This window comes from Dipodomys merriami, unplaced genomic scaffold, assembly GCF_024711535.1.
Source record: "Dipodomys merriami isolate MVZ:Mamm:240054 unplaced genomic scaffold, mDipMer1.0.p SCAF_6, whole genome shotgun sequence".
Classification (NCBI taxonomy): Eukaryota; Metazoa; Chordata; class Mammalia; order Rodentia; family Heteromyidae; genus Dipodomys; species Dipodomys merriami.
Window position 1 is genome coordinate 73,193,362 of NW_027206179.1, and position 72,089 is coordinate 73,265,450.

At 42.2% G+C, this 72,089-nt stretch overlaps 1 protein-coding gene across 1 annotated transcript; it reads right to left on the minus strand.

The window, feature by feature from the left end:
* Nucleotides 1–24,614: 24,614 nt before the first annotated feature.
* Cysltr2 (cysteinyl leukotriene receptor 2) lies at nt 24,615–53,843 on the minus strand. The gene is made up of 3 exons (XM_070003186.1): nt 53,403–53,843; nt 29,257–30,300; nt 24,615–25,599 (listed from the first exon to the last, which is right to left on the minus strand). The coding sequence occupies exon 2, from the start codon at nt 30,288–30,290 to the stop codon at nt 29,268–29,270; it is 1,023 nt and encodes a 340-aa protein (XP_069859287.1). The 5' UTR covers nt 30,291–30,300; nt 53,403–53,843; the 3' UTR covers nt 24,615–25,599; nt 29,257–29,267.
* Between the last annotated feature and the right edge of the window lie 18,246 nt (nt 53,844–72,089).

Sequence of the window (72,089 nt, forward strand, 5' to 3'; positions counted from 1 at the left end):
GTACATGTGTTCATTGCACCATTTTGGAAACTTTTCTATCATTTGGAAATGTTACCCTTTAATAGGAAGCAAAGGCATGGAAAGAAGAAGACTTTGTCATTGTTATGCCTGGATACAATCACTTTAGAGAACAATCTAGCAACATCTAGTAAAGACACCTAGTTCTAAAGCCCACCTGCTCTACTTTTGAGACATTTTTCACTAGTACACAGCCAGATGTGTACAAAGGTTCTTTGTTTACACAAAGAAAAATGGGGAATATAGAAGAAATCATTTATTCCTACAGCTTTGCTCAACAATAATTTAGTTGTGGAAGGATCAATGTAATAGATTAGTGTAGTAGATTCTATCATTTGTATATTATTAGAATAGTACAAGGCAATATTATGCCTGTTTACTGACCCATACATGTAGTCAATGATTGGGAACCAGGTATCAGTGGCTCACATCTATAATCCTAACTACTTGAAAGACTGGTACCAGGAGACTAGAGATTCGAGGCCAGCCCAGGCAGAAAAGTTCACTAGACCCCCCTCCCCCTTCTCAACAAAGAAGTACAGTAGTGTGCACCTGTTTCTTATCCTAGCTATGATGTGAAGCCTAAAATAAGTGGATTGCTGCCCAGTCATGTACTTGGTGGAAAGTGAGATTCTTATATCAAAATAACCAGATCACTAAAGGGCTGGGAATGTGGCTCAGTGGTAGAGTGTCTGCCTAGCGAAGAGGAGGCCTTGAGTTCGAACCCCAGTATTACCTAAGCAAGTAACTGTAAATAAGAATGCTCACATGTTTGACAGCAACAGAAAAAGATTGTAACACTGACATGTAGTGTACTGGTAGCCTCGAAGAGAATCCTAGCTATCATTTACAGCCACAATGGTGGTTTGAAGAACTGTCCCCTGATGCTTCCCTACAATTAAGCTCCCACAGACTCAGTATTCTTAATAGTTTCTTTTTACATCTTCTGTGACACCAAGTGTGTTCCAGACTTCTGTCCTGTTTGGGGTCATAGATGTTCAGATCCCAACTCTCAGGGCTATGATATGAAACCAGGAACCAAGAAAACATAAAAATGCTCCTCCTTTAGACACAGATCTAGGATTTAGGGTATTTCATTGTTTAACCTGAGGAGAAGACAGGGCATTTAAGAACCCTTTTGTTGGAGGACAAATATGGTGGTACATACCTATATCCCATCACTCAAGAGTCTGAGGCAGGAAAATCTTGAATAAGAGGCCAGCCTGGGCTAGCAAGCCCGGGAAAGCTAGGCAAGCCTGCACTGCATACATAGCAAGATTCAGTCTCAAAAACACTGAGTATGGGCTGGGCTTGATGGCCCACACTAATAATCCAAGCCACTTGGGAAGCAGAGATTGGAAGATCATGGTTCATGGCAAGAAGTTAGTGAGAACCTATCTCAATTAAAAAAAAAACTGGGCAAATTTCTGGGCATTTATCCAAATGATCACACCATATTAAAGCTACCAGCACACCTACATTTATCTTAGCCTTATTCTCCATAGCTAAGATATGGAACCAACCCAGATGCCCCTCAGTAGATGAATGAATCAAGAAAATACGATAGAGATATACATATAGAGATATAGGTAGATATATATATATAGAGAGAGAGAGAGAGAGAGATGTATAATGGAATTCTATGCCTCTATCAGAAAGAATGACATTGCCCCATTTGTTAGGAAATGAAAAGAGTTGAAAAAAATATATTAAAGTGAAGTAAGCCAGGCCCATCATCTCATATGGATGAGATGATGCAAAGCGAAATTTACCCCAAGATAGGGACACAAGAGGTTCTTTCTTTCTTTCTTTTTCTTTTTTTTTTTTTTTTTTTGGTCAGTCATGGGGCCTGAACTCTGGGCCTGGGCACTGTCCCTCAGCTCTTCAGCTCAAGGCTAGCACTCTACCACTTGAGCCACAGTGCCACTTCCAGCTTTTTCTGCTTATGTGGTGCTGAGGAATCAAACCCAGGGCCTCATGCATGCAAGGTAAGCACTCTACCACTGAGCTATCTTATCATTTTTGGTGTTGTTTTTAACATACCTCTAATGTACTATGTGATTTTTTTTGTTTCTTTTTTATGGTCTACCCCCACTGTATAACCCCGGCTTTCACTGTATTTGATTCCGGTGCCCTGCATCTTGTATATACATTTTTCTAATTTGGGGAGGGGAAGGGAAATAACAAAATGCTGAAATAAGGATATGAGATGACCATTGTAACATTGAAACATACAAGACACTATGTTGAAAATGAACTTTACAACTTCGGGGGCTGGGAGGAGGGAGGAGTTAGGGAGTTGGGGAGGGAAGGGATAGTAGGGGAAAGACGAAGGAGGAGTTAACAATGCTGGATAGGAAATGTATTTATTACCTTACTATGTAACTGTAACCCCTCTGTACATATCTTTACAATAAAAAATATATTAATAAAACAAAGCTGGGCAAGTGTTTCACGCCTCTGATCCCAGCTAGTGGGAGACATAGATAGGAGGTTCATGGTCTGAGGCTGATGCGAAACAAAACCACCAGACCCTATCCCAAGACCCACTAAAGGGACAAAGGGATGTGGCTCAAGGGGTAGAGTATCTGCCAAGCAAACTTGAGGCTTTTAGTTCAAGCCCCAATACCACCAAAACCAAAATAGAACCAGCGGGAAAAACTGAGCTCATAATCCAATGCTGGGGCTGAAACACAGTAGGAGAGGGCTTTGGTGCTAGTGCTGACTTCTGCGGAGCCCTTTAGCTGTTAGGAGAGTATACTCTATTCTCTAGTGGCAGCCGCCCATCTGAGCGGAGTTGAAGAGCAGATTTGCTATGATGACCAGTGGCCACTAAGACAAGTATAAAGGCTTGCATGTGAAAAAGTGTGGCAAAAACAGAAAATGAGGAGGGCACATTCCCAGAGCTTTCAGGACCTGTGATTCTGTATTTTCACTCTCATGTCTTGAACCTCTTTGAGCTAGAGAATATCTAAATTTGGAGATTTCCACTTTTAAGAATGGATGCCTTGCCGGGCACTGGTGGCTCAGGCCTGTAATCCTAGCTACTCAGGAGGTTAACATCTGAGGATTGCGGTGCAAAGCCAGCCCGGGCAGAGAAGTCTGTGAGACTCGAATCTCCAATTAACCCATCAAAAAGACAGAAGTGGAGTTGGGGCTCAAAGTAGTAGACCACTAGCCTTAAGCAAAAAAAAAAAAAAAAAGCTCAAGGACAGTGACAAGGCCCTGAATTCAAGCCCACAACTGGAAAAAAAAAAAAAAAAAAAAAAAGGATGCCTTGATTTGCACCCAGCCCTGGAGAGTGTAGTGGCAGACATGAGTTTATCCTTCAGTCACTCTCCATCCATACCACCCAGGCCTCTGGAATGGTACAGCCCAGCCCAGGAAGCAGCCCCTCTGAAGCTATTTGAGCTCACCAAGAAAAAAGGGATGGATGGCAATGAAAAAGAATACTCTAGAACCTTCTAGAATCCCACTGAACACCTCCGATTTTCCCCTATTAACTCTGGAGTCAGACTGCTGAGATTTGAATCCGGCCTCTGGAGGATTCAAGATTAACTTTTACCAGGTTCATCTCTGTAAGGCTCTGTTTTCCACACATCAGGGAGAATATTGATCACTGCTACCTGGGCTCCCTATGAGGACTGATGGAGATAAAGAATGTAGTTAGAACTAGCTGCATCCAGCACTTGATAAATATTAATTATCATTACCATTATGATTGTGTCCATATTTCTGAGACCTGTTTGAAAATCCGTTCCCTTCCAGTCAAATCCTTTATCACCCCAAGATAGTTTCTATCAAGCTTTACTTTCTGTGGTTGGTATTATTTCAAAAACTGAATGTCCTTTTTATTCTTCTCTAGAGAGTTTACTCCTGCAAACTGTGGTTAAGAAACCCATCGAGGGAAAAAAAAAAAAAAAAGAAGAAACCCCAATAAGGATTGTTGCAGGCTTTTATGCAAGGAATACGCATGTTTAGATGAGGCTTCTTGTGATGTAAGTTAATTTTCTTAGGATCAAATTTATTGCAAATACCTAAAATGGCTAATAATAAGCCTTTGTGTCATTTGCCAAGCCACACTAATTCTCTTATTTCTGGGGCTTTATAGGCCTATTGTACTACTCCGGGCCCAGGGATTGTTATATTTTACAGGCTGTTCAAATAAACCCCTGTTTTCTGGGCTGGCACTAGCTGAGTGAGTCAGATGTTGGCATTTTAGCAGAAGTGACCTCTGGGACTACTCTCTTAAGGGTCAGTCTGCTCTACTCTCTCAGGAGCCCCTCTCGGCTGCCACCTAGTGATGATCTTCAGAACAACTAAAACTGCATCCTTGGTGCTGTGAGTCATCTACAGATGGCAGTGTGGGATTTGCTCATCTTTGTAAGATGGCTGTCCGAATGCCCCTGGCATATTGGAGTCTACCTCTGAAAAACCGTTGCATTTCATTTTCCTCAAATAGGAATTTTGGTATTTTTCTAACCAGAGTAATTGTTCTTTTTTTCTCATTCTCTCTCTTTGAAATGCACGCTAGCCAAGGAAAGAATGAGGCTCACATAGGGGAAGTGAGAGTGTATTGATAATATTTACCCAGGCTTTAGAACATGCCAAGTTCTATTTGAAGGACTTAGAATGTCTTGATCCTTATTTTGACCGTGTAAAAATCATTAGTTATCATTATTGTGGTTATTTTACAAATACAAAAATTAAGGTTTGCAATGGAGTTAAAAACCTCTTAGTAAGTGGTAGGACCGGAATTCTGCCCAGCATCGCTAGCTGGGTTCTTGATCACTCTGCTACTGAACAGTTCTCTTTGCTGCTGTACAACTGCTCTAGCATGTGTTCATTCTGCAAGCACCCAGAACAGAGCATTTGAATTCTGGTTATCAGCCATAATCCAGACACAGTACCTTCCCTGCACAGATTACAATCCATGAAGAAACAGTAGAACAAGAGTTTGCAATGTAGCTTGATAGATGCTATAGTGAGGTGAGCACAGGTGCTGAGGGGGTCATATTTATAAATGACCAATGGCATAATCAGAGTAGACTTCCTGGAGAAGGCCACCAAGACAATTTCTATGGAGTGAATGGGAATTAGGCAGGCCTGAAGGAGTAGGGAATTTGAAGAGGACATTTCAGACAGAGTAAGCAGCCTGCACAAGGGACCAGAGGTCCTAGGTCCTGAGTTCTAGGGAGACACACTCCTAACTGAACAGCTTCAAAAAAGGACTAAGGTGCTTATCTATTTGGGTGCTGACTTTTTTCCTTCTATGCCTATTGGGGTGCAGGCTACTACGCCATCTTGAAAAGAGCCTTGCTTTGCAGAAGAGAGGCCCTTGCAGAGGAAGCAAGGAAAAAAAAACTCTTTCTCTTAGTGGCCTGAAACAGACATATAACTGTGTCCTGGTCCCCTAAGGGGACCAGCTATGTGTTGCAACCTGGTAAAATCTCAGCCCAAATCAGGTGGGATGAATCTTTTCCTATTATACAAAATGATGGCAAGAAGGAAACCACCACTATAGCACAGACCAGAGAAGAGACTCTGCTAGTGCTACTGGCTCACATCTCCAAGATACTGTCTCCGTAAGGCATGTCTCTCCTAGTTGGGTGTTTAATAGGCAAAGCCATTTCACTCTATCCCAAGAAACCACAAGGAGGGCAACATCCAGGCATGCGGTGCATCTATGCTGCCTACACTAAGCATCCTCCATAATTGGACTGGTACTGACCATTTTTATCTCTTCTGCTCACTACCAGCCTAACACTGCCACTTTCCCCCTGGGACTGTAGACATGCTTAAACTTTTATTATTGCACATCCCAGACTTCACCCTTTGGTTCTGGTTGAAACAGTCATTCTAGAATTTTCAGAACCCAGCCTAGTCCATTTCATTTAGCATTTTGTTTTGTCCTATAATGAGAGCTCCCCTCTCAGGCCTTGCTCTTCTCTTAGGGAAATTCTCCCTGAGTGACCCACTGCTCTCCTTTATTTTTTTTTTTTTTTGCCAGTCCTGGGCTTGAACTCTAGGTCTGGGCACTGTCCCTCAGCTCTTCAGCTCAAGGCAAGCGCTCTACCACTTGAGCCACAATGCTACTTCTGGCTTTTTCTGCTTATGTGGTGCTGAGGAATCGAACCCAGGGCCTCATGCATGCAAGGCAAGCACTCTACCACTGAGCCACCTTCCCAGCCCCATGCTCTCCTTTATTTAAGCCTTTGTGCTGTTAGCACAATGGTCTCCCACTGTAATAATTTACTAACTACAAAACTTACAAGTGCACATCAAGAGAAATGATTGTGTAACTACGAGAGAATATGGGAGGACTTGCCCCAATTGTTTTGCTCTTTTTTTTTTTCAGTCGTGGGGCTTAACTCTAGGCCTGAGCGCTGTCCCTCAGCTCTTTAGCTCAAGGCTAGTGCTTTACCACTTGAACCACAGCGCCACTTCCGGTTTTCTGGGTGGTTTATTGGCGGTAAGAGTCTCACAGACTTTCCTTCCAGGGCTGGCTTTGAACCTCGATCCTCAAATCTCAGCCTTCTGAGTAGCTAGGATTACAGGCATGAGCCACTGATGCCCGGCTGTTTTTCTCTTATTAACTCTCTTTTTCTTTCTGTGTCTCTCTGTCTCTGCCTCTGTCTGTGTGTATGTGTCTCTCTGTCTCTCTGTGTCTCTTTCTCTGTCTCTCTGTCTCTCTCTATTTGTCTCTCTCTGTCTCTGTCTCTCTCTGTCTCTGTCTCTCTCTGTCTCTGTCTCTCTCTGTCTCTGTCTCTCTCTGTCTGTCTCTTTGTCTCTGTCTCTCTCTCTCTCTCTCTCTTTCCTTTGCCTGTTTCAGGGCTTGAACTCTGGGCCTGAGCTGTGTCCCTGAGCTTCTTTGGATTAAAGCTAGCACTCTACCACTTGAACCACAGTGAGCCATTTCCAGCGTTTTTAATAAGTTTTTTTAATTGTGAAAATACCATACAGAGGGGTTGCAATCACATGAGCAAGGAGTATATTTCTTATCAAGCATTGTTGCCTCCTCCTTTGTTTCCCCTTACCATCCCTGCCCTCCCATTTCTCCCCTCCATCTAAAGTTGTAAAGTTTGTTTTTCGACATAACATCTTGTACATCTCATTGTTGCAATGGGTCCACTTGTATCCCTATTTAAACAATTTTTCCCTTCCCCTCCACAAATTATACCAACATTAAATGCCGTGAAAACAGAGGTTATACCTTGGGGGAGGGACATACAAGCCATTTCCAGATTTTAAGAGTCTCATGGACTTTCTTGCTCTGGCTGGCTTTGAACTGTGATCCGCAGATCTCAGCCTCCTGAGTAGCTAGGATTATAGGTGTGAGTCACCGGCACCCAGCTATTAACTCCTTTTTATAGTGTGGTAGTTACAATTCTTACAACATGGACTCAAATCCTGCCACTAGCCAATTGGAACAATATTAGATGATTTCTATAGACCCTCTGTGTTTCTCTTCTTCATCTATAAAATGCCATCATCATAATCATTAGCTCACTGGATTGTCTTTAGAATTAGTGAAGTAACAACTGTACAAGAAAGCAAGGCCTAGCCAGAATAAATGCCATTCAGCCTTTGCTTTCTTTGATCAACAATGGTTCTCTTTTCTGCTTACTATGGTGTCTCCAACCATGATCAGATCACTGTTTATTTTTCTCAAATGTCTTATTCAGATATTTGTCTGTAGCAGTAGATTGCCAAGAAGTTTATAGTGCTCAATTGGAAAGTGTCATTGCTGTACAGTGATTTCCTCAAGACTTGTGTAAGCAGAAGGACTAGCATACATGTGGGTGTTCCCGCTCAACTCTCCCATGTGAAAATTCATACTGGTTCTCTCTCTAGGGTCTCGCTTCATATGTCCACCTGTGGATCTATTTCTTCCCCTGTTAGCTCTAAATACTTTCAAGTAATCTTGACTATGAGATGTAACTGACTTATCTAACTTATCTTCCTATAGAAATGTGTGGCTTATGCCCATGAGAAGCATGTTGTCTTGGCGTATGCTCTGTCTGCTGTGGGTTCCAAGATGGGCTTTGGATAAATGTCTGCCATTGTGTTTTTCAATGTGTTCCATAGCCTGAACAAATGGCTGACAGCACAATACACAGATGTCACCCTGTTCTCTGCAGGAACTGCTCTGCACAATAATAAAATGATGCTGCTTCTTGGTGATATATTTGAGGCCAAAGAGCCAACCTTGCTGGAGAAAAAAATCTTGTTAACCTATAAAAGCAAACTTCTACTTCTTTCAAGTACACTTTTATTTGGCTTATTCCTCACGCTATTCCTTTTTCTTTTACATTTTATTTTATTGTAAAATTGCCATACAGAGGGATTACAGTTACACAAGTAAGATAATGAGCACATTTCTTGTTGAACATTGCTACCCCTTCCTTTGTTTTTCTCTTACTATCCCTTTCTTCTCCCACTTTCTCCCCGCCCCCAGAGGTTGTAAAGTTCATTTACAACATGGTGTTTTGTGAGTGTTCTTGTTTCAGCATTTTGTTATTCCCCTTCCCCTCCCCACATTAGATAAATGTATATACAAGATGCAGGGTACCAAAATCAAGTACAGTGACAACAGGGGATATACCATAGGGGGAAGAACATTCAAAAGAAACCAAAAAATTTACATAGTAAATTAAAAATAACAACAACAAAGAAAAACTTCTTGTGTCTATATTTGGAGTTCATTTCATTTAGCATCATCTTATATGGTCATATGTTCATAGCTTTTGACCTTTTCTGCTCATCTGACAACATCATCCTAGACGTATACTGGTTATTGCAAATAAGGGAAACCATGGGATCTATGTTTCTTTGGGCCTGGCTTACTTCACTTAAGATGATTTTTTCCATGTCTTTCCATTTCCTAACAAATGGCGTGATGTCATTCTTTCTGATGGAGGCATAGAATTCCATTATATATATATATATATATATATATATATATATATATATACACATACATACATACATATACACACACCACATTTTCTTGATCCATTCATCTACTGAGGGGCATCTGGGTTGGTTCCATATCTTAGCTATGGAGACTAAGGCTGCGATAAACATAGTTGTGCTGGTAGCTGTAGTATAGCCTTGTTTGTGATCATTTGAGTAAATGCCCAAAAGTGGGATTGCTGGGCCATAGGGGAGCTCTATGTGAAGTCTCCATACTGCTTTCCAAAGTGTTGAACAAGTTTACACTCCCACCAACAATGCAGTAAGGTTCCCTTTTGGCCACATCCCCTCCAGCAGGGGTGAGTGGAATCTCAATGTTGTTTTGATTTGCATTTCTTTTATGGCTGAGAAATGAGCATTTCTTCATGTGTCTATTGACCATTTTTATTTCCCCTTCAGAGAAGTTTCTCTTTAAGTCTTTACCCCACTTATTTATTGGATGGTTTTTTCTTTGAGGATTTTTTGTTGGGGGGATTTAATTTTTTGAGTTCCAAGTATATTTTAGATATGAGACCCTTGTCCATTGTATGGCTAGTGAAGATCTTCTTCCTAGCTATGTCTTTTGCCATGCAGAAGCTCTGCAATTTCATGCAATCCCATTTGTCCTCTTAGATTTGTTGTTTCTGGGTCTTTATTAAGAAAATTTTGGCCTATGCCAAGGAGCCCTACAGTTCCTCCTATTCCTTCCTATAATGTTTTCAGGGTGTCTGTTTTTATTTCAAGGTCTTTTATCCATTTGGAGTTGATTCTGGTACAGGGTGATATATAAGGATCTAGCTTTATTTTTCTACAGGTGTTTGACCAATTTTTCCAGCACCATTTACTGAAGAGGCTGTCTTTCTTCCATTCTATTTTTTTAGTTCCCTTATTGAAGATTAGGTGGCTATAGGTCTGTGGGTTCATTTCTGTGTCTTCAGTTCTATTCCCTTGGTCCTCATGTCTGTTCTTGAACCAGTACCAAGCTGTTTTGATTACTATGGCTTTGTAGTAGAGTTTGAAATTTGATCATGATATTCCTCCAGCACTTCCACTCTTGGCTTTTTGGTAGTTAAGTGGAGATAAGAGTCTCACACAGACTCTCCCACCCCCACCCTGGGGCTGATTTCAAACTCAGATCTTAATCCCCTAAGGAGCAATAACTATAGACATAAGCCACCAGCACACAGTCCTTTACCTTAAAAACACTTTCTAGCACTATTCCTGTATCAGTCTGTGAATAGATGGTACTTCTGACCTCTTGACATATAAAATTAAAACATGACCCTTTGGGCCAGGTCTCCAAACACCCAGGTAGAGCCCTATAGTATGAAGTGTGACAAAACAGGAAGTCTGAAATGGCCAACACTGAGGAAAACATTTCCAGCTGTGAGATGCCTCTGACAACTAGAAAACAAACATGGAAAAGCCACTGCCAGACACCCCAGATACAAGAGTCAGACATAAGCATCACCGAGTGAAAAGCACCTTCGAAGTTCCATGTAGCAGACTGTTCACATCTGCTTCTGCTCAGTGTCCAGCCCACATCATCTTCTAGAACCTAAGAGAAAAATGTGTCTCCTGCATCGATGGCTTCCTCCCTTCCACCCTCTGTGGGCTAAAATGCTGTGTTTTTCTAGCAGATCCTCTTCCCTCTAGAGAACTTCTCAATATGGCCTGACATAAAGAGCAGTTTTTACTGTAGAGAAGTAAACATAGTCTTTTAGGATGCAAATAAATGCAAAATGGAATGAAACAGATTGTTTTAGCTATTGGCTAAGTGGATATAGTTAGCAGCTATCAAATATGGAAATTAATTAAATTCAATTTGGTGAATGAGAATCATCACTTCAAATAAGGATAATATGATAATCTCTCACATAAGGAAAACAATAATTTCAATGCCACAGGTGGCTCCCTTTGAGGATTGCAGACATGCAAAATATCCATGGTTATGAAGCAAACAGCATTAATGATCACGAAAATCCTGTGTCTGACTGCAATATACTCCAGCAAGAGACAGGGACTGTGATCTGTAGAGTTGTTGGTCTTGGGCCTTTGCCCCCAAATTGGCTTAAGCGAGCCAGAATGTTCACACAGCGCCCCCTGGTGCTAGCTTCACAAATGCCACCAGAGCTCAGCCAAAGCCTGTTCAGGGACAGAACTTCTCCATTCTCTTTGGGTCAGTCCAGGACCTCTGCAGCCCTTTCCTAGTAATCAGTCACTACAGCACCCACCTGCAGGGATGGCCAGGAATCCACAATCTAGCCTCTCCCTGGCTGCTTCCTACCCACTACAGACAAAGACACAGCATTAGAAACTGAACATCTGTATCCAGTGTTAGGCCCCATCCTGTTTTCACAACCCTACTGTAGATTCTGTTCCCTAAACATTGCCTGTAGGTGAGGCCCTGTGCTAGAATGTTTTAAAAATTAAAAATTAAAAATTAAAACTTGCTGGGCACCAATGGCTCACACCTGTAATCCTAGCTACTCAGGAGGCTGAGATCTGAGGATCACAGTTCAAAGTCAGCCCAGGCAGGAAAGTCTGTGAACTTCTTATCTCCAATAAACCACCAGAAAAAAAAACAGAAGTGGCACTGTGGCTTAAGCGATAGCACGATTGCCTTGAACTGAAAAGCACAGGGACAGCGCCCAAGCCCAGAGTTCAAGCCGTATGACCGATGGGGGAGGGGTGGAGGGTTAGGGGAAGTGGGGAGAAGAAAAACAAAACCTTGCCTTGTGCAGATAACTTAACAGAGGGATTCAATATACAGCCTGGTGTCTCATGGCTAATAAGAGTCTGAATCAGAACTCAAATGCAGGCTTCCAAACTGCACTTCTAATGTCTCCCTCTAAAGAGACCCTAGTACTTTCTCCATTGTACAAATCAGACACAAAGCCTTATGGAAGGAATAAGTAACGGGGCTGCGGGCATGGATGGTTGAACTGAATCACACACAAATCTCATGCTTGAAAAAGCTCACGTTCATTTTACAACAGTTTGATTCAAGTAAGATGAGGAGGAGAAACCATTGAGTAAACAGATCTGGGTAAGAAATTTAAATCATTAACTTGCTGGACTTTACTACTGGGCAAAATAAGCTTTTGAAAGTCTGCAGGTCTTCTTCAGGAAGGTGGGAATCTGTCTGCTGCTTAGGGCTGTGAATTTTCCCTAGGACAAGGAAAACACTGGCCTTGTACCGCTCTACCATGCAGTGATTGCTGAGTAAATGTCCGCTACTATTTCTGCTTCCATTTCAGTCCTTTGATGATGGCCAGTAAAGCCCTGTGTCCTCCTGAGTCCCTTCTCTATTCTTTGCTGTCACATCTTTGTCAGTGTTTGTTTTTTTGTTTGTTTGTTTGTTTTGGGGGGGTCCAGTCGTGGGGCCTGAACTCTGGACCTGGGCGCTGTCCCTCAGCTCTTCAGCTCAAGGCTAGTGCTCTACCACTCACTTGAGCCACAGCGCCACTTCCACCTTTTTTCTTTTTGCTTATGTGGTGCTGAGGAATCGAACCCAGGGCCTCAGGCATGCAAGGCAAGCGCTCTACCACTGAGCCACCTTCCCAGCCCCTTTGTCAGTGTTTGTTGCAGCACTGTTCACCCAGGAGTCTCTGCATGGCCCAAGGTTGCCAATACTATTCTTCCTCCCTCCTGCCACCACAGCTCATCAAACAGGTCATCTCAGCCATGAGTCACTTCCTAACCTGCGGGACAAAGCTGAGAGCTCCCATGACTCTGACACACCTCAGCCTTCCCACCTCCAGGTTGGCTCTCCCATTTCAGCTGCCTGCAAATACAAACCCCAGATCATACATTAGTTTCCTGTGGCTGCTGTAACAAATGACAGCACCCCAGTGGCTGAAAAACAACATAAGTAGTTCTTAATGATGAAGGTCAGATGTCCAACACATGTCTCACTGGGCTAAAAATCAAGATATTAGACAGTTCCTGCCCTTTCCAGTTTCTTGAGGATTTCTGAGTTCTTGCCTCTTGGCTCCCTCTTTCTCCTTCCAGGCCAGCAAGCAGTTTGACATCTTCAAACCTCTCTATGTCCCCTGCTTTTGTCACGTGTGCTTTTCTGCCTCCAGGATCTCCCCCCAGATGACTTTCATAAGGACCCTTGTGATTATATACCACCCTTTAACCGCCTCAACTAATCTCCTCTTATCTTTACCTCAAATTGCTCAATTTAGTCACATCTGCAAAGCCCTCTCTGCAATATAAGTGGTTAGGAGATATCCTTTGGAGGTCACTAGTTTGCCCATGGCAGTGCCCCTTATATGAGAAACCTCTGAGCATCCTGCTTCCTATTGCTATAAATACACATGCATGGGAAGCAGCGGGCATCATAATGGTCACCCAAAGCAAGTCTTCTGGCCTTTGAGATCCCTGGGATGAGGCACAGACTGAATGATTCCGTCAGGCTGCACAGCCCTTACCATAATCCTTCATCTCATGAGTCTTGATCAGGACAATCCAGTGGGCCCAGGCCTTCCAAGGAGGGAAATCCAGTTAAGCATTTCCAAAGGGTTCTCATGGTGCATTGATGTCAACGTACATGTATCCAAACCCAGAGGAACTACATGCTACTGAGTGAGCCCGAAGTGGATGACGATGGTGAGATCAGCGAATGCAGGTTGTGATAAATGTGTGTCTCTCTCGGGCAGGACTTTGGAGGAACACCTAAAACTTCTCCAAAGAGTAACTTTTTAAAATGTTTGTAAGGGGAAGAAATGTTGTTGAAAGGGTTGGGAATCACTTCAGTGAACTGTCAGCCCCTTCAGGAAGGAGACTGTAACTTCCTCCCACTTGATCCTGAAAGTCACCCAAGTGACCAGGGCTGGGAGTGGGGTGGGGGGGAGGCGCTGGGGTTGGGGTGAGGACTCATCAAACCTCGGCTCACCTGCTGTGAGAGTGACTCCCTGGGCTGTAAGATGGCTCCTCCCACAGCCCAGAGCTGAGTTGGGGGACCAGAACCCCACCCATCCTGTGCCACATGTTGCTTAAGGTCTCCCTTCAGGTTCCTGAAAGGCCTAGAAGGCTAATACTAGCAAGAGAAGAGTGGGGCTTAGAAAAGTTAAGTAACTTGCTCAACAACATGGCAAAGGGACCCGGATTAGCACCTAACTTCGTGTGGGTCCGATGCCAGGTGGGTAAGGCCAGGCTTCCTTATCCAATGACCAGGGTGTGTTCTGAGTTCTCGATGAGGAAGCTGATGTGGAAGGAACTGGAGCTGCCAACCAGCTTCGTGTCATCCTGTAAAAGCCTGCCTGGTTGCACTGGAAGATTTCCCAGTCAAATGCTGGTGGTACCTGGCCCAGCTGGATCAAGCGGTGGCCAGAAGAGGGCGCTGTGCAGTAGCCCCGCGCTCGTCCTTCCCGGGGAACTGCGCTGCTCAGACTGCAGGGCCCAGGGTGGGCGCCCAGGGCTGCGCCAGAGACAGAGATGTTTCTTCTTGAACTAAAGTGATTCCCTTCCCCAGAGACCTAGTAACACAGAAAATACTTCTCAGCATTGCCAGGTGAAGTGTGCCTCTTGCCAAAAGTCTTGTCGATTTCTGTGTCTTACATAAAATGTTCCCTTTGAGCTGGTGTTTTTTGTTGTGTTTTGTTTTTGGAAGTTTGAACTTTGGTTGCTTGATGCTCAGGCGACCTGGGGGCCTCTGATAGTAAAACTGTCTTTTTATAGCAGTTTGGGTTTTGCTTTTGTCATTTGGTACACGTTGAGACAGACATACAATGTTTCTCATTGCCTGTTACCCATCTACCTGTACTGATAATTTTGTATAACCTATAAAGCTGTAAGAAATATCCAAATGACCCTTAGTGGAGAAAAGGTTTCCCATCCCTGCAAGGGTATTTTAACAATATTAATTATTCCTGTTAATGAACACAGGATACCTTTCATTACTTTTATATCCTCTTCAATTATTTCCATTAGTGTTTTGTAATTGCATCCTCTATTTCCTTACACAACTCAGTCATTCCATGAATGTTTACCTCAAGTAGGTATAGTAATCATTCACTTCCCTGATTAAATTTATCCTTAGGTGTTTCTTTTGTAGTTACTGTGAATGGAATTGTTTTCTTGTTCCTTTATGAGCAATTTCATTCTTGGTGTGGAAAAAAATTATCCTACAGGTTTCTATATGTTAGTTTTATATCCTGTAATCTTACTGATTGATTCAGCAATCTTAATAGGGTTTTGTATTATGAAGTCTTTGAGTTCCTCACTCTACAATCATGTCATCACAAGCAGAAATGAATTGACTGCCTTGCAAAAAATACAAAACAAAAACAAAAACAAACCAAAAGAATAAAACTTTCTCTTTGCCACAATGAGTATTAGGAGGTCAAGCAGAAAAATGAGGGTAGTATAGAAAATGAGCATCACACACACACACACACACACACACACACACACACACACACACACACACACACACACACACACACACTATCAACAGAGGCTAGGGCATTTTCTAAGCCTCTGTCTTCTGTAGGCCTGTCTGGAAGACATATAGAAATAGCAAGTAGGCCATTAATCTAGTCTTAAGGTCACTCTGCATTCAAAATGATTGAGGGCTTATGACCAAAACTGATTATGTATATTCTACTTATTGATGTATACATTAAAAATTAGAACTTGCTCTTGCTTAAATTTCTAGTTAAGTATTTGATTACTAAAAAGGTGACAATAGGTCTATCACGTGCAACACAAAACGTGTGTGTGTGTGTGTGTGTGTGTGTGTGTGTGTGTGTGTATGAGTATGCCAGGACTGGGGCTTAAACTCAGAGCCTGGGCCCTGTCTGTTCCTTAGCTTTTTTGTTCAAGGTTGGCATCCTACCACTTGAGCCTTAGCTACACTTCTGGCTTTTTTGATAGTTAATTGGAGATTAGAATCTCATGGACTTGCCTGCCTGAATTGGCTTCCTGAGTAGCTAGAATTACAGGCATGAGCCACCAATACCCAATTACAAAACACATTTTAAAGAAAAAGTATCTTCAAGTAAAAGAAAAAGGAAGCATATCAGTGCTTTCTTTTTCACAAGTCTCCTTAATGTCTAGCTTATTAGAAGGCAGTTGGATTCATGCATCTGTTTGCATTCAGCTTGGCTTGGTTTCTCATATCATGTGGCCTCCAGAAAAGCTACCACACGTGAAAGAATAGGCATTAAAAATGCAAATAGCACCTCACTCTATTATAAAAATAGCTGCAACATACATAATAAGCAGAAGTGATCGCATTGCTTCCTGTGGATTTGTAAGTGGTACGTTGGGGTCAGGCTGCAGGAATTTTCTAGGCAACAATTCTCTCAGCCCATAATACAGGAGGAAGATGGAGGAGGCTTGATGTTCTCATTTGAGGGTAGGAGAGATTTTACTCAGCATGCCGAACACCTGACGCCACATGGAGTCATTGAAAAAATGAATCAGATGTTACTGTTGGAAAGAACCTAAGGTAATTATGTATACCAAAGTAATGTCTCTCTCCAATGGTACAAAATCCAGAAGGCTCTCTGAAAGCAGTTGGTTAACCAAACATTTTATTTCAAATTAACATAAAATCTGCCTTGCAATGACTTCCTGGTGTTTCATTTCTTTCCTGCTTTGGAAGATGAGATGCGTGGACTGTGTTTCCATCTCTTGCCCAGCAGGTATGTGAGCCTGAAGAATCCTGTGTCAACAAACAGCTGCCTCCTGCTGGCTTCTTCCTGGGGACTGAATCATCCTGAGCCAGCCCAGCACGCTACAGGTGCCCAGGGGATACACAGCCACCCTAGGCCTCCTTCTACCACCGAGGGAGCCAGTGTTTCCGCAACTATGCTGGGTCTGTCAACCATCTTTTTACTTGTGTCACCTGAGTTCTCTTCCACCCTCCACTCCTGTACTGTCCTTTAGCCGTCACTTCTTTGAAAGACACCCCCCCCATTTTTGCTTCTTTTACCTCTCTCTCTCTCAGACTACTTTTCCTTTTTTATCTTTTTATCTTTCTTTTCTTTTTTTCTGCCAGTCCTTGGGCTTGTACTTGGGGCCTGGGTGCTATCCCTGAGCTTTTGACTTCAGTCTAGCCCTCTACCACTTGAACCACAGCTCCACTTCCAGCTTTTTGGTGGTTAGTTGGGGATTAGAATCTCACAGACTTTTCTGTCTGGGCTGGCTTGAACCATGATCCTCAGATCTGGGCCTCCTGAGTAGCTTAGGGTTATAGGTGTGAGCCACCAGCACTAGACAGCTTGTGTGTGGGGAGAAGAGGCTTGGACTCAGTATGAGCACTGTCCCTGAGCCTTTTTGTGTTCAAGGCTCAAAAGTGAAAGAGATACTGGAGCCACAGTGCCACTTCTGGCCTTTTCTGAATAATGAGATGAGAGTCCCACCAACTTTTCTGCCCAGGCTGCCTTTGAATCACAATCCTCAGATCTCAGCCTCCTGAGTAGCTTAGGATTACAGGTGTGAGCCACCAGTGCCCGGTACCAGATCACCTTTTAACCCTCTAATTCTTGGTCCACCCAGCCTGCCTCCCCTCTACCCCACAGCCTTCTCCTGCCCTTCTCCCTCTTCTTTCTCCTCCTTGAAGCTTGTCCTGTGCCAAGGTCATGTTAGGCTAACTTGTATGTAATTAAGGTACAGTTACAAAGTTGAGTCACACTATACCCATCTTGCAGATAAGAGAAATAAGACACGAAAGAATTAGTTCTCTTGCCAAGATGCCTTAGCTTGTCTTCAATGGGACTAAGGTGTGACCCACTGCTTTTGTTTGCAACATGCTCTTTTTTGCTGGACCTCATATCCTACACACACCTTTGCAGTGCGCCCCTGAAATGCACCTTCCCACACACCGAGTACCTGTGCTGTTCCAGGAACTGTTGTGGGTGTGGGAGAGGACCCACACCTTATCTCCAGGAGCCTCCCATTCATTTCTTTTGTTTTGTTTTGTTGGTTGTGGGGCTTGAACTCTGGGCTTGGGTGCTGTCCCTCAGCTCTTCAGCTCAAGGCGAGCATTCTACTGCTTGAGCCACAGCGCCACTTCCGGTTTTCAAGTGGTTTATTGGAGATAAGAGTCTCACGGACTTTGCTGCCTAGGCTGGCTTTGAATCGGATCCTCAGATCTCAGCCTCCTGACTAGCTAGGATTACAGGCGTGAGCCACCGGTGCCCGGCCCATTCATTTCTTTCTGTACCAGCCTGGGGCTATTTAGGCTCCTTTGCTTCTCCTGCCACCTTCTGCCTTTTTCCCAGGAACACGTTTATCTTGGGCAAATCTATAGTCTGGACATAGTTTTGCTTTATGTTTTGCCTTTGACAAACCCCTGCATAGCTCCCCTCTTCCAAGGCCATTTCCTGGCTGTACACTTCATTCTGTTCTGAACAAATGGGATATTAGCTAACCGGGAGGGACTCTTGTTCCTCGCTCTTACTATCCAGGAGACAGCCAGGCCACCTCCTACCGCTCTCACCTCTCCCCGCCTCTGCAGAAGGCCCAGCACTGGAATGACAGCAAGTTCCAGCTCTGCCTGAGGTTCTAGGATCCCCTTGGGTCTAAGGAAGCCCAGACCTAAGAACAAGACCTAAGGGAAGAGGATCCAAGGTCTGAAGGAGAAACTTTGGTTCCCTGTCTGTTCATTCATAAACATCCATTCATTTCATTCACTCATTTTATTCAAAATAGGTAACTAAGTACGCTTGTTTCTAGAGACTATGCTAGGCATGGCACTGCAATGATGAAAGAATCTGCTCTGTAGCATTTGCAGTCCGTGGGGAAAGACAAACCGTAAATAGGTAACATATATGCCGTTTTGCCAGATGGTGATCAATACTATAAAGAAAAATAAAGCGGTGTCTGGGGCGAGAGTGTAGTGGAAGCAGAGGGTAAACACTGTCTGGACAGGATTGCACTGAAGTAAAGTATTAGGTAAAATGTTGAAGTAAAATATTTAAGTAAAATATTAGGCACAGTAAGGGAGTGACCCATTGGAATACTTAAGGAAGAACATTCCAGTGAGAGGGAATAGCGAAGGCCCTGGCGTGTGCTCTCTGGTTGGAGTGAGAACAGGAAACCAGCGTTGCTAGAAAGAATGGGAGAGACAAAATGGGGACAGTCACTGTGGAGTTTAGGAGCAGCTATGGTTTGAACCTAGGACCTTTGACCCCAGTATCATGCTATGCTCCTTGCACCGTACTGCCTGTTCAAGGAAGATGTGCAAAAGTAATCACTTGGACTCTCTCATTCTTTGTGTTACCTTGAATGCAAAAGTGATGCACAAGAGCAAGAACTGGGAGGAGAAACTTCCCCATCGCTTCCTCCTTCATTGCAGAGTTCTGCGTCAGCGCAAGAAATCTGCCATCAAGGGGAATCCAGAACTGAGAAGGGTCACCACTGTAGTTCAGATCTTATTTGGGAAACCACTGGTCTCTGCCATCCCTAAACACACTGTCTCCTTCCATTTCCCTTTCCCTTTCCCTCCCCAGAACACTTTGCCTTGCATATTTTATTTGACCCATTGCTTAGCCTCACCATTCTGGTGTTTTCTCATTTTGAATGCTTTGTGACAAAATGAAACTGAACCAATACAAAACTCCAAAACCTTTGGTAAGTTTCAACCATCCCCTAAAAAGCCAGTGGTCAGGACTGAGCACAATCAAGTTTGGGTTCCTTATAGTATCTAGCACACAATTTCAATTCGCCAGTCATTTGTTTCCTTTTTAGATTATGACTTCTATTTCTGGAAGTGACATAGATACATTGATGTAAGAAGCTGTTTATAGACATCTGGGTTTGACAGCAGGTTAAGGAGACCCACAGAGCTTTGAGTCATAATGAATTTGGCCTCCAACGCAGAGACAATCACCTCTTATACAGAGATGATTGGAGTCATTTGTTCCAGGAACCCAAGTGGCCAGCTGGCCAAGTTCCAGGCAAACACAGACTTCCCAGCTCCCTCTGTCCATCACTGCTTATGCTCGGCAGGATTACTGTGATGCCTGATGTAGGAACATGAGCATGCACTATTTCCAGAATGCTCAAAATAAGAAGAATCAAATACGAAGAACAGCTAGGAGCTGGTGGCTCATGCCTGTAATCCTGGCTACTCAGCAGGCTGAGATCTGAGGATCATAGTTCAATGACAACCTGGGAAGGAAAGTCTGTAAGACCCTCATCATCCATTGGAGACACATACACACACACACACACACACACACACACACACACACACACACACACACACACACACACACACAAGCTTGCAATTGAGCCATAGCTCAGGTGGTAGAATACTAGCTTTGAGCTAAAGGACAGTGCTCAGGTGGTAGTTCAAGCCCCAATACTAGTACTTAAACAACTAAACAAAATCAAAGAATAAATTAGGGAAAGAATTTAAGTGTAAAAGGATTATTTGCTTTAAGCAAATAATCACAATATATGTGATGGGCATTTAAAATGTAATTTGGCTGAGAGCTGGTGGCTCACACTTGCTGAGATCTGATCATCACAGTCCAAAGCCAGCCTAGGCAGGAAAGTCTGTGAGACTCTCCCCTAATAAACCGCTAAGTAGCTGAAAGTGGAGGTGTGGCTCAAGTACTAGAGTGCCTGTCTTGAGCCAAATAGCCAAGAGACAGCACCCAGATTCTGAGTTCAAGTTCCAGTACCAGCACACACAAAAAAAGTAATTTGATTAATTAAACCCCCTATCTACACAAAATGCCAAGTAACATATAGCTTGAATTTCTGTGGGGTTGTCTCCGTGTCTTTAGGTCACAGATCACCCTGTGTTCAGGACTGCTTTTGCAAGATGGAGTCAGTATCCCAATTCTCAAGTCACAGACGAGGAATGAAGTCCTTCCCATGCCACACAGATGGAAGATGTCAGAAGTGAGGGCAGCTATATATGCTTTGAAGATGCCTTCAGAACATCCTTTCCTTTTTATTTTTTCAGATTTGCATTTTGCCTTGAGACAGATCTCAGAGATATAGGTCTTTAGACAATTTTGTAGTTGTGTAAGGGGAGTGTACTAAAACAAACCCAAATGGCTACAGTGATGCTAGGTGACATGATCTGAGGGGACCACTTCTTAGATGGGTGCTCTGCTCTTAACAGAAGCACCATTATGGGGTATAGGAATACAACCCATTTTCCACAACTAGGATTCTTCTCTGTCTGTGCTCCACTGGTGTGTGTGTGTGTGTGTGTGTGTGTGTGTGTGTGTGTGTGTGTGTGTGTGTGCGCGCGCACCTCACTTGTAAACCTATGATCTTGTGAGTTACACTCTCATGTCTTATGTATGTATTTTAATCCTTCACTAGTCCATCTTTATGCCTTAACATATTCAGGATGGCGCCTGACACAACTGGTGTGTTACTGTAAAAATCGCTTGTGGAATTGAATATAGCTCTTATTTTGGAGGTTTGTCTCAAATAAAATGATAAAGCCATCACTTAGAAACCTAAGTTGGATGAAATTACTTTTAGTTTCTTATCGTATATCCAACAAAAGGCTACATTTGAATAGAGAGACTATTGGGAGTAGCTGGAAAATCTGACCAGGCCAATACATTGTCAGAATTATAAACCAGCGGACACTAAGATATCCAAGTTTGTAGGGAGGACAAACCAGTGGTCCTGGGGGGAGTTGGGAGAGATGGGTGTAGAATGATGGAAGGGGTGACATCAGTCAAGATGAATTATACTCAGAAACTGACATGTTGAACTGGAACCCCTGTGTAGAACTCCTTAAAGATAAGTTAAAAATTATTTTTTTTTAATTCCTACTGCTAGGATCTCTGGTTACTGGATGAGTAAAACCAGATAGAACTGAACTCCAGATAATGGGGATCTCAAAGAAATGGACTCCAATACAGCCTGTGGTTCTCACTGATTATGTACTGTCCAACAAAACAAAAAATACCCATCCAGAAGTAACTGTATCAGAGCCTGCCCCAAGGCTTACATACAGAGGTGTACAAGGAAAACCAAATGATTATTGCATCCCAAAGCCCCCATGAATAAAGTGTTATAAGAGTAAATTGTGATCAACTCTTCAAATGTGTCAGAGGTCTTACTAACAGAGGCTTGGGAAAGGATCTTTAGATTTGACAACAAACTAGTTTGAGGGTAGCATTAGAAGCACAAGTTGGTTAAATGAAATTCAGACTAATCTTGATCTCTGATTGTGACAGTATTAATATTTTATTTCTCATTCTAGGGAGTAAGGTCAGAGCCAACAATGTTACTCTTTTCATCTATACTGTTTTCTTTTTGAATGTAGGCCTCATGCTTGCTAGTCAAGTTGCTTGCTAATCAAGTGTCCTCTCCCCTTGAGCCCCACCTCTAGCCCTTTTTTTGCTTTTGTTATCTTTCAGGTAGGGTCTCATGTTCTTTCCCAGGTCCAGCCTCAGATCATAAACCTTCAATCTATGGCCCCCTAGACAGATTGGACCACAAGTATGTACAACCATACCTTGTTTATTGATTAAGAGGAGATCTTGCTAGCTTTTTATCTGGCCTGGCCTTGAACTATTTTTGTGGGGGGGGGGGGGAGGGTCCAGTAGTGGGGACTGAACTCTTGGCCTGGGAGCTGTCCCTCAGCTCTTCAGCTCAAGGCTAGCACTCTACCACTTGAGCCACAGCGCCACTTCCGGCTTTTTTTTTCTGCTTATGTGGTGCTGAGGAATTGCACCCAGGGTCTCAAGCATGCAAGGCAAGCACTCTACCACTGAGCCACCTTCCCAGTTCGCCTTGAACTATTTATTATTCACCTGGTCCCCACCTAGCCATGTAGCTGGAATTACAGGCACATGAAACTGTACCTAGCTTAATTTACACATTTTTATTTGTATGAAATATCTTGTAAATTAAGAATCAATGGGATCTGCCGGGCGCCAGTGGCTCACGCCTGTAATCCTAGCTACTCAGGAGGCTGAGATCTGAGGATCGCGGTTCAAAGCCAGCCCAGGTAGGAAAATCTGTGTGACTCTTATCTCCAATAAACCACCAGAAACCGGAAGTAGCACTGTGACTCAAGGTGAAGAGCTGAGGGACAGCGCCCAGGCCCAGAGTTCACCCCATGACCAACAAAAAAAAAAAAAAAAAAAAAAATCAGGGGCTGGGAATGTGGCTCAGTTGTAGAGAGCTTGCCTTGCATGAATGAAGCCCTGGGTTCGATTCTTCAGCACCATGTAAGCAGAAAATGCTGGAAGTGTTGTTATGGCTCAAGTGGTAGAGCCCTAGCCTTGAGCTGACGAGCTGAGGGATAGTGCCCAGGCTCTGAGTTCAGGCCCCACGACAGAAAGAAGAAAGGAAGGAAGGAAGAAGGAAGGAAGGAAGGAAGAAAGGAAGGAAGGAAGGAAGGAAGGAAGGAAGGAAGGAAGGAAGGAGAAAAATCAATGGGATCTTCAAATTAAAATAGCTCCATAGCCATCATACTTAACTGTAACAACCGATTTATGTAGACTTTAGACATTCATCCCACCAGACTAGTTGGAAATTTAGTCTTGGTCTTTACAAAGGTTCCCCAATTTGAGAGTCATACAACAGATGGTTTTTCCTCAGCTGAAGGTTATACAATGATTGAGGAAGACCTCTCCAGTAGTCAGCCACTCCAAACTGGTCCACCGACACACATGGCAGGTTCTATGTACAGTGTGCCCTGCTATGTCTCCTTGCATTTGGGATGCAGAGGGTGGAGGGTTGGTAGTCCCTGGGTTTAGAATTCTGTTTTCTCAGCTTATTTATTATATAGCTAACCTTTCTGAGCCTTTTCCAAAACCTCAAGTAAAACAAGCCACAAGATTCTCTGATTCTCTCTGCTTCTCTCCCTCTCTTCCCCGATCCTCTGTCTATTTTTGTGGTAATGCTGTAAATTTTTTTCCGGTTGTGGTGTTTGAACTGCCTGGGCACTGTCCCTGAGCTTTTTTGCTCAAGTCTAGTCCTCTACTACTGTGAGTCAGTACCACTTTTGGTTTTCTGGTGATTAATTGGTGATTAAATGTCTCTCAGACTTTCCTGTCCAAGCTGGCTTCAAACCACAATCCCCAGATCTCAGCATTCTGCGTAACTAGGATTTGTGGCATCTGGCCTGTACTTAATTATTAGAGAATTAAAATGTGGCTGTTATTATCCTCAGGAGCTGCCTCCATGTACTTAAGAATAGAGTGACTTTGGTAAGGAGCACTTCACTCCTTAGCTGCAGTCCTCCCATGTCCCCCCAGATTCCCTCTGCTCCCCCTCTTTCCCCACTTCTCTTCTGACGAGGTCTCTTTTGTCAAACCCTTTTCCAAGAAGAACTCTCCATAAAAATCCATTGCTTTTGCCACATCTTCTCTTCCAACCCATTTGTGTCCAGTTTAACAACTTCTCTACTTGACACTATACTGCAATCATTAAATCTAAAGCAGAGAATTGATCATTTAACATAACTACAACATATATTCAGTCCCCATTGAAAGAGCACAGATCCAAAGTTTGTACAACAAAGATTCTTTCTCCCAGTTAAACAATTTACATATTTGCTTGAGGAGACAGACAGAGACAGAGAAGAGAGAGAGAGAGAAAGAGAGAGAGAGAGAGAGAGAGAGAGAGAGAGAGAGAGAGAGAGAGAGAGAGAGAGAGAGAGAGAGAGAGAGAGAGAGAGAGAGAGATCTAAACTCCTAAGGCACTTTTGGCCTTCACTTTGATAAATAAAGATTTGTTTGTTTTCTTACTCAAGGATGACATTTCTTTACCAAACCAGAGCCTTTTCCTAGTTGGAAAGAAAGGAAACATTTTGGAAAGTAAGTCATTAAAAGCATCTCTCTTTTCTTCTCTCTCTTTCTCTCTCTCTCTCATCAGTGTTCAGTTTTCTTTAACAACTAGGAATTAAGTTGTGTTTTAGAATTAAATTTTAACTTAATTTTATTTCTGCAATGCACGTTCATGAATTAGACACTTACATGGTCCTTAAGATGAAAAGAAGTTCTCGCTCTATCCTCCCTCCCCCAACTTCCAGCCAGAACCAATGCTGTCCATTCTTTTTTTGCTCTTCTTCTGGTATTTCTCTCCTGTTGCTAAGCAACCTGCTTGTACTGCTACTCATAAATGTAGTTAACATGCATTCTCTTGGATGGAAGATAGGAACTCAGGCTTTTCATACTTTTCCCCCATGCATGCATAGCCTTCTCCCCTCATTTCCCAGGGTGGAGGGGTGGAAATTATATCATAGTATTTCTATATTCATGTTATTCTTTATGTAAATATTATTCACAGCTGAGCCATGTATATTCCACAGGTATATTCCTTCTTTTATACAATATATCTTTTTCTGTAGCACTTAATAACTGTATTCTCTTCTTATTTGCTTATTTTCCTATATATGTATCCCCAATTAATCCCAAGCTCACCAAAAGAAATAAAAACTCCTCTCAAGATGTGTGAATCACTTGGTTTCCTGTTTTTCTTGGCAATGTTCCTCTAAGAGTCCTTTGAGATTGCTCCAATCTGTATGAGTTGCTTTCTAACTCATCTGTACACCAATATCCTGGTAATTTTCTTCCTTCTTCACCCTGAGTCCGATTCTTTGGTTCAGAGCTGCCATGTTTTTCTCTCTCTTGATTTAATCTCTTGTGTTGAAGATGAACATCTTCCAGTAGTTTTCTGATAAAAGTGGAAGGGCAATGAAAAGATTAAAATGTGGACCTCTTTTGTACTGAACATATCTCTATCTACCCGGTCATTTGTTGAAGGTTTTTTCATGGTAGAGACTTTTCTTCAAATGTGCAGTGGTCATTGTTTATAACCAAGAAAATTGTTAGACAAATGTCTAGCTTTTCATTGGGAAGATTCTCAGCTATCAGTGTCTCTTAGCTATTTTTCTAGGACAGGGCTATTTCCCCACAGACAGAAGATTCCAGAGTCCTGTCTGGATATCCATCTGCCTGTCATCATTCTGAATAGGAAAGACACTGGGGGCAGAGGGAGTCTTTGTTTAGTAAGAAGGCTGAATGAGTTCATCCCTAGCTTTAGAACACCAACTCCCTCCCAGCCTATTGACCTGGTCCCAAGGGTCAGCATTTTCTAAGAGTAAACGTTGGTCCTCATGTGGAGATGAGGAAGGGTATATATGCCTGGTGGTAAAACAGATACTTAGAAACTTCCTTAGCTGCCGGGCACTAGTGGCTCACGCTTGTAATCCTAGCTACTCAGGAGGCTGAGATCCGAGGATCGGGGTTCAAAGACGCCTGGGCAGGAGAGACCGTGAGACTCCTATCTCCAGTAAACCACCAGAAAACCAGAAGTGGTGCTGTAGCTCAAGTGGTAGAGCACTCGCCTTGAGCTGAAGAGCTGAGGGACAGCGCCCAAGCCCAGAGTTCAAGCCCCACGACCAACAAAAAAAAAAAAAAAGAAGAAACTTCCTTAGCTAAAAGGCACTGACATCTCACTCTAAATACGAGTTAACAGTCTCCATTTTGCATCAATCTCCTCTGCTCTGGGTCTCTCTCCTGCAGCCACTTTGGAAGCAGGGTGTGATGGGACTGGTAACTATTATCTTTATGATAACAAAAGACTGCACCCTACCTTCAAAGAACAGCAGAGCCCCACAGGACAGCCCCCCCAAACACACACACACCCAAATGAGGGAAATCATCTATGATGACGGAGGGTCCCTGCACACTTCAAGCAATGACAGTGAAAAAATGGTTTTTTTGGGAACCCCTCACAGAACCAGAACTAAGACGGCAGCCAGCCAAGCTGCCCTTTGCCCGGAATTGCTTACTCATGGCATAACTTGCCCCCAATACCCCAATTCTTCCTCTATTTAAACTTAAATCACATAAAAATGTGATGGAATGCCTTCTGCCCCCTTCCCATTAAAAAGTTCTTCTCTAACCTTTACTACTTCTCCTTTCTATAATTGGTACATTGGGGTGAGTGGCTGGACCAGACACATTAGAACCCCCAGGGTTGGGTCCTTGACCTAGAATTCTGCTTACAATTGGGATAGGAAGGTTCTGATTCAGACTGTCCACCAGTGTCCCCAGAGGTTCACAGTGGGGAGATCCCACTGAGAGGCAACACTTCTGCATGGAACTTTTATTTTGGTTTTGGTTTTCTGGTGCTTGAACTTGGGGCCTAGACACGCTGTCCCTGAGCTTTCTTGCTCAAGGATATCATTCTACTGCTCAAGCCACAGCTCCATTTCTACCTTTTTGTTAGTTAATTGTAGGTAAGAGTTTCCATGGACTGGCTAGACTGGCTTCAAACAGCAATCCTCAAATTTCAGCTTCCTGATAGGTAGGATTACGGACATGAAGCACCCAAGCCCACTTGAATGGAAGCATTTAAAACTCCTACTAGCACTGGGAACTTGGATGCATTCCTCTGTGTGTGTGTGTGTGTGTGTGTGTGTGTGTGTGTGTGTGTGTGTGTGTGTGTGTGTGTACTGGGCTTGAACACAGGACCTCTCTGCTTGGCTGTTTTGCTCAAGGCTGGTACACTAGCACTTGAAACATAACTCTAGTTCTGGTTCTTAGCTCATTGATTAGAGATAGTCATGGATTTGTCTGCTCAGGCCAGCTTCTAACTGTGATCCTCAGATCTCAGCCTCCTGAGTAGCTAAGATTATAAGCATGTGCTATCGGTCCAGGCTTGGACACATTTCTTAATCTCTCTGAACTTCCAATTTCACTTCTATAAAATGAAAAGTCAGTTTGGGTATGATAGTTGTATGGGATGAGTGAATGTAAAGTGCCTGGCATAGTCTTCGCTCCATGGTAAGGGCATTGTAGGTGGTAATACAGAGAACATAGTGGTACCTGGTGGTATCCTTGGCCTTGTCTCAGTGGATAGGAAGGATCCCCTGCCACTTTCCAGTACTCTTTTACACTCTACTCATATCCCAATGACATCTTAGAATCTCAAGGGCACAGCCATCTTTGTAACTTGCTCTTCACCCTACCTTTTCTCTGAGGGCCTCAGAGAAACTCTTTATTGCAGTACCCATTCTAGTACACTATTGGTTGAGACATGACTGCAGTGAAGTTAGCTCAAACCCAGCCTCACAGTAAAATTGTCACATGTCCATGTCCTATTCTTCCCTATTCCTTACACAATTCCTCTAACCCCTAAGGTAGTGGCCCAGGCCACTTCCATGCTTCAAATGCCCTAGCAAAGAAGAAGCAAAGGGAACCTTCCATGTGCTAGCACCCATTTCTTGGGAGAAAAGTGAAATTCCTCTTTCCTGCTGCTTATCATTAGCTCTTTTTTGCCTGACTCCTTCTCCTTCCTTCTCTCCCTGTCTTTGTTTGGGTCCTTGGCTTGCTTTGCTTGCAGGGAAGACATTTTTTTTGGTTGTTGTTGGTTGTGGGGCTTGAACTCGGCCTGGGCGCTGTCCCTCAGCTCTTCAGCTCAAGTCTAGCACTCTACCACTTGAGCTACAGCGCCACTTCCGGTTTTCTGGTGGCTTTTTAAAATTGGAAATAGGAGTTTCACAGACTTTCCTGCCCAGGCTGGCTTTGAACCGTGATCTTCAGATCTCAGCCTCCTGAGTAGCTAGGACTACAAGGGTGAGCCACTGGCACCCAGCTAGGGCAGCCATTTTTTAACCTGCAAGACTCTCTGGGTTTTTAAGATGCTCTTCTTATCTGCACGAGGGCCTCCAGCTGGGTTGTTAACTGGCTGAATCTCAAGGGATTTAATAGGAAAGGAGAGATTGAGAAACTGAGGACGTTGTTGATTGTCTTAATTTTAAGAATTTAGAATGCCCTGATGGACCTCTGTCTCCTACAGAATCTGATAAAAAGAAAGCTGCACTCAAGGCATTTTTTTTCCCAATTGGATATTGCAGCATGCAAGACTCTAAGAGAGATTTTTACCTCATCTATCCCTCAGTTAGACTCAAACACAGAAGGTATACCTAGTAAAATGTCTTGAGATTTGTCTTATTAACAAAAGACATAATTAAATGTTGATGATACTTGTGAGAATGATGCAAGTACAAAATAATTTGAAGCTGGGCGCTGGTCTCCCGCTTGTAATCCTAGCTACTCAGAAGGCTGAGATCTGAGGATCACGGCTCAAAGCTAGCCAGGGGAAGGAAAGTCTGTGAGACTCTTACCTCCAATAAACCACTCAGAAAACTGGAAGTGGCACTGTGGCTCAAGTGGTAGAGCCCTCGCCTTGAGCTGAAGAGCTGAGGGACAGCGCCCAGGCCCAGAGTTCAAGACCCACAACCAACAACAAATAATAATAATAATAATAATAATAATTTAGAGACTGTGAGTGGTTGACAAAAAGAAGTATGAACAACCTCACCTAATAACACTTTACAATCTTGTTTCTGTTTTCATCCACATACATATAGGAAGTCTGAACTTCATCTTTGCCTTCTGTAGATGTTCTTTACTGAGTACAGCCTTTAATCTATCCTTGAAATTCTCCCCAGCAAAGTAATAGAGGAAAGGATTGAAGCAGCAGTTGGCAGCAGCCAAGGACAATGTGATGACCACAGCTTTATGCAGCCAGTCTCCACAGGAGTCCTTGTGCCATGTGACCAGGTGGAGGGTCCTCAGTGTGTGATAAGGCAGGAAACACAAAAGGAAGATGATCAAGGCAATGACGATGGTGGTCAGAGCTTTTCTGTGTGAAGCCCGCAGGCCCAGTTCTGGAATTTCTACCTTTAACAGGACCCGAATGATCAGCAGGTAACAGGTGGTGAGTGTGAAGAATGGTATCAGGAAGCCTACCACCAAGGCAATGTGGTTCATGACCAGCAGCTTCTCACGCTTTTGAGAATTCAGTTCCAAACACGATGTGATGTTGTCCTTCTTCTCAGAGCCACTCTTCAGAAGCACTGATGAGGAAGCCATGATGAAGGCCCAGATGACCGCACAGAGAATCCAGGCACTCCTGATGCTGGTGAGGTGGAAGAGCTGAAGCGGGTGGACAGTGGCCAGGAAACGCACCACACTCAGCACAGTTAGGAAGTAAATGCTGGTGTACATGTTCACATACAAGGAATAAGACATAATTCTGCAGGCCAGGTCTCCAAATCTCCAGTCAGAACCTCTAAAATAGTAGTCAGCCCGAAAGGGCAGAGTGATTGTGAACAAGAGATCTGAAATGGCGAGGTTGAGCATGAAAACATTCACAGATGTCGACTTCTTATAAGGCTGTAGGAAGATGTATACAGAAAAGCCATTTCCCAAGACTCCCCAGATAAATATTATTGGATATATGATTGGGTAAAATTCTTGCTTGAAGTTTTCAATCGTGCAGTACATCTTGCTGTTGTTCAAGGTTCCATTTGGTTCCATTTCAGGCATGGAGCTGAAGAGAGGTAAAGACATACTTCTTTCTCTGCAAAAGAAAGTAACAAACACAAAAAGTTACCTGTGTATTCCCTTCAGTTCATGATTGTATGTTTGTATGCGGTAGTGAAACCAGGAGGAATATTTTTTTTTTCTTTGAAACAGGAGTTGAAGACTATTTGGTTTAGTCTTTACTACATGTTACTTTATATTTCATGATACATTTTCTAATTTAGAAAATATAGGCTAACCAGTAATTTATTTGACTGGATCTGAGCCTCAGATTCAGGGAAATTTTGAACTTGGGATACTGCAGCTTAAATCTACTGACAAAAGATTTCTTGCCAGAAACTACTGAAGATGGATAAAAGTGGTATGACAATTTTTGAGTACTAGAGGAAAAAAAAAAAAAAAACCTCTCTCCAACACAAAATTCTATCTCCAGAAAAAAATATCTCTTGAGCATAAAAGAGAAATAAAGTCATTTTTAGATGCTAGAAAATTAAGAATTTTTTTTGACAGCAGATCAATAGAAAGGATGTTCCCTAAACAGAAAGGAATTGATTTAAACAACAACAACAGAGCTGGGAAGGTGGCTCAGTGGTAGAGTGCTTGCCTCGTATGCATGAAGCCCTGGGTTCAATTCCTCAGCACCACATAAACAGAAAAAGCCAGAAGTGGTGCTGTGGTTCAAGTGGTAGTGCCCTAGCCTTGAGCTGAAGACCTGAAGGCCCAGAGTTCAAGCCCTATGACTGACAAAAAAAATTAGAAAAGAAAAAATATAATACAATAAGCAAAAACATGCATCAACACGGTGGGCTTTTTTCGTGTGTGTGTGTGTGTGTGTGTGTGTGTGTGTGTGTGTGTGTGTGTGTGTGTGTGTGTGTGTGTGTGTGTGTGTGTGTGTGTATCCTGGGGCTTAAACACTGTCTCTTATCTTTTGTGCTCAAGACTAGTGCTCTACCACTGTAAGCCACCATGGCATTTGGTGTTAATTGGAGATTTGGTAGTTAATTGCAGATAAGAGCCTCACATATGTTCCTGCCTAGGCTAGCTATGAACTATGCTCTCAATCCCCAGAGTAGCTAGGATTGCAGGTGTAAGCAACTGATGCCCAGCTCCTTCTCTTTTTAAGTATGTGTTTGATTTGATGTTTGAAATAAAAACTATTATATTGTCTGATATGATTTTAGACATGTTTGAAGAAAACCTGCTTAATAAAACTGTTTAAATAAAAATGTTTAATGTGATCTATTTAATGTAACTACATTCTATAGGAGGGAAGATAAAGGGACTTAAAGTTTATTTATCTCATTTAAACTGGTAAAATGATGAGGCTAATGGATTTATTAATGTTTGTATAATGTTACATTGTAATATAATGCCTAAAGCATCAACTAAAAAGCTCTGCAAAGATAGTCACCAAAAACTGCTGATGAATCAAAATGGAATTTTTGTTTGTTTGTTTGCCAGTCCTGGGGATTGAACTCAGGGCCTGGGCACTCTCCATGAGCTTCTGTGCTCAAAGCTAGTGCTCTACAACTTGAGCCACAGCTCCACTTCTGGCTATTTAGTAGTTAACTGGAGATAAGAGTATCATGGATTTTTCTGGCCAGGGTTTCTTTGGACTGTGATCCTCAGATCTCAGCCCCATTAATAGGATCACAGGCATGAGCCACCAGCACTCAGCTCAAAATGGAATTTTTTTTGGGGGGGGGTGGTCCAGTCATGGGGCCTGAACTCTGGGCCTGGGAGCTGTCCCTCAGCTCTTCAGCTCAAGGCTAGCGCTCTACCACTTGAGCCATAACACCACTTCCGGCTTTTTTTCTTTTTGCTTATATGGTGCTGAGGAATGGAACCCAGGGCCTCAGGCATGCAAGGCAAGCGCTCTACCACTGAGCCACCTTCCCAGCCCCAAAATGGAATTTTTTAAGTGCAGGATCTAATATGAAGGCAAGAAAAAAGAAAGCAGATAATATAAACCAAAAGTAATAATAACATGACAAGCATATCCCTAATATGTTAAAAATTAGATTAAATCTAAATATATTAATTAAAAGAGAGGTTACCAGACCAGAATATGAAAAACAAAAACAAAACCAGACCCAACTACAATGGTTTACAAGAAATTCACCTAAAATAGTCTTTAACCACAAATAAAAGAATGAAAAATATATATCATTCCAATTAAAGGGAATCAAGAAGAGTTCTATTAGTACAAGATAAAGTAAATCTCAGTAATTTGTCTACTGACAAGATATGCTACATACTAATTCTTTTCTTCCTTTCTCCCTTTATTTTTTTTTCCTTTTGGCAAAACTGGGGTTTGGACTCAGGGCCTTGTTTCTGCTAGGTAGGTGCTGTACCACTTGAACTGCATACTCAACCCAAGACATACCAACTCTAAATGAATATGTACCAAACAACAGAGTTGCAAAAGATGTGAAGCAAAAACTGAAGGTAAGAAGGGAGAGCAAAAAAGATGGAGGGAAAGAGGGAGAGAGGGAAGCAGACAGGTTGGGAAGGAGGGAGGAGATAGCTGCTCATTTTAAGTCCCTCTCTCAACAACTATTAGAGAAAACTGTCAAAAATTCAGCAAGGATACATGAAAACTAAAACCACCCTAAACCAGCTATATCTAATTGACATTGACAGGACACTCCCTCCAACTAAAGTGAATACACACTCTTTTCAAGTACTCACAGAACATATATCAAGATAAACCATATCTTGTGAACACGAAATAAACCACACAGCTTTAAGAGAATTTAGATCACATAGGGTTTGTTCTCTAACCACAATCAACAGCAAGAATAACAGGAAAATCTCCAAATATCTGGAAGTGAAACAACACAATTCTACAGGCCAAAAAAGAAACTTCAAGAGAAAACAAAACTTAGGAGACACAGTAAAAGTAGTACTGTATTAAACTAAATGCATATATTACAAAATAAATAAGCATCAAGTTAATAATACAAGTTCCCATCTCCAGAACCTTTTTTAAAAAAAATAACAAAACAAGCCAAAGCAAGATTGGAGATAATGAAGATGAGCAGAAGTCAAGAAATTTAAAACAAAAAAAATACATAAAACAACTGAAGAAAAAACTAGTTTTTTGAAAAGATTAATACAATGGATAGGCCTCTAGAAAGAATGACCAAATTAAAAATACAGCAGTCAAAAATCATTAACAGGAAGAAAACAAGATATCTTTAGTAAAAGAAATAGAAAGAATGATAAGAGAATGCTATGAGCAACCTTGTAATCATAAACTTAACAATTCAGATGAGATGGCCAAATGCCTCATATAACACAGCGATCTCAACATGCCAAAAATGGAACATATCATTTGACTAGACTATTAACGCAATTAAATTCTTAATACTCTCTAAAAAGAAATATTCAGATGGTTTCACTGGAGAATTCTACCAACTATTTAAATAAGAATTGACATCAATTTCATCTATTCTCTCTCCAAAATAGAAAAGGAGGGTACCCTTCCCAATTTATTCTATAAAACTCTAATTACTTTCATTCTAAAACCAAAAAAGATAATACGAAACAAAATAAAACAGAAGACCACAATTCAGTACTCCTTATGAATAAAGATGTAAAATATTAGCAAATGGAATTTATCAATATATTAAAAAAGAATGGTACACCATTATCAAGTATATTTATTCCATGGATGAAAAACTGATTTAATATTCGTAAAGCAAACAATGTAATGCATCTAACTGGAAAAAGAAAAGCCACATTGATTGTGTCAGTCAATACAAAAAATCACATATCAAATTCTATACTCATTTATGATCAAAACTGTCATAAAGAGAGGAATACAGGAGAATTTCTCCAACTTGAGAAAGAGTATATTAAAAAAAAAAAAACCTACAGATAATGTCCTAAATGGCAAAACACTTTTCTCCCCAAAGATTGGGAGCAATACAAGGACACTCACTCACAGTGCTCTTAATAATCCTTTCTAGTAAAATAAAAGAAAATGAAAGTCACACAAACCAGAAAGGAAAAAAAGTAAAATGCTCCCATTTTCAGGTAACATAATTCTCAAGACTACAAAGCCCTGGGTAAACACACACACACACACACACACACACACACACACACACACACACACACACACACACACACGCACACACGCACGCACGCACACACGCACGCACCCCTTCTGGAAATGAACATGCAAAGGCCTTGCACATAGTGGCTGAAAGCTCGGGACTGGCATTCTATGTTCAGTGTCCTTTTGATTAACTTGGCACCCTCTGGCCTATCTTTGTGACTGTGGGAACTATTTGGGGGCAAGGAGGTTAGACTGCCTGGTTGTTGTCCTTTAGTTTTCCACTCAAGGCTGGCATTCTACCCCTTGGGTCCCAGTTCTACTCCCAGCTTTTTGGTGGTGGTTAAGTGGAAATAAGAGTCTCATGGATGCTCCTTCCAGAGCTGGCTTCAAACGAGAATCCTCAGATCTAAGCCTCCTGAGCAGTTAGGACTATAGGCATTGGCACCTGGTTTCTGAGAACTATTTTATTTCACTTAGCTTTGATTGGAGACAACTGAGTTTTGTCCAAACTACAGAGACACAAAGTCTCTGATGACAAGTACCATCTTTACAGACTTGCAGCTCTGAGGGCTCACCTCAAGATAGCCTTGGCCCTCTTCCTGCTGTCCTCATTGCAGTCTCCCAGAGACAACCTTTGGGAGACTCTGTGACATGGAGATTACTCACCCGAGAGGCACTTTAGAACAAAAAGCGGAAAAACCAAGAAGAGAGTGTCTTGTTAGACTAAAAGAGAAACTTTTGTTTAAAGCTGGAGGAAAAGCGGGTATAGGTGACTCACACCTGTCAACTTAGCTATACAGAAGGCTAAGATCTGAGGTTTGAGGTTCAAAGTCAACCCAAGCAAGAAAACATGTGAGACTCTTACCGCTAGTTAACCACCAAAGGCCAGAAGTGGAAGTGTTACAGTGTCCACCTTGAGCAAAAAATTCTTGAACTCAGGCTCTGAGTTCAAGCCCCAGTACTGGCACCAAAGAGAGAGAGAGAGAGAGAGAGAGAGAGAGAGAGAGAGAGAGAGAGAGAGAGAGAGAGAGAGAGAGAGAGAGAGAGTTGGACATACAGAAGCTTCTTCCTTGATATCCATCCTTTAGGAATTTCTCTGGGCTCTTAAATTAAGCCAGTTGATAAAATTGTCAAGAGATCAATCCAATTTTAACATTTACATTTTCAAATCTATTTATGTGTACTAAATTTCTTCCTTTTCTGTTTAGAGGAAATATACTTGGGCTTTTTCAGCATTAATTTCATATTCATCTAAAACCAGTGACTTTTTCTCCCCATCCTCCTCCTCTCTTTTTATGGTCTAGGAATAAATGTTATCTTAGCAAAAGAGTTATTTGCTTTTTATAGGCACATTCTAGGAAGATCTAGTCCAAGTGATCAGACAAAATGTCTGAAAGAAAAATTATTAGACTGTTTTTCTTTTTTGTGGGCACTAGAAGTATACTGACATTGTAGCCTTGATGATGATGATGATGATGATGATGATGATGATGATGATGATAATGATGATGATGATAATCTATTTAACTATATGTTTTTATTATGTTACCTATAACTACTGTTTGATCCTAGATACTTATGATTTATATTTTTTCTTTGAACAACTCTTCTTGATTCCTCCCTCCCCAAATTCAGTTCTGCAAATGAGATGTTTCAAACTACCATTCAGTGAATCCTGATCCACTCAGAGAATACAAGGAAACTGTCAAGAGACACGAGAGAGAAGCTACTGAAGAGAACTCTTAGGGGAGACGTGACCTCCTGGATCACAAGCTTTACAGCAATGTCCACCACTACTGGCATAGTATATCTGCCCCCAAAGACTAGCAATATGTGTGTGTGTGTGTGTGTGTGTGTGTGTGTGTGTGTGTGTTCATAATGACCTTTGACTAGAAGACACTGACCCTGGGCATGCACATAATGATCTGAAAACTAAAAGAAACAGTAGAGCATTCATTTAACCCTAATTCAAGAGATTTTCTATAAATATAGTTCTGACACAGCCAGAATTTTTTTTTAAATTTTCCTTTAGACCCATGTGAAGATGTAACTTACCAAAATGATTTTATGAAAGTGATGTTTTTAAAAAATGTTTTTGTTTGTTTAATTCAGGACTTGTTTCCTAAATGGTCTTCCACAGAATGTGAATCCCAAGAGATTCTCCGCAAAAGAAAAGGTTTAGTGATCTCTCTCTCTCTCTCTCTCTCTCTCTCTCTCTCTCTCTCTCTCTCTCTCTCTCTCTCTCTCTCTCTCTCTCCTAATGCCTTTTTAAAGATCCATGGGGCCTAATTTTAGGCAGAATTGAGGCAGAATTTCTCTCCACTTTTTGACTATGACATTTTGTTTTTGCACGTTAGCACATTTTAACATCTCCCAGACTAATGTTCTACATGCTGTGACTTAGGAATTTATCCAGAATACTATTTGACAGAAAAGAAAGGAATTCCACCCTATTCCTAGTGCACTAGATCAACCAGGAAGAGAGTAGAGAAACGTGGGGTGATGCTTTTTGGAGTCAGAGAGCTTAAAGCACTTACTGTTGGAGGGGGTAGGAATTAGCATTTCTGGGCATTTCTTACTTAATTCGAAGACATGGAGATTGTCCGAAGTCCTTAGGGATACTTTAGGAAAACACTCCAAATGGGTGACTTAGAACAATAGAATTCTGTACTCTTAAGAGTTCTGAGGGCGGGGCTGGGAAGGTGGCTCAGTGGTAGAGCGCTTGCCTTGCATGCCTGAGGCCCTGGGTTCGATTCCTCAGCACCACATAAGCAAAAAGAAAAAAGCCGGAAGTGGCGCTGTGGCTCAAGTGGTAGAGCGTTAGCCTTGAGCTGAAGAGCTGAAGGACAGTGCCCAGGCCCAGAGTACAGGCCTCACGACCAGACCCCCCAAAAAAAAAAAAAAAGTTCTGAGGGCTCCAAATCAGAAATCAAGTTGTCAGCAGCAGGATCACTTTCTTTAAATGCAAGAAGGAATATGCCTCTCACACATCTTCTCTCAAGGGCTTCTGGTAGTTACCAGCAGCCCCTGGCACCCTTGGCTGTCAGTCACATCACTCCAGTCTCGTCTTTTTTTCCAGTTGTGTGTGTGTGTGTGTGTGTGTGTGTGTGTGTGTGTGTGTGTGTGTGTGTTTGTGTGTGTGTGTGTGTGTGTGTGTGTGTGTGTGTGTGTGTTGTCTTCTTTAGGGCATACCTTACCTATTATGATCTCATCTTAAATTATATATTCCCAGGGCTGGGAAGGTGGCTCAGTGGTAGAGTGCTTGCCTTGCATGCATGAGGCCCTGGGTTTGATTCCTCAGCACCACATAAGAAAAAAGAAAAAAGCCAGAAGTGGCGCTGTGGCTCAAGTGGTAGAGCACTAGCCTTGAGCTGAAGAGCTGAGGGACAGCACCCAGGCCCAGAGTTCAGGCCCCACACCCAGACCCCCCAAAAAATTATATATTTCCAAATATTCAGAAAATTCATTTATAGTCCAAATCATTTAATTCTCTTTTCAAATAAATCCACCTTCAAATGTACCTGGGGTTAGGTCTTCAACTATTTAGGGGGACAGAATTCTAACCACAGCAGGGATACAAAGCATCTATTTTGTGGAGAGGTTGGTAGGTTACACAAGTGAAGGAACGGATATCCTGCCCTTGGCTTCTATGGTTATCCCCTCCCTATAACTGGGACAGGCTGACAGTCACAGATGACATTGACTCCATGCCACTCTTAGCCAGCCCCTGTGGGGCCTGGAACCAACTCCAACCCCAGGAAGAGGAAGGCTGGGACTCGTTGTTACCCTTGCTGTTGATCTCATCCTGACCCAGTGCCTCAATTCTACAATTAGGCTTCTCTCTTACTCCAGATATTTGGCTCCCAACTCATTAAAGAATACGCACGCCTATTCCAGAAGCCCTGGTCAGACTCTGTGCTCAAGGCTTTGTCTAGGGTTGGCTTGTGCACTCTAAAACTCAGAACCGGGGCTGGGAAGATGGCTCAGTGGTAGAGCACTTGCTTTGCATGCATGAGGCCCTGGGTTCGATTCCTCAGCACCACATAAACAGGAAAAAAAGCCAGAAGTGGTGCTGTGGCTCAAATGGTAAAGTGCTAGCCTTTAGCTAAAGAGCTGAGGGACAGCACCCAGGCCAGAGTTCAGGCCCATGACTGGACCCAAAAAAAATTTAAAAATTAAAAAAAAAACTCAGAACCTGCTTGCCCTAACCAAGCCTCTCTCAGTTCCAAAGTCTTCTGCTGAGGCTGGAAGCATGGCTCACATGGTAGTGCACCTGCTTAGCAAGCAAAAGGTCCTAAGTTCAAACCCTAGTATGACAAAGTCCTCTGCTACCATTGTGGACTGCTTTATAGACTGATCTTCCCAGAAGTACTACCTTCTTCCCCACAGCATGAGGAGTTCCTGTGGCCAGGTCTTTTGAGGGTCTACCTGCTCCATGAAACTCCTTTCTGAGTCCCCTACTACCATCATTTCCGAAGACCATTGTCTATTGAATATCTTACCCTGCCTGTAATAAGAGACTTTCCTCCAGCATCTGCAACAGACAGAGTGTTGGAAGTCTTGCCACACCCTTGTGAGGAAAGAGTCCAGGGATGGGTCCTGACTGCCCCATCCCCCCTCCCCCTCCCACAAGCTTCCCTTCTCAATGAAATCCATAAGCCCCATAGGGGCTGGCTAGGGGTGAGATGGAGTCAATGTGATCAGTGACTGTCAGGCTGCCCCAGATGGGATAGCCCAGAAGCTGGGGGCAGGATATCAAGAGCATCTTATTCCCTGAAAAACTAAGGAAAGAAAATACGCAATCAAAAAAAAATACACAATCATGTTTCTTAGAAATATCATGTAGCTGAAAGCCACTGGGGTGGGAGGACTGGGCATTGAAAAGAAGGGCTAGTGCACATTCCATTAGCTAGCTAAATTCCATTTAGCTAGACATTTTCTCTTGATAAACTTTCTAAATATTCCCATTGTTCTTTCCCACCCATGTAAAATATATTTGATTACTGCACTCCAGCCTTTCATTAGACTATCAAAAAAGTAGAAAAGAGAAGTGGTCATTGTATATTATAAAAAATGAACTATGTAACTTGAGAGTAGGGATGAAAAAGGGAAACGTGGAGGAGACCAGTGAAAGGAGTAGTACTGATCAAGATGCATTGTACTTATAACCTGACAGGGAATTATAACCTCTTTCTAAAACTGCTTAATAATAAAATTATTAATTTATTATTTTTATGAGCTGACAGCTCAGGCTTGTAATCCTAGCTACTCAGGAGGCTGAGTTGTGAGGATCAAGTTTGAAGCCAGCCTGGGCAGGAAAGTCCATGAGACTTTTATCTGTAGTTAACCTCCAAAAAGCTGGAAGTACAGCTGTGGCTCCAATAATAGAGCATTATCCTTGAGCACAAAAGGTTAAGGACAGCACCCTGAGTTCAAGCCCCAGGACTGGCACTAAAAAAATTAATTAATCAATTCATTAAATTTGTAAAAAGAAAACCCTACTTGCTAGATGTGGCTATACCTTTCAGGAGAAATCTATGAAGAGAGAAATTCAAGAAAAACTGGGAAATTATCTGGCTGCAAAATTCCCACTGCCCCAGTGGAAGAAGTTATGAGCATGTATGGCTCTGACTGTTGTGAGATGAAGCTCAGAAAAGAGCTTCAGTAGTTAACAAAGAACCAACTGGGAACAGCCATTGAGGATGGAGATTCCATGTCTGAGTTCTAAAGAAAACCCAACATGCTACATGACCAGCTACACGCTGATGAATATGAATGAGCCTACGTGAATGTTGGCACTATTCAAAACTTCTCAGAAGTTATTTTTATCTATTCTTAGGAAGACTATGTTTGGATGCATTCTCATGGGATTGTTTTTGTCTTGGCTTGGGATCTTCTTCAGCCCCAGACGGCCCCTTTCCTTAACAGTGACCTTATACGCACAGGTATGCCCACTTTCAGCCTTTCCATGTGGACCTGTGTCCTGTCCACAGAGTCCTGGAAGAACCAACATGCTCAACACATTGCCTCAGACACAGACAGCAACACACTGATGCAGAACATCAGTGAGCAACATGCTAGTAGCCAGCTGCTCTAATGCGGTGAACTGCTAAAGAGCAGGTAGCCTTTTGAAGAACAGAGGTGGGTGTGATACACATCATCTTTACAAGAAATTTATGATGGGATTTTTTTGTGCAGAGCAGCCCTGCAGAAGAGGGCTGTCAGAAGGGGACAATCAATATACCTACAATGCCTCTCTTGTTGCTGCTAGCTACCATTCCTAGCCTTCTGCTTGGCCCCTTCCTCTGGAACTACTGACTCCCACAGTGAAAATCCTCCTGGTACTGGGTGCTATCCCTGAGCTTAGTTTGCTCAAGGCTAGTGCTCTATCACTTGAGCCACAACTCCACTTCCAGCTTTTGGGTAGTTAACTGGAGATAAAAATCTCTCACAGACCCTCTATACATTAATTTTATCCTAACAATTTTTTTTAATTTTAAGAGTCTTATGGACTTTTATGCCCAGACCAGCTTCTCACCTCAATCCCCAGACCTCAGCTTCTTCCTGAGTAGCTAGGATTACAGGTGTGAGCCACCAGCAACTGGCTGAACAATAAATTTCAATTTTCAGTAACTAAAATATATAACTTCATGTTCTCTCTGTAGCAGTTTTACTAAAGATGAAGTTTCATTTTTAAAAAGAAAGGAAGAAAAAGGAAATCTTCCTGGAAAACTATTATCAGAACCCTTCACTGACCAAGTGCATTAGACCCTCTTCATTGCTCCTCATTTAAAACTGCTCAGTCTTCCCTGCCCAAGGGCTCTTGGAAAGTGCATTTCTTCTAGCAGCTCACTGTACTTCAATTCATAAACTCTAAATGAGTGCACCACAAAACAAGGGAGAAGGCCAGGTGCTGGTGCCTCACATCTGTAAATCTTAGCTACACAAGAGGCTGCAATCTGAGGATTCTGGTCTGAAGCCATCCAGGGCAGGAAAATCCATTAGACTTCTTATCTCCAATGATATAATATATTATATATAATAATAGATGTATTATTTACACTATAAAAGAGAGAACAGGGACAAATGCACTGCACTCACTCCAATTAATCAGCAAAAAAGCTAAAGTGGAAGTGTGGCTCAAGTGGTAGAGTGGTAGCCATGAACAAAGAAGCTCAGGAACAGTACTTCAGCCCTGAGTTCAAGCCCTAGGAATGACACTCAAAATAGATTAGATAGATAGATAGATAGATAGATAGATAGATAGATAGATAGATAGATAGATAGATAGATAGATAGCAAAATTAAAACAATGAGATGAGGAGTTTCATTTGGGGCATTTGGAATTTGAAGTGTTTATGTGACAAGCAAATAGTAATGTCCCATTGTAAACAGATATGAGGAGCTGGGTTAACCTGATGAGTCTGGGACCATCAGCCCCAGGTAGAAGCTGAAGACAGAGAATGGGTGAGTTCACACAGGGCTGCAAAAATGGGAAGCATCAACAATTAAGGAGAGAACAGGGAAGCTGGAAAGGAGATGGAGAAAGGCCAGCCACAGGCTCAAAGGTAAAAGGTGAATGAAGAATGCAAGGCCATGTGGGCAAATGGAAAACAGCTTTAAGGCAGAAGGAGTGATAGATTGGGATGAAGAGCAAGAGATGATTATCAGTGATCTGAGCTGCCCAGTGGAAGCCCAGTGGCAAAAAGCTGATAAAGAGTAGCAGTTGAGAAAGTAACCACAAAGAGGAGAGGATAGTCTCAAGTTCTGTGGCTGCTGCAAAGGGTGTGCTACTGAGAAAAGTTCCAAACAGAGCGATGTATGCCTGCTCCTTTTTCCCTGTGGAGACACCTTGATTCTTACTCTTGATTTTTCACTCCTATAGATCATCTCCTTCACATGTTTTTAATAGTATACTTCTCTCTTCAAACTTCCTACACAAGAACCATGTTCTAGTAGAACGTATGGGGAGTCGATTCTTATCCATGAAGAATATATTCCGGGCTGGGAAGGTGGCTCAGTGGTAGAGTGCTTGCCTTGCATGCATGAGGCCCTGGGTTCGATTCCTCAGCACCACATAAGAAAAAAGAAAAAAGCCAGAAGTGGCACTGTGGCTCAAGTGGTAGAGCGCTAGCTTTGAGTTGAAGAGCTGAGGGACAGCGCCCAGGCCCAGACTTCAGGCCCCATGACCGGACCCAAAAAAAAAAAAAAAAAAAAAAATATATATATATATATATATATATATATATATATATATATATATATATATATTCCAAGCTGCCCAATGGCTGCTTCAAACAGGTACTTAGAAACTGTGTTTGCTGAAAAGCACCAACTGTTGACACTTGGGCCTGCATGTGTCCAAAGAATAACTACCAGCAGGGGAAAAGCTTGGCCTCCTGCTTCCAGTGTCTCATGGCCCTGCAACTAAAGCGAGTTCCAGGAAGGACAGGACTGATGGATATCACCATTATTATCACAAAGGAGCAAGGCCACTTCCAAGCAAAGCTGCTGCAGCGCCTCCCAGAGCAGACCATCCCCGCGGAGGACAGTGATACCTCTGTCCAATGATACCTCTGCATGCTGAGACAGGATTTGTCACCTCCTGGGAACCAGAGCACTCCCTTCAAGTGATAACAGCAATGACAACTCCTCTGGAACCCCTACAGAGCCAGAGCTGAGATAATGATAGCCAGACCATACTTTGCCTAGGACTGCTGGACTATGTGTACTGTGTACTTGTCTTATCTCTCTGCCCCAGTGTTTCTCCTATTGAAACTTAAAGCTCTTATCTTTACCCGAAAGATGAGCCAGACTGCTAATTACTTGGCCTCTTCACATGACGTGCCTACACCATGGAATAAATCTTTTTCTGACCTCCACCACAAACTTGTCCCTTTATACGATATATTAGAGTGGATAGATCTGACATGTGGTTTGGAATGCTTGGTTACAAAACTGTGGTTGGTGAGTACCACACCCAATGCGTACTATTTCCTCCCGTTTGCCTTGCAGCATTGCCATGTAGCATCAGAATTCACCCATCCTTCCCGTTTTCTGCCAGTATCTCTTGTGCATCACTCCTCTTCTACTCTGAGGCCATTATCATTACACATTATTTGTTGTAACAAAGTTTCATTATCTATCCCAGGCTGGTCTTTAACTCAGGTTCCTCCTGCCTCAGCCTCCTGAGTGCTAGTATTCCAGGTGTCTGCCACCGCACACTCTAGGACTACTATTAAGTTTAAAAAAAGAACTAGTTGGACAGAAGCACTGCTGTATCAGTATCAAGACTGTTAATCTGATCACAGAGGCAGCTACTAAAGTAGACTAACAGGCAAGCAGTCTATACAGCACAGATACGCTTCATAAAGGGATGATTCATCACCTGGACATTACAGAGGGTGGTGGTGTGAGATTTCATCATGCTGCTCATAACAGTGCAGAATTTCAAATGTATGAATAATTTCTGGAAATTTCCATTAACAGTTTAGAGCCATGGTTGATCAGTGTTAACCTGAAACCGCAGATAGGGGGAAGTACTCTAAGTACTATACGAACCCCAACAGAACAGGTTTGACTCCCAACCCTCCCACTTCCTAACTATGCAAGCTTGGTTCTCCATGCTTCAAAACAAAGTCAGTAAAGCCACAGCCTTAGAATCGTTTGGAGAAAATATGTGTGCTCTGCATAGAATCAGTCAAGCTAATGTAAATTTCCTCCCCACCATCTCATCCTAAGACCTGCTCAAATTCTGTCTCATTTCTTTTTGTTTCTTTACACCTGAACTCCCTAAATCAATAAGTAGAGTGTTATCCTTTCTTTTTCATCTTCCTTTTCCTAATCTACACAACATACCTGCCCTGCTATATTAGTCACTTTCCATCGATGTGTTAAAACACCTGACCAAAACAATGTAAGAGAGGACTGTTTGATTTTGACTCACAATTTCACAGTTTTCAGTCCACAGTCACTTGGTCCCATCACTTTGGCCCTGAGATGAATGAGGCTGAGCAAAAATAGAACTGCCCATAAAATACTCTTATCATGAAGCTTCCAATAAAATATTCTTTTTACAGCTGAGCGCCAGTGGCTCACGCCTGTAATCCTAGCTACTCAGGAGGCTGAGATCTGAGAATCATGGTTCAAAGCCAACTCCAGGCAGAAAAGTCCATGAGACTCTGATATCCAATAAACCACTAGAAAACCGGAAGTGGCGCTGTGGCTCAAGAGGTAGAACGCTCGCCTTGAGCTGAAGAGCACAGGGACAGAGCCTATGCCCAGAGTTCAAGCTCCATGACCAACAAAAAACAAAAAACCTCAAAAATATTCTCTTTATAATTCATAGAATTATTCAGAGGAGGGAGTTGGTGGAAGGCAATGGAGCCAAATCTGCCATGTGCTAGCTGTGTGGTCTTAGGCACATCATTTATCATCTGTGCCTCAGTTTCTTCATCTGTAAATGGCACAATGAATAAATGCTTCCTCATTCAGGGCGAGCAATCAATGATGCTACTATTAAACCTCAAATTTAGGACTTAGGAAAAATACTAAGGAGATAAGATTTTCTCAGGGCTTTGGTTGAGAGATAATTTTATGTTAAACTGTGGTGGAAGGAAGGACATTAGTTGCTCTCAGCAGCATAGGAACAGTTTGAGAGGAACAGGAAAGAACACAGACTTGGGGTTTGAATCCTGGTCCTTTCACTTTCTAGATCTAAGCCTTGAGCCTCAGTTCCTTTCCAGTGAAATGGGGAACAGGATAATAATATTTACTTCACAGTGTTGTTGGAAAGATGCAATGAGGCAATGTGAATGGCACTTAGACCAAAGTCTGGACCACATAAAACACCAGAGAAAGATCCACATTAAGTACCAGCTGTTTTTATTGCAAAGGATGCTAAAATTAGTTCCCTGAAGTTGTTCAGAAAGAATGCAACTTTCTAGAAGTGTCAGTTCCACAGTACAAAACCCAAGAGACCCTAGGGCACTGAGCTAAGGTGGCTGGGGAGGGATGGGAAAGGGAAACAAAGGAGGAGGCAACAATACTTGATAAGAAATGTACTCATTACCTTGCTCATGTAATTGTAACCCCTCCGTATGGTATTTTCACAATAAAAATTTTTTTTAAAATATAAGAGGGAAGACTTTCCAGTTACTGGTGGGTCTACTCAGGAAGCTGAGGTCTGAAGACTGAGATTCAAAGTCACCCCAAGCAGGGAAGTCTGTGAAACTCTTTCCAATTAACCACCAAAAAAGTTGGAAGTCAAGCTGTGGCTCAAATGGTAGAGCACTAGCCTTAAGCAAAAATAAACTCAGGGACAGTGCCTCAGTTCAAGCTTCAGGACTGACACCAAAAAAAGGGGGAAGGAGATTTTACAGGGTTCATTCTATGGATTCTTGGCCCCATACATTTGAACAGAACACTATGGCAGCAGGAGCTTGTCACTGAATAGTTTTTTCATGGTAGACAGGAAGCAGAATGAGACAGGAAGGGGCCAGGGACAAGAAACTTCCTGGGACACACCTTCAGTAACCTACTTCTTCCAGCTAGTCCCCTGCTCCTTAAAGTTCCACAGCCCCCTCCAAACTTTGCCACCAGCTGGAGACCAAGGGTATGACACTTGTGCCTGTGGGAGTCATTTCTTACTCAAACCAACACAGCCTTCCCCTCAAATAGAGAAGTATCACAGAGGGTCTATTCTTGATATCCAAACCACCCCAAAGTGACATTAGAAAAGCAAAGCTTGGGGCTGGGAAGCTTGGCTCAGTGGTAGAACACTTGGCCTTACATGCTTGAGGCCCTGGGTTCAATTCCTCAGCACCACATAAGCGCAAAGAAGAAAAAAGCTGGAAGTGGTGCTGTGGCTCAAGTGGTAGAGCGCTAGCCTTGAGCTGAAGAGCTGAGGGACAGCGCACAGGCCCAGAGTTCAGGCCCTATGACCGGACCCTCCCCCCCCAAAAAAAAGAAAAAAGAAAAGAAAAGCTTGATAGATAGAGCTTTCTGACCTACCAGAAATGGGCTTATATTTTCAATTTTTTTCCCCAAATGCTTAAAGTAAATTAAGTTCTTGGAGATCAAAACAGAATCATAGGCAGAAACAACGGAGATTGCTACTTCTTTGGAATGAGGAACTAAGCTGGTCTCTGGGCTTTCAGAGTAGAGGAAGGTAGTGAACCCCACAGGCCTGTTTTTATGGACTCAGCACCTTGGAGAATTTTGCTGTTTTGATTCTTCCTCTAAGTTGTTACCCTCAAAATGCCTCAAAGAGGGGCTGGGAATGTGGCTTAGTGGTAGAGTACTTGCTTAGTATGCATGAAGCCCTGGGTTTCATTCCTCAGCACCACATAAACAGAAAGAGCTGGTAGTGGTGCTGTGGCTCATGTGGTAGAGTACTAGCCTTGAGCAAAGTAGCTCAGGGACAGTGCGGGAGCCCTGAGTTCAAGCCCCAGGACTTGGGGGAAAAAAGCCTCAACGATTCTCAAAGAGCAAACCACTTTATAGGCCACTAAGCTTCTGACCCTTTGCTCACTGAATGTCATTTACTTCTGCACACTGCATAAACAGGAAGTCAGCCTCTTGGCTCAGTGAGGAAAGGTTTGCTGGCAGATCTGCTGTAACCAATGCTCATTAACTAAGCATTTATGGTACTGAAAACCCTAGAGAGGGAATTCTCCAATTTCCTTTCTCTTTATGGCTAAGATTCACAATAGTTCTGAGAATGGAGGGCCTTGTCAGAAAGACAGGGGACAGGGGTCTGGTCTTTCCCCACTATGGGAAGGTTGAAGTTTCCCCAGAGGACCTGTACAGAATTTTGGAGTCTTATTTTCTCCCTCTTGTTCAGAGCTCTGTTAGTTCATATGCCACATTTGGAAGTCTCAAAGTTCATCTTCTCTTCTCTTGGGTTCCAACCTACCTAACTTGTCTTCATTAGCCCTGGAGCTCATCAGGAATTTCAGGCCTTGTTCATGGAGTTCTATGGCTTGATGGGTTCAAGTCTTTTTGAACCCAGTCTACTTTTCATTGAGGAAGAGCAGGGTGAGTCCTTATGGAAAGGATGGGGGGGTGGGTAATGTGCAATTATCACAATGACTGGGATCCCTGTGGAGTGTCAAGTACACCAAGGAATTTCTTTCCTGTAATTGTCCAATCTTGGTTCTTCCATAAGTAGAAATTTGCATCTACCCTTTACCATCTCTAGATTCCTCAGAAATCCACCAGGATTGGGGGTGCAGTTGAAATATTCAAAAGTGCTAGCTATTGATTCATCTATCTGACCTTTCTCCTGGCCAAATTCCAGAATGCTAAGAGAAAACGCAATAGCCTCCCTTCACAAATAACTTCTAAAGTTCATCATCTTGGCATCTTATTTTAGCTCTAAGGACCAAGCACACTCTATGGTATAATTCTAAGGTTTCTAATTAGAAATTTTTCTGCAAATCATCATGGTTGAATTATCAGCTTCAAAGTGATGTCTCTTAGCTACTGCTTCTCAGGTGCCCTTTAGTTATACATTCTTCCTTCCCTCTCAAGTGCTTTCTCTAGCCCATGAGAATTACTAGGAGAAACCGTCCTTGTCTGAACTCTGCCTAAGACTACCAGGCCTTCTTGAAACCTTGACAGTTGGGCCAGTTTGTATGTAGTACTGATGTACACCATACAAAGGATGTGGCCTCCTTCCACAAAAAGGAGAACTTAGCCCAGATGGGCGAACATATGTAATATAATATCTAGACCACAAATAAGCTGTGCATTGAAAGACAGAAGAAGAGACACGCCAAGATGTGTATCACCAGAGCTGCTATTAAGGTAAAGAGCAGCATGAGAAAGAAAGAAAAAGGTTAGAAAGTATGAATCAAAATGTGAGATTTCATAGGTATACCCTTGGGACTGACCTTAACAGTAGCTGCTGTGGATATGTGTGCGCTCACACACACACAAACACACACACACACACACACACACACACACTGATACTGGGGGCTTGAACTCAGTACCTTGACACTGTCTCTAAGCTTTTTCATGCAACACTAGTACTGAGCCACAGCACTACATCCAGCTTTTTGGTGGTTAATTGGAGATAGAGTCTCACAGATTTTCTGGCCTGACTTGATTTGAAGCACAATCCTCAGAGCTCAGGCTCCTGAGTAGCTAAGATTATTGGTGCAAGCCTTTGTATCTTGCTGACCAACTTTTTCCTCAATAATCTTTATTGGTCTATTCTCACATTTTTCACTGATATTCCTTTCCTGAGATTCTTTTTTTCCTGTGCAAAAAGGAGCCTATGAATGATGGACACATTTGTAGATAACCATGCCCTTAAAACTGGAATCTTTTTGTAATTGGATTCATGCTTATGTTGCTTTAAGAGAAAACAGCTCTCAGATTGCTATTGATTCCCAGGAAAACGGGGAGGGAGAGTTGAGGCCTTGCAGAGGTTTGGCATCCACATGTATGAGAGGACACCAACCAGCCTCCAAGAACAAGATACTCATTTTAGGTTTCATGATAAATATATTCTGGGTTTTTTAAATAAAGCTGTTGATATGCTTTCCTTTGGGGGGAAAAAACTTTCTGTCTCTGAAATTCAAATCTAAGTTTTAGGAACAGGAATACCAAGCTCAAAGACAGGCAGGAGCCAGACTCAGAAGGAACCCAAACAATCCTCTGTTCTCCACTTGGTAGAAGGCAGTGTTGCCTATATCTTGAAGGGAAGCAAGGTGGCAAATTGTTTTTCTAATTCTGTGCCCACAAGCTAACAAGGGATTTGTGCCTATTATAACTAACAAGGGCAGTCACCTTCAAATCTCTCAGAGAAGTTACCAGAGAGCAGAGTTACTGTTGAAACAAGTTTTGAAATAAAATCAACTGAACTTTAAAGAATCTATGAAGCCTTCAGAAAGTCCTTATACAATAGTTTCTGGTGTCTACAGGCTCTCAGGAGAAGTGTGAGAAATAATATTTTTCTCAAGATTAAAATAAACTAATCTTGTTTTAATTATGTATGCTAGGAGGAACAATGGTGGACTGAGAATATTCCTAGTATACTCATCTTTAGAGTTCTAGAACAGTTTCTCCTCTTCCTCTCTCTCCTCTCTCTTCCTTTCTTGGTCTTCCCGGGCTCTCATTCTCCTGCTTCTTTGAGATCTCCCTCCTTAGAGGACTTTGAACTTTATAAATGCAAAAGGTTTTTTGTCTAGCCCAGACTTTTCCCGAGGACTTTTTCAAGTTCAGAAGTTTTGGCATTCAATTTATTACTCAGGCCTTTATTGTGGGGCCCTCAACAACCAGACTGTCAAAAGAGCCAGGCCACAGGTCTTCCAAGCCTTCAGTCCAGTAGCAGAGGATTTCCTTAAATATTGTCAAAACTAATATTTTTCCCAGGCATGGATCAATAGAAAGAGGTTAGATAAAACTCAACAGAGATAAATATGATATGTAACTGAAAGCCCACATGTTTGTTGGTGCACTGATTTACTTGCACATTTTTCCCCCAGTAGATTTATTTACATGTTTTTTCCTTAGTGGATTTCATGTCCTGAGTGTGATGCAAGGACTCTACCTTCAGAAACTCCTGGCCCAATAGAACTGATGAGACAGTTCATAAGTAACTCTAACAGAAGGAAGGAAGTAGTCAGGGCCCTGAGAGAGACACACAGACAGCACTAGGGGTTTCTAAAGAGGATTTGAAAAAGCTCTGCAGCAAAGCTGTGCTACCACAGCAAAAATGCTCGCTTTTCCTCTGCATTTCCCAGCATGGCCAGAGCATTAGCCAGAGTTTTAGAGATAATGACACAATGCTTAGAAGGTACTTACCTTTAGGAAAGACTTAGCTTTAGGAGACTGGCACATCTCCCAGGATTGCTGCACAGAGCAAACTGAAAACGCAGGAGGAATCCTGAGTGTGCAATACTCACGTACTAACCATGCTTCGGGAAATTTTGACTAGTTCCTCCCAGATTGCAGGTGGACAGGAAGGCAGGATGGTGTAATTAATGAAAGCATGAGATTTTAGGCTAGAGGGGAACTGGGCTCAAGTCTCAGATCTGCCTTTTGTCACACTTATTAGTTCACCCTTCTGGGTTTTAAAACTCTTGTTTGTCAAGGGAGGATTAAAATGAGAATTGATATAGAAGCTGTCTATGACAAAATTAGTGCAGTTCCTGACACATGTTAAGTGCTAAGCCAGTGCTAGCTACTAATCACAATTCAATGTGTTAATAATGTGCAAAACTTAGGGAATGAAATAGGAGGCTTCTTTTTGGTCACATGAAAGGACTTGGAACCCAGAGAAAAATTAACCAGAAAGATTTGAACAATTCTACTTAACTATATGTACATATAGTATAACTATATATTATATATATATTATATATATTATATATATTATATATATATTTGTATGTATTTGTATATATATGTATATATATTTGTATGTATTTGTATGAGAATAGTAGTGTGTTTGGGGTAAGAGGAATAAATATGTAAATAAATAAGTGATAAATAATAAGTTAATATAGGTGAATAAAATCTAAATGATTGATTTTGCCAACCAAATATACCTAAACTTAATGTATGTTTCCTTACTTCTCCCTGCAAATACACACAATTATTGTTAGATAAAAATGGTTGTAGATTTTTGTTTTGTATGCTGCTTTTTTCTCTTCACTGTGTCATGGCCATCTTTCTTTGCCAAGTAACAAACATCAGTGTCCACATTTGACTGACTAAAGATTACATATAGACCTAACAACATTTGTTTAATCAGTTTCATGGGATAGCTATTATTGAAGTTGTAAGGAAGACTAGGTCTCTGGGCTCAATCTGATTGGGCCAGTACTGATTCTACCTTGGTAAATATCCTATGTTTTCTGTGCTTTATCTTTGTTCCCTTTAAAATAAGAATTACACTTTTCAGAGCTTAAGGCCATTGCATCAGTCAAATGAATGGATGTTGGTAAATAAATAATAAATTAGCCAGTGGCTCATACCTGTGATCCTAGCTTTTCATGAGCTTCAGATCCTAAGGATCACAGAGTAAAGCTTGCCCAAGTAGGAAAATTCCTGGGACTCCATTTCCAAAATAATCAGAAAAAAAAAAATCTAGGCTAGTGGCATGGCTTAAGGGGTATAGTGCTATGCTTGCTAAGCATGCAGCTCTGAGTTTAAACCTAATACAGGCAAAAGATAAAATTAAAAGGTATTACCCAAATGTTTATATTCACCAATAATATTAAACAGTTGCTCTTCTCCAGTAAATGAAAATGAGAAGAAATTTAATTGAGGTAATAGTCATCAAGCTTGGTTGAATCAAAGCACTAGATGCTACAGGCAGATGTATCAATCTGATTTGCCTGTCTTTTATTTGCTCTCAATTAATGAGAAGAGAATGCAGAATACAGCCTCAATATAAACTTGGCCACTTTCCTTATGAGGACAGGGGTCCAAGGAAGGTTAGTGTCATGTACAGCACTCTTGGACAGCCTGGGTCAGCCCTGCCTCTGGGTACTACCAGCCATCTATGCTGTTCCCATGGAGTCTTTGGATTGGTCATCTATTAAACACCCATTTCCTGATGGATCTTGAAAAATTTGTAAGAAAAAGGAAATCTAAGTACCTTGGTAATTACTAACACATACTGTGCTTCCTTTTGATATATTTAGAATTTCAACTTCTCTGGGTTCTAACTTCTCAAGCTTTAGAAAATCTACTTTCTTTCTTTCTTTCTTTCTTGCTTTCTTTCTTTTTTTCTTTTTTTGTGCCAGTCCTAGAACTTCAACTCAGGGCCTGGGTGCTGTCTCTGAAAGTTTTTGCTCAAGGCTAGCACTCTATCACTTGAGCTAAATAGCTCCTTTTCTGGCATTTTGGTGATTAACTGGAAATAAGAGTCTCACAGACTTTCCTCCAGAGTTGGCTTTGAACCATAATCCTGAGATCTCAGACTCCTGAATAGCTAGTATTATAGATGTGAGCCACTGTGCCTGGTTTCAAATCTACCTTCTTAATGCATTAGCAAATTGCTCTCAAGTAGATTTTCATCTTAAGAGTATAAGTGGTTGTGGTAGATGACAGAAATTGCTACAAGTCTTATGGATCCCACAAATCAGCTCTATAATTTGCATTATTTATATAGTATTAAAAGAGAAGTTTAGCCTGACAAGCTATATTCCCTTTTTTCTTAATACACATGGTTCTCAGATATGCACCAGAGACAAGGAAATATTTCTAATACTCAAGGTTAGCTGTTTTTATGCCAATCACTTGTTAAAATCATGGGGCTTTATAAAAACAAACACTGCAGATGACAGACTGAACTGATCCCCTCGCCCCCTCCCCCCCCCCACCCCACCCCCCCACCCCCGCCAATCTCCTCAGAGTCAGGTTATTCTGGTTGAATGGACAGCTACAGGTAAAAAATACTTTGGAGGTCCCAAGGGGAACAGGTGACAGCACCTCACTTACATACTCCAAACAAACCCACCAAAATGAGCATTCACATATTGAATTGCCCCTTACCACAAAGCAAGGCTCTAAGTGGAAGAAACATATATATTTTATGGAATAAGATGACCCAATCTATGACTAGTAGAGAAGGTGTGATATGGGAAAAGCAGAATATGCTAATAGAACATGCTTGAGTAAGGCACAGTAAATTTCAATGTAACACTATACAGCAATTTAACATTGTGATTATGAAGCACCCCAAGCAACATGGATGTACTATATGATGTTAGCGGAAGAAATGGATATAAACTCTCTCATCTGTATAGATATAGCTATGAAAATCAATTAAACTTACACATGCACGTGCACACACACACACACACACACACACACACACACACACACACACACACACACAGAGGGAAATACCCAAAAAAATGCCGATAAAGGCTGACTCTGTGGTAGATTTTGCTTCCTTCTGCATTTTAAAATTACAAGATATTACAACAGAAAACAAGTTATAGGTGAACAAAATGAATTTACTTTTCACAAATTATTTCTGAATGAGTGATTACCAAGACGTAATTCTTAACAGTAAATTAACAACAAGAACAAAAGAAAATGCCCACCTGTAGGTTCCGTACTTCCTGGCTTCTGTAGTTTCTTTCTCTGTGTCCGTCTCTTTGTCTTTGTCTTTGTCTCTGTCTCTCTCTGTCTCTCTCTCTCTCTCTCTCTCTGTCTTTCTCTCTCTTTCCTGCCTTTCTCCTCCCAGTCATTCAGCTTGCTCGTTTAAAAGAAAAATGAAACAGCCAATAATAGTTCTGAACAGTGTCAGCCAGCAGGAAGAAAAGAAGGAACTTTTAGTCAGTTTTTTGTAGCATTAGTTGGTATGGGGGTTGGTGCTGATTTCCTTCTTTGGAAGATTTCTTGGTAGGGGCTGCTTCTTCACAAAAAGAGCATGGAAGTAAACTCCTCTGTAATGACCGGCTTTTTGAGTATTTATTAACATCTTTCAAAGAGATCAACAGGATATGATATGCTTTTAGTTCTCTTAAATGGATTCTGTTTCCGGGAGAAGAGTTAACATCTGTCCAGTCTTGAGCATGCTCATCCAGCGCTGTGGTGCTATCTGAGAGCCCCCACCCCCACTTCCGCCCTCTCCTCCCTTGGCCTCTTGCTTTCTTACCTCTCTCAGGCAGAGGCCTTACTCATCTTGCTGAAACTTCTCAGTAAGAGTGCGGCACTATTGTTCTCCTTGTTGCTCATGGAAGGTGTCTTTTCTTAGATCGCATCTTCCTTCTTCTGGTGTTTGCGTAGTTAACCGTGAGTGCACTCTTGAAACTTTCTCCTTCTTATTCTGGTTCCTTTTCTTCTCATCAGTGTATCTGGCCTGAGCAAAGGGTCTTGGTTCTTTATTCCTCCATGGTTTCTCCTTTGTCTCTCCTTCGGTCAATTACTTTTCCACCAAATTTATAGAGGTGAGCTTTCCCCAAAAGATCTGTATTCTAACTGCTTTCTATCCTTCTCCTCTTGTTTATATATTTCTACACTATCCTCAACCATTGCCAAATTTAATATGGTCCAAATTTAATATGGCCCAAATTTAATATGGCTCCTTTCTGTCCCAAGTCTACATTCTCCTATCTTCCCCATGTAAGCCAATCGTACCAGTTCAGCCAGTTAACTAGATGCCATCCTTAACGACTCTCTTCCTCCTACAACCCACATTGAAGACCTTTTACCTACAAAATATGTCACAGATGTATCCATTTCTCACCATCCTCATCCTTCAAACCCTGATTGTTTCTTGGATATAAAGTTGCAGTAATAGGCTGGGATTGAAGCTGTGGTAGAGCAAGGCTTGCCTGGTATGGCTCACACCTATTATTTTAGCTACTCTGAGGCTAAGATCCATAGGATCTCAGTTAGAAGGTGTCCAGGACAGAAATGTTCCCCATACTCTATCTCCAATAAACTAGCAAAAAGGCAGGCTAAGTCGGTGCCAGTGGCTTGCACCTCTAGAGGCTGAGATCTGAAGACTGTTCAAAGCCAACCCCGGCAGTAAAGTCCATGAGACTCTTATCTCCAATAAACTACCAGAAAACCAGAAGTGGAATTGTAGCTCAATGTGGTAGAGTGCTAGCCTTGAGCTGAAGACTGAGGGACAGCACCCAGGCCCAGAGTTCAAGTCCCATGACCAACAACAACAACAACAACAAAAAGGCAGGCTGGATGTATTTTTTTCAAGTGATAGAGTGCCAGCTGTGAGCAAACAAGCAGAGAGAATAGGGGACCTTCTGATTTAAAGCCCTGATACAAGCAAAAAAGGAAAAAAAGGAAAAGGAAAAACTATTGTATTCACAAAACATCAAAAAGAATAAAATACTTAGTAACTGATTTAACCAAGAATTTGAAAGACATTTGCCCTAAAGGCTTCAAAACATTGCTAAAATAAATTAAAGGAAGATAGAAATAAATGGAAATACATTTCCATTACATACATTAACTCTTTCATTTGAGAAATTGAAAGAATTAAATATTGCCAAGATACCAATGCTATACAAAATGATACATAGAGTCAGTATAATCTCTACTGAAATCTCAATAATTTTTTTTTGCAGAAATAGAAAAATTGAGTTGGACACTGGCAGCTCATGGCTATACTCTTAGTTACTCAAGAGGCGGAGGTCTGGAGGATCACCGTTCACAGCCCAAAGGGGCAGAAAAGTCCTCAAGGCTCCTTTTCCAAAATAACCAAAAATAACCCAAAAGTAGTACTGGAAACATGGCTCGAGTTGGGTACTATCTGTCCTCTATTGCCATCTGTACACAGGACAATGATTCATCTTGAACAGAAAATTTGGGAATATTTGAGACACTGAGGCATGGGGAAAATTGGGGAAAAGAAGAGGAAGGGAAGAGGTAAGTCAGTCGCAAAATATCATCCTATGTGAAGACATACAGACACAGAGACAGATAGGCAGACAGAAACACACACACACACACACACACACACACACACATACACACACACACACTTCTGTCAGACTATTTCATTGGATAGTTCTCCCAGTGAGAGATATTCTTGAGCAGCTCTATTTGCCCTCAATTCTCTTCCTTGCCTCTCCCTCTGCTGTTCTCTATGGGGCAGGGTGAAGTGTTTCAGTACCCTGAACCTCAGGCCACCATGTTGGTACAGGTGGGACATGGAAAGTTGGAAGAAAAGGACCAAAGGCCATTTCTCCCCATTAACTCTGCAAAGTGTATTTCTGATGGCATCTGGATGTTCTGTGGCTCTAGATCCCGCCCCCTGGCTAGCCATGGCCCCAGAATGGGGGACCTTATGGCTTTGGGAAAGACACACACACACACACACACACACACACACACACACACACACACACACACACACCCCTACCTCCGACCCTGTGGTCCAGGTCACTGTAGCCTCTGCTGTGTTCACCTCAGGCTCCCCTGCTTGGTCCCTCAGCAATTCTACCATCTCTGTGAACTATCTCGGGTTTAAACATCAGAATAGATCCCAGTGCCTGTGAGACGTGAAGGACAGGCTGTTTTGATGAGCTCCTGGGTTTAGGAAGGGCAGCACATTCAAATGTCTTAACAGCTTCTAGAAGTCTTCCTTCCATGTATACCAGGCCCACAATAATCCCTTCACACATAGTGAGTGAGTGAGTGAGTGAGTGTGTGTGTTGTGTGTGTATGTATGTGCACTGCTTCTGGGGCTTGAACTCTTGGCCTAGGCCCTGTCTCTGAGCTTTTCATTTTAGGCTGGTGCTTTACCACTTGAGACACACCTCTACTTCCAGCATTTTAGTGGTTAATTGGAGATAAGAGTTTCATAGACTTTTCCTGCCCAGGCTAGCTTCAAACTTTGATCCTTAGATCTCAACCTCCTGAGTAGCTACACCTATGCTTTGGCTCACATATCTCTTTATTCATATTGCTGTGCCTGTGTGTTAGTTCCTTTTTGACAATATCTAAATGATAAGCAACCTACATTTCTGAGATGGGAAGACAGACACAGAGAGAGAACACTTAGCATCTTAGCATTGTGGAGCATTTCTACAAGGCTTACATGACTTTAATGCTCGCATGACTATGATGTTTAAATGAATCCTTAAAGATGGGGGCAGTGGGTGGCTCTGAAACCAGGTATGTTCAAGTAACAGTCCAAGAAAACTGTAAAGTTCAGCAAAAAGAAACACGTGGTTCAGGCAGAAAAGAGTTTCTTGGGGGGAGAGCATACTGCCGACCTGCACAAGTTGGAGGCATGCAGAAATGGGGTAAGAGGCTAAGGGCAAGAGGGCAAGGGTGCCAAGGGAAAAAGGGACGGGACTAGTTACGGAGATGACTGTATAGGGAGAGGGTGGGGAGGAGGTGTGGCCTCTGTGAAGACCTCAGCGCCTGGGGGCGGGGCTTCCCACTGCCCCCACATGGGCCAGATACCTGGGACTTCTAAGGGAAATGACCACTGTGCGCAACAATGGGGAAGGGACCATATTTCTCAGGCGGCCCTAACCAAAACCATTCCAAGAAACAGATCCTGCACTTAATGTCTAGAGAGCACTTTGCATTGGCCTTAATGGCTAGAGACTTCAGAACTCCACAGAGCCCGAAAATTACATTATTTTATCCAAATCATTAGGGATGCCCTGAGCACGGAGACGCTTCGGTACCGCGCAGACTAAATAATTTACTTTGCTTCTCACAAATGAGCCCTGAGGCTCCTGCTGATGACAGACCAGAGCGCAATTAGTGCTCCGCCTCCACCCTGGAGGGGAGGGACAGCCTCCATGGGAGAAGGAGCCTCCGCCTGGGAGCTGTCCCCGGCCTCCCTCCCTCCCCCCCCCTCCCCCGCAGTGGCAATGGCCCAAGAGGCACTCTGAATCTGATTTCCCACCCTCCAGCCATGTCAGTGTCTAGCGGTTCCTTCCTCTGGTGTATACAGAAAGTCTCTTCTGTCTGGAACCTGTTCAGTCATGAGGAGCTTGGAAACAGGAAACCAGAAAAACTAGAAGAGTAGTTTTAAAAAGCAGCTTAGTTCCATATCTTAGCTATGGTAAATAATGCTGCAATAAACATAGTCGTGCTGGTAGCTTTAGTGTGGTCTTGTTTGTAAAACATTTGGGTAAATGCCCAAAAATGGGATTGCTGGGTCATAGGGGAACTCTATGTGAAGTCTTTTGAGGAACCTCCATACTACTTTCCAAAGTGGTTGAACAAGTTTACACCCCCACCAACAATGAAGTAAGGCTCCCTTCTGTCCACATCCCCTCCAGCCCTTCAGTAGATAAATGGATCAAGAAAATGTGGTATATATACACAATGGAATTCTATGCCTCCATCAGAAAGAATGACATTGCTCCATTTGTTAGGAAATGGAAAGACTTGGAAAAAAATTATATTAAGTGAAGTAAGCCAGGCCCAAAGAAACATAGGTCCCATGGTTTCCCTATTTGCAATATCTAGTATATGTCTGAGTCAAGCAGAAAAGGTCAGATAAAGTGATGTTAGGGAAATGAACGCTAAGATATGTATGCAAATGTCTTTTCTTCTTTCATATCTTGCCCTTGACTTTCTATATCCCCTGCCCTCTGCTTTTTGTCTACCATGTGAACTTCTCTGCAGCTCCATGCCCTTCCCACCAAGCTGGACAGATACCTTTGAAACTGTGAGCCTACATCTCTCTCTCTCAAGGGAAAAAAATTGGTCTTAATATAAATCTTTAGGTCTTTGAAGGGTATGTCCTCAGAGAGACAGTCATCCCTTTTTTTGTGTTCTCTGTTTTGAAGTGGAAAAGAGGAGAGGGGAGGAAGAACAGAGAGGAGAAGAGAGAAGACTCTATCATCAAGCTTTAAAAATTGATATTCTGCTAGTAAAAAGGACAGATGTTGGACCACAAAACAAGCACACAGAGCTTTAAATGTGCCTTTTATTGCTGAGAAAAATAACCTGAAAGCCTAGCATCAGTGGCTCATGCCTGTAATCCTGGCTACTCAAGAGACTGAGATCTGAGGATAGTGGTTCAAAGCCAGTCCAGGCAGGAAAGGCTGTGAGACTCTTACCTCCAATTAACCACCAGAAAATCAGAAGTGGAGCTATGGATCGAAGTGGTAGAGTACTAGCCATGAGCAAAAGAGCTCAGGGACAGTGCCTAGGCTAAGTTCAAGCCCCAGGACCAACACTTATATATAAATAAATTCTATCCTAAATTAATGATTTGTGCAATGATAGGAAAGAAGGTATTAAATAATATTTTCCCCTGTGGTCATGAAAAGGACAAACAAACACACAAATACAAGATAGATGCATTAAACAGTTCCCCAGGGAACTCTGTGTATATATGTGTGTGTGTGTATGTGTGTGTGTGTGTCTGTATGTGTGTCTGTGTCTGTGTGTATCTGTATCTGTGTGTGTGTGCATGTTCTGGTCCAGGGATGCAGAAGCTGTGCCCTCAAGTTAGATGCAGACCAGGATCAGAATGCAGCACCGCTCATCCATAGATACTGCTACTATATCCCTGCATGAGCAGAGCTGAGCTCCTGAGGGGAGAGAACTACTGTGTTCTTCTCATAGAATATAACAGGTCTCAAGCATTTGAGCCCTGTGTGATGGTACAGTCCTGAAACATTTGCATATAGGAGTCTGAGGCAGGAAGATCTTGTGCTTAAGGCCAACCTGAACTAAAAAAAAATATTGGAGGATTAAATCTATGAATAGCTTACATTAATCATCCATTTACATGCTGTGCGAGAATATGATTGTGGATGCCATGACAGACACCTCTGTTGAGGTTAGAAAGAGAAAGAGATTCAATAAGGACATTATAGAGGGATATTTAGATTCTGTGTGGCTAAGGAGTTGTTTGGGTCTGGAAACCCAGTCTTTACAGTACACACCACAGTTGAGTGCTGGGAACTACCTCAGGCTAACCAAGCTCACAGGAGACCAGATGCAATTAATTAATCTACCATGTGCCAACAGGACTGAATATTTGAATTGGCTAATTAACCTTTCTGTCCCTATGGAAAAGCCTAATTGGGAAACCACCTCTATTAGCTACATACCCCTAGAGAGCCAGTCTTAATCTTTGTTATGGTTGTCCCAATCCCTAGCATGGAAAATAATTACTCAAAACATCATTTTTTTTTCATTGAGAAGTAGCTCCAGGAAGGCTGACCTCTCTGCCTGTCTTACTGTCTGCTATATCCCAAGTAACTAAGAAAATTTGTTGAATGACTAATACTGTTGATGTAATGTTAGAACAAGGACATTTTGCCTTATTCTCCTATTGTTGATAAGCTCATATGAATAGACATAGCCCTCTCTGATGAGAAAGCAACAGCCTAGCAGAGGCCATGGGCTAGTCCCCCTCCTTCCAGGGTGGTTTCCCACTGGCAACTTTTGTGTCATGGCCTCCTTCTCATTCTGCAGATCTGCCCCCTGGTGGGCATACTCCTTCTTCAGACAACATAGAAGCCAGGAGTGACTCTCCTTTATAGTCACTTTCCTATGACTTCCCCACCCCCACCCCCCAGTAATTAATTATATATTGATCCCCTGGCCATCTTGCCTGAAAGGGGTGAGCTGATGCCTGTCCAACAGACCATTTGTATTTCTTAGAGGGAGTTGATACAGCTTATGTGGATTCATCCTTGTTTCCTTCACCAAAGCCAACTAGGCCTCCAAGTTCAAGGTTTCCAATGGTCTAACCAGGGTCTATACTATAGTAAGCATTCAGTGGAAGTTGTAGAAGGAACAGATAGCCAGAAAGCTTGTCTTTTAATGTGGGGACCCTCCTTTGTGAATGTAATCATGAAAGGTCTTGTTCTGATGCCACCAGAGGAAGGCAGTAAGTGGAGAGACAGTGTGACTGGGGAAGAAAGAGTTTTACTGGCCAGCTGGCAAGATGGAAGTTGGATTAATGTAGGGATTTGTGTAGAGCATTTTTTTTTAGCTTCAAGCAAGTAGCAGAAGGCCAGGGCTGGGGTGGTCTGCCTTATGGGACATCTGCTGAAGCTGCTGGTAAAAGTCACCCCAAGTTCAGGGTTCTGGATAAAGAAACATTTCTTATTAGAAAGTTCCTTTTGGAAGTGGTGTTATAGCTCAAGTGGTAGAGTGCTCGCCTTGAGCTGAAGAGCTGAGGGACAGCACCCAAGCCCAGAGTTCAATCCCACAACCAACCAAAAAAAAAATCTAGAAAGTTCCTTTTTTGTCAGTCATAGGGCTTGAACTCAGGACCTGGGCACTGTCTCTGAGATCTTTTCCTCAAGGATAGCACTTTAAGCCATAGCTCTACTTCCAGTTTTCTGGTGGTTAATTGGATATGAGTCTCATGGACTTTCCTGCCCAAGCTGGCTTTGAACCATGAGATCTCAGCCTCCTGAGTGGCATAATCCACTGACACCCAGATAAAATTAGTGATCTGTAAAGTCAACCTAAAGCAAGTGAAGCTAGAGGCCTTATTTAGGTTTTCTTTCTGCTATACAACTAGCTCAGAGCTTTTCCCATTCACTGTCAATCTTAACTAACACAAACGAAAGGCCATGTCACTTGCCAGCACTTTTTATACATGATCTATTTTGATCGGGCTCAAAATAACTACCTGTCATAGGTACAGCAGATATCAGAGTCATTTCACAGAGAAGAACATGGTGGCACTGCATTAAGTGCCTTAACCAGAGCCGAGGCTTAAGACTTTGTAAGACTCCATCCAGACATCTTTCCCTTAACCTTCTATCAAAGGATGTCATTCAGGATCATCATGCAGTGAAGTACAGTGGCTAAGCCAATAGCGTGTCCAGGTCATTAGCAAAACTATCAGGGCCCCTGACTACTGGACTGCACTCTTTCTATCCTCACCAACATTATTCTTTAAATGTTTTATTTTTACAACCCTGACCAATGTGACCAAAAAAAGGAATTAAAAAGGCATAAATCCACATGTGTAAAGACAACATGAAGATGCAATGGTGATAAAATTTTAAAAGGATAAAACTTTGTGGATCCAGGGGCTTTTTCATGTATAGACTATTCGGAAGATAAAGGCAACCTATAACACAGAAAATAACACAATAAAGCAGAGATGGATAATCGGTGTTAAAAATAGGTAAAAAGACTTCTCAACAATAGTGTGAGCTAGCATATGGGGAAAATGAATGCTTTCATATAGGAATAGGATATGAAGACTGATCTGTTGTATCTGTCAATTAAATATGTAGAATGAGGACATTATCAGATGGGAAATTTTATTTATTAGGTATGTTTTCTCAGGAAGTTACCAGAACATACAGTTGTCAAAAGTATAAATATGAAAAGGCAAGAATGAATGCAGGAAGAAAGGGCAAAACAATAGATCTAGAAATCTAGCCACATGAGAGTGGCAAGGAGGCCAACTGTGGAGCCTACAATAAGTGAAAAAAATTAAGGGACAGCACCCAGGCCCTGAGTTCAAGCCCTAACACTAGCAAAAGAGGAAGGGAGGGAGGGAGGGAGGGAGGGAGGGAGGGAGGAAGGAAAGAAGAAAGGAAGGAAGAAAGGAAGGAAGGGAGGGACGGAGGGAGGGAGGGAGGGAGGGAGGAGAAAAGAAGAAATAGAGAAGGAAAGGAAAGAAGAAAGGAAAAGGAAAAAGATTAAACAGTAAGGAAAGGAAGTGGGACTGTGGCTCAAAGTAGTAGAGCATTAGCGTTAAGCAAAAGAGCTCAGGGGTAGTATTCCACAACTCATCCAAAAAACAAGTAAGAAACATAATAGCTTCTGGACAACTGGAATATTAAATAAGAAAAGGAAAAGGAATGTATTAGTACTCTGCTCAGCAGTGGCCCTATCTTAAACAAGGGGAAACCTAAAAAAAAACCTGTTAGTTTCACTCACTTTTTTTTTTCCTGTACAAAAAATGGCTTGAACTCCTTGCACTCTGCTTGGCTTTTTCCACTTGAGTTGACCCACTACTACTTGAGTCACAGTTCCTCTTCTGACATTTTACTAGTTAATTGGGTGTAAAAATCCCATGGACTTTTCTGCCCTGGCTGGCTTCCAATGGCAATTCTCATATTTCAGCCTCCTGAGTAGCAAGGGTTACAGGCACGAGCCTCCCCTGTCTGCCTCCCCTAGCTTTTATGAGCACTTTAACTTAGAGGTCATCTAGCGAAGCTTTATCCTCCAGTATACTCCTGCAGGCTTTGCAGTAGATAGTATCTCTGACATATTGGTCATTGTGATAATAGTTGCCTAAGTATTTGCCCCAAGGAGCAGACTTAAGAAGGAGACAGTAGCTTTTCCACTGGAACAGGATGACCCATTGCAACAATGATACTCACAAGACACTATGTTGGAAATGATCTTTACAACTTTGGCTGGAGGGGGATGAAGGGGGAGGGAAGGCATAGGGATAGTAGAAAAAAAAAAACAAAGGAGGGGGTAACAATATTCGACAAGATATGTACTCATAACCTTACTCATGTAACTGTAACCCCTCTGTATAGCATCTTTACAATAAAATAATTTTTTTAAAAAAGGAGACAGAAATATGAAGCAGGATCCAACCTTATTCATACAGCTCTAATTTCCCTCTAACTTTTCTAATTGACAGTGGCTGTTCCTTGGAGAGTTATCCTTTTGCTTTCCTTTCCTTTGCTGGGCACTCTAATTTCTTTTTCTTTTTCTTTTTCTTTTCTTTTTTTTTTTTTTGTCGGTTGTGGGGCTTTAACTCTGGGCTTGGGCGCTGTCCTTGTGCTCTTAAGCTCAAGGCGAGCGCTCAACTGCTAGAGCCACAGTACCACTTCCGGTTTTCCAGTGCTTTATTGGAGATAAGAGTCTCAGGGACTTTCCTGCCCAGGCTGGCTTTGAACCTGGATCCTCAGATCTCAGCCTCTTGAGTAGCTAGGATTACAGGCGTGAGCCTCCAGCACCTGGCGAGCACTCTAATTTAAAAAAAAAAAAAAAGAAAGAAAAAAAGAAAAGAAAAGCAGATAGAAAGATAGAATAGATAGATGATAGATAGATGATAGATAGATAGATAGATAGATAGATAGATAGATAGATAGATAGATAGACAGACAGACAGACCTTCATGACGTGTTAACTGCTAAACAATCTTTCATTACATTTCCAGAACCCAGAACATCTGGAAATCTTCAAATACCATTAGAATGTGTGTTTTCTCTCCTTATACTTCAATTACAGGAACCAACAATCCCCAATCCCAAAACATATACATTGCTATAGCTAACTTTCAGAAAACTTGATCAAAAAACCTAAGAGAGAGTGCAAGGTTGTGAGTTCAAGCCCCAGTAAAAGAAGTAACTATAACCCTTCTGTATATCACCTTTAAAATAACAATTTTTAAATTTTTAAGTTAAATTTTAAAAAAAAGATGATGAAGAAGAGGAAAAAGAAGAGGAAGAGGAGGAGGAGGAGGAGGAAAAGAAGGAGGAGGAGCAGAGGAGGAGGAGCAGAGGAGGAGGAGGAGGAGGAGGAGGAGGAGGAGGAGGAGGAGGAGGAGGAGGAGGAGGAGGAGGAGGAGGAGGAGGAGGAGGAGGAAGAAATATATTCACGGGTCCCCTAAGCATCTCACAGACACAAGCTAAAGGGAAAATGAACCCTGAGGGTGTGAGGCAGGAAGAAGAGAAGGTAACTGAAGCACTCTGCCACCCTCTGCAGGTCCTGGTAAGCAAAAAAAAAAAAAAAAAACCAAACAAACAAACAAAAAAAAACTATACATAAACACACACACACACACACACACACACACACACACACATATTCCCTATGTAGCTGAGGACAGGTGCCACTTCATGGCACCCAAAATGCTTCTCCCTTTACTGAGACAAGAGATCTATGCCACCACAGAAACTTTTATGCCCAGCTTGGTTTCAAACTTCCCAGGTAGCTAGGATTACAGCCTTGAGCCATTGTACCCAGCAAGGTCGGAGTTCTTATGACTTATTTCCCTCTTCTTTCTTTTTGTCCTTCTTTTCTTTTTTCATTCAGACTGTCATAACAAAGATACCATAAATTTGAATGTCCTATAAACAACAGAGCTTTATTAATCTCAGTTCTGAAGGCTGGAAAATTCAATCCCAAGATACAGCAGATTCAGTGTCTGGTTATGGGTGCATTCTGGCTCATAGACAGTGCTTTCACACACATGGCAGAAAAGAGTGAATAGGCTCCTCTTTTATAAGGATACTCATCCCATTTGTGAGGGCTCTACCCTCACGATGGAGCATCTCTGGAATGTCCTACTTCTGTTGTAGTTTGGTTGTTAATATCTACTAGGACCATGTGCTAGAAGGCTGGTCCTAGCAGATGATGATTAGGAGTTGTGGTACCAGAAGTGGAGAAAATAGATGATTGCAGACATACCCTTCAAAGGTATATCTTCTCTCTGCTTACCACCAGGAGGAGAGCAGCCTTGCTCTGCCACATGCTCTTTGTCAATGTTTACCTTGTCACAGACTCAAAAGGAATGGAGTCAAGTAGCTATGTCCTGGAACTATGAATCATAATAAATCTTTCCTCCTTTTAAGTTGATTTTTCCCAGTATTTTTATAATAGCAACAAAAAGTTGACTAACATAAACTCCAAATATCCTCTTAACCCTTAGGTTAAGATTTAAACAGATTTTTGTTTGTTTTTAATCGGTCATGGGGCCTGAACTCTGGGCCTGGGCCTGGGCGCTGTCCCTCAGCTCTTCAGCTCAAGGCTAGCGTTCTACCTCTTGAGTCATAGCACCACTTCAGGCTTTTCCTGTTTATGTGGTACTGAGAAATGGAACCCAGGGCCTCATGCATGTGAGGCAAGTACTCTACCACTGAGCCACCTTTCCAGCCTGAACATACAGATTTTTTTAGGGGGAATACATATATTCAGTTCATCACACCAGCCAACAAAAGATTCCTGGTTAGCATCCCTGCATGGCTATTCATTAGCATTGTGCACAGCCTCATGGTGAAGGCTAAGCCTCCACCTCAAGCGGCTCCACTTTGAGCTAGCTGTGCTATAAGGCATTCATATATCCTAGTCCCCCACTTCTACCCCATCTCCCAGAATCCAAATTCAGATGAAGCCATAGCTGTAATTCCAGCTTCACCTCATTTTTTAATCAGGCTTTGTCTGAGAAGGATTCAGTGGGGAGTGGGTGGCCAGGAGTGACAATTTGCATTTATATAGAATCCTAGCTTTTAGTAAATTAATCAGAACACTAAGCTACCTTGACAAATCCTTCTGGGAGAGCCAGAAAACTAAACCCTGGTACCTCTTGTTTGAAATAATGATTTCAGCTGAGGCAAAAATCTCCCAACAGGCCCTCTAAACCTCACAACCTATTATCTCTGACATAGGCGATGGTCTCCTCTAAGAAGATTGTTTAGTCCAATGAGATGATTTTCCTTCTCACTCTTCCTTCCCTCCTACCCACCTGTACACTCACTCTGCAAATAGTATAATTCATGATTAGAAGGAAAGGAAAATTCCCAGGAAATAGATGTTTCCTCTAATAAATGAGACCACCAAAACAATCCAGAAAGGATGGGTTGAATGCCAGCCCACCAGCAGGCTGAGACAGAGGTATGCCTGGATAGAGTTGATGCACTCTCTGGGCCCAAGTGACCATAGTACCAGCACTTACATCTTCTGGGCTGTTCATAACACACAGTGGGACACTGTGAGAAATCACCTGAGTGAAGGAAAGGCAGACATTTACAGAAGAATCAAGAAATAAGCTTTCGGACATGATAAATTATTCAGGACTCTAAGCAGTCACACATAGTGAGACCAAAGGATATTCTTATGCATCTGATCATATAAAATAATATTTATCGAAATGAATTCTAGGAAATGGAAACTAGAGGTTTTTCTCTTTGTTGCTGTTTTTGTTTTCTTTTCTTTCTGTCTTTCTGTTGGTTCATTTATCTGTCTTTGGAGGGAAAGGAGGGACACAGAAATGGAGGGACCAAATGGTGAACACATGCAGCAGTGGTACTCATTAGATACTATTTTGAAAATGAACTGTACAACTTGTGGGGGGAATGGGAATTTAAAACTGGGAGAGAGTGAGGTAAGGGGTGACATTGTCCAAAAAGAAATGTACTCTACCTGATATTTGTAACTATAACCCCCTATATATCACCTTTGTAATAACAATAAAAATGCAGAAGAAAAAGAAAGAAGGTTGATTAATATGCTCAGTGATGTGGTTTGGGCCCCAAACTGTCCACTCAGTAGATAGATACCTCAGGGAAATAGAGTGGGGAGGGAGAAAGGTACAAAAATTCTCCACTTTATATTGTTCTGGAGATTTGAAATATTTTCTTAAACAAAGAGCCCAGTGTGCACAGACATGCGCCAGAAGGATTATAAAACATAAATTATTACTTTCACCTACTGCACAAGACATACTAAATTATAGCTATGGGAAATCTCCAAAGAGTTGATGATAAGGACAGAAAAGCCAGAATCAAAGGACCTCATTTCCCCACTCAGCTTTCTGAGCCTCGGGTTCTTGAAATTTAAAAGAAAAAAAAAAAAAAAAGGAAGAATTTTTCATACTTACCTGCTGTGACCATCCCAGGAAGGTTAAATGAGATGATAGCTCCTTATCACTAACCCCTCAACTTTATTTAATAAAAAATTCATTAAAATGTGTCAAGGAACTTTCTGGTTTTACCCCCGACAGCATGAGAGTGACAACCAGCACTGAGTAGCTGTCCTAGCAGACATAAGCTGCAGATTCCCACCTCAGTCCAGTGTCCAGCACAAAACTCTCAGATGCCCAGACATGTCAGATGGGTGACGATACACACTCACAAGTAACATGAAAACATTCACCTGATACCATTTCCCAATACTTAAATGAGACAATACAGAAACAGACCAAAACAGGTGCCCCAAGGCACAGAAGGCTCCAGGATAGTTAGAGTAGAGATGAGATAGGGTATCATCCTGCTGAGATAAGCTCTAAATTGCAGGGGTCAAGCAGAACTGCCACGAAGTTTTAGTTTGGTCTGTTCTTTCACACACACACACACACACACACACACATACACACACACACACACACACACACACACACAGAGTTACTCCATACACTGGGCATCTCATTGAGTGGGGGAAGAGAAGTTTACAATGGGGCAGCTGCCTTAGTCAGTATAGGTACTTAAAGAACCATATCTTCGGGGCTAGGAAGGTGGCTCAGTGGTAGAATGCTTGCCCGCATGCATGAGGTCCTGGGTTCGATTCCTTGGCACCACATAAGCAGAAAAAAACAGAAGTTGTGCTGAGCTGAAGAACTGAGGGACAGTGCCCAGGCCCAGAGTTCAGGCCCCACAACAGACAAAAAACAAAAAAAAAATCTTTTTTTTTTTTTTTTGGGGGGGGGGTTCCGGTGCAGGGAGGAGGAGGAAGAGGAGGAGGAGAGAATTAAGACAAGAAACACAAGAATGGAACCAGCAGTTCTGAGCAAACCAGAATTTGACTTTTAGTAAAGAAAAAGAAGAATTCATTCACTCCAGACAGAAAACTAAAGGTCCGGGCCTGAAAACAGATGCAGGTCAAAAAGCAGCATTGACTGCAAAATTAATGGCTGACTTTCCAGAAGCACAGGTATTATAACAAAGATTGGTACAGGCGTAAGTTCACCATCACCTACTTCATGGGGAAGGTGGCCTTGGAGAGGATTTGGAACAAACTGACACAGAAGCAAGAGAAGAGGAACAGCTAGGGCTCCCCTCCAACCCGCCAGCCTCTCCACTGGCCTGGTGCACCTCCAAGGAGCCCAGAAAATGCTGCAGTGACGCTGCAGTGACCACAGCGCAATGTTTTTGTCTATGGCTCCACGTGGCTTATTGTCAGGAATGTTCTAAATAAAGCTCTGAGCACTGTAGGGAAAAAAAAAGTTAGATGGTCATCTTTAATTTGTAAAAATGAAGCATGTAACAGAGTAGGGACAGTGAGTATTATGTTATTAGACTGAGAACTCAGGATTTCATAACCCTTAGAACTAGGCTTTGCTTCATGAACCATGATTGAAATAAAAGATTTGTCTTTTTTTTTCTGTTGAAGACATTGAGACAGGTGGTAGCAGAGGGAAATGAAGAAAAATAGAAAGGCAACAGTTTTAGGCTCAAGAGAGATTAGACAAGAGATTAGACAGACTTCAGGCTAGTTATTAAAGAAGAATGTTATCTGTTGTGTGTTACTGATAACCTATCGCTGAGAAAGAGTACCTGTCCTTCCTAGGGGAACAAAGTGGTTTCAGAGTGTGTAACGGTATTTCCCAAGGTGAAGGAAAAACAGAAATCAGCAGCATTCCAGTGGATATGGAAATGAGGACATTTGATCCATGCATTGAGTTGCCAGATGAAACACAGGATACAGGACTACATTCCAATTTCAGATAAATAACAAGTAACCTTTAAATGTAAGTAAGTCCTAAGAATTGTCTGTTTTTAAGTTTCTCATTATATATCTGAATTACAGATGCAACTGGACAACAGTAGTTTTAAGATCTGACAAGACTGTCAGTTACTTCAGGAAGTTAAAAAAAACTAAAACTTAGACTAAAAATAAAAAATAATTCACACAGAGTTCAGATGAGAATGGAGTTCAGAACACAAAAGAAAGGTCGGTGGGAGGTCATCCAGGGGACACCACAAAGGGTTTGTATAGAAGATGTTGAAAACCACACAATCCAGCGCCAGCTTCTTGCTCCTGTGAATGGCTGGCTTTGTTCTTAGCATGATGGAGGCTGCCCTCAGCAACCCAAATTACAGCCAGCTTGGACAAGCTTCCCGGAGTGGAACTGGTTTCCATGGCAACACTGGCTGCCAGGTGGGCAGAGACTCTAGTAGGTGCTCCATGAAGAAGGGCAGGTTATGTGAAAGACAAAGCAGCTGGATTCTCTAAATGCTTTAGTCTCTAGAGAATAGGTAATTCTTTTACAAAACATCTTAGCAACCTAAAGTATTCCCACCTGGACTTATGGAGCAATGTTAGTACAAAATAACTGAGCAGTTCTTCCGCCAGCAGAGTTGGAATAAACTACCCCAACTTTGTACAACTAATATAAGCTATTAAAAAGATAAGTTTTTTTTAAACTAGGCTACCAGATAAGAAACTGTCATTTTAGACCATGAAATTGGAATAAGATTTCCTCCCTCTCTTTCTCTTCCTCTCTTTCCCTTCCTTCCTTATTTTCTTCCTTCCTTTTTCATTCCCTCCCTCCCTTCCTTCCTTCATTTCTTCCTTCTTTCTTTCTTCCTTTCCTTCCTTCCTTCTTTTCTTTCCTTCTTTCTCTTTTTTCCTTCCTTCCTCCTTTCTTTCTTTCTTTCCTTCTTCCTTCCTTCCTTCCTTTCTTTCTCTTTCTCAGATCTCAGCCTCCTCAGTAGTTAGGATTATAGAAGTGAGCTACTACTGCTTGGCCAGGTATTCATTTTGAAAGACATTTTGTAAACTTGTGTTGCAGCAGTACAGAATGAACTGAGACCAAAATCACATATAAGCACTTGCCCCTTGCCAAATATGAAAATGAATTCTGCTCTTTTCCCAAAGGGCTCCAGTCATCACTACAGTGAGGTCATTATAACACACAGCAAAACACAAATGGGCCTACAAAGGTACAGAATATTACAGGAGTTTAGAGAAAGGAGAAACGGAACAGAAAACAATAGGAAGGGCTCACATGATGAAAAGATGAGGGTCAAAACAAACCAACCAGGACTTGCAAGGAAGAATGTCCTAGTCTCATATCACAGGATGTGAGGTTTGAGGAGCTGAGTTTGGAAAGGTAGGCTGGGATTGAGCAGCACAGATCTAGACCGTCATTCAAAATGTTCCCTCTTTCCCAGTATCCCTGACATAGTTAAATACATGGACCCTAGACACTTTGTCCAGCTGCCCACTGGACAGGAACTCTCTTGACCTGTCAAGTGGAGCAGAAATCTGCTCTAAGATGGCATTCACCCTTTTGCTAGGTAGCTCCTAAAGAAAAAGCTATTTTTTAAGTCTAATCTTGCAAAACATGGCAGAGGCTGTCACAGTCCTGCCCTGTGGGCAACCCCAACACCATTAAAGCCAAAGCAAAAATTAGAGATAAGAGTCACCTGAGCCAGGCACTGGTGGCTCACACCTGTAATCCTAGCTACTCAGGAGGCTGAGATCTGAGGATCATGGTCCAAAGCCAGACCAGGCAGGAAAGTCCATGAGACTCTTACCTCCAATAAACCACTCGAAAACTGGAAGTGGTACTGTGGCTCAAGCGGTAGAGCACTCACCTTGAGCTGAAGAGCTGAGGGACAGTGCCCAGACCCAGAGCTCAAGCCCCACGACCGACCAAAAGAAAAAAAAAGAGTCACCTGAACAGCCTTTGGATCCCCATCAGTGGCAAAGCATGCATGTGCTCCTTGGCTACAGAAATTGTTTGTCCTGGGCTGGGATGTAGCTCAGTGGCAAAGCACTTGCCTAGCAAGTGCAATGTCCTGGGTTCTATCCCCAGTACCAAAAAAAGAAAAAAGAAAAAAAATTCAGTTAAAAAAAAAAAAGAAATTGTTTTTCCACATCTTCTGACCCTGACTTCCAGAGGGAATTTCTGCTTAGCTGGCTCAATGAGCTCTTCCCAAATCTCTGGTTTGTATCCTTTTCTTTTTACAAAAGGAAGACATGCTGGGCACTGGTAGCTCATGCCTGTAATCCTAGCTACTCAGGAGGCTGAGATCTGAGGATCATGGTTCAAAGCCAGCCCAAGAAGAAAAGTCCATGAGACTCTTATCTTCAATTAACCACCTGAATATTGGAAGTAGTGCTGTAGCTTGAAGTGGTAAAACACTAGCCTTGGGGAAAAAAATACAGAGACAATGCCCAGGCCCTGAGTTCATGCCCCATGACTGACTCTCCCCCTGCCCCCCCCAAAAATAGGAAGACACACACCTCTCACTGTCCCAAAACTCACTGTAATATACTGTCCTAGTGTGTCAAAATTTGCACCAAACAATGACCTACCAAGAAATTTCAGGCTCGTGAGAAGAAAATCTTCTGGATTGTTCTCTGAAAGCCATCTACCTACTTCAATATTGAAACACAGAAATGAAGTGACAGTAATCAAAATGAATAAACTTAGTTTCTGTCAGAAAGCTATTAGAATTTGTCTGCTTGGTTTGATTAAAGGGATGAGCTTGTCTATCAGGGGATATGGACATCTTCCATAAATTGCATAAATTCATCCTTTCAGTTTGGGTTGGTTTTTTATACCATTAGGAGTTATTAGAATGTGTTCTAATGCAGGCTCTTGGTATATAAGG

Bases quoted from the DNA above. Each gene is read 5' to 3' on its own strand.
- Cysltr2 (XM_070003186.1), bottom strand. From the start codon at position 30,290: ATGTCTTTACCTCTCTTCAGCTCCATGCCTGAAATGGAACCAAATGGA.